The sequence below is a fragment of the Hyla sarda genome, chromosome 4 (assembly GCF_029499605.1).
Source record: "Hyla sarda isolate aHylSar1 chromosome 4, aHylSar1.hap1, whole genome shotgun sequence".
NCBI lineage: Eukaryota > Metazoa > Chordata > Amphibia > Anura > Hylidae > Hyla > Hyla sarda.
In genome coordinates, this window is record NC_079192.1 from 343797061 (window position 1) to 343869149 (window position 72089).

The following is a 72089-nucleotide window of genomic DNA, read 5'->3' on the forward strand; positions in this document are numbered from 1 at the left end:
GGTACATTCACACATGGGCGGGGGTTCACAGAGTGTTTCTTGTTGGGAGTTTGAGCTGCGGAAGAAAAGTTGCCGTAGCTCAAACTTGCATTGGGAAACTCCCTGTAAACCCCCCGCCCGTGTAAATTTAACCTGTACATTCACATAGGGGAAGGGATCTTGAAAAACTACAAATCCCAGCATGCCCAGACAGCAAACAGCCATTTAACGGGTTAATCTTTAGATCAACAAAATGACACAAAGCTAACATAAACAGATTGTATAGGGAAAGAGTTCTGAATTGTACACACACAAAAAACAAACAGCATGATTTTCCATGCGATCATTCTTTAATAGTTGCATAGTAACAATATTTTTGCCAGAGGAGTAAAAGGAAACTATCACAGATTTCACACATTCCGAAAAAAATTATCTATATGAGTTATAGTAAAGGCAAAATGGTATTAACAATGTCTGTCTTTGGTGTTTTTAAACACTAGTGTCAGTAATAACTTAAGAGCAAAAGAAGCAAAAACATACAGTAATTGTAAGATTTTCAGAAATGTCATGTCTCTTGTCCATACTGTAATGCTTTCTTATGTTTAATTCAGAGGTCTCAGTTTTGAGAATAGACATAAACCTAGGCAAACATAAAAACCCACAAATGAACAAAACATTTTTTTTAAGACAGTGCAGATCAAAGTGCCCTGACCGGATAGATGATGTGACAGTTATATGCCCTAAAATATGAAAATCTATTACAAATTAAATTAAAGCATATCGCTTTTTAACCAATTTAAGAAAAAACAAGATACCAAGATGCAAGTACAGGTATTGTGTGTTCTGGCTTTTCTTAAAAATATACATATTCATGTCAACATATCCCAAAGGCAGCAACAACAAAGGGCAGTCCAACAAGCGGTTAAACAGGTACTTTCGCCGGAATTATCTCTTCTTCTCTCTTCTACAACATATACTAAAAATGAAAAAAAAAAACAATCAGTTAGCCCATTCTTTAAAAGTAGTTGTAGTTATTACAATTATTTAGTAAATCAAAACTTGTCTTTTTGCCTTTTAAAAAAACACTGTCCTCTTGGCCTTGTTTCCTACAGCAACCACAGTGCACCTATCCAGAGCATTTTATACCTCAGAAGTTCCGCTCCTTCCCGATAATGCCTGATGTGAAGACCACATATGGAGCTGCAAACAGCTGAAAAAGAGGGCCTGTCAATTTTACAGCTGTGAAGTTAATAGGTGTAGGACAATACAGCTGTGTTTCCATTAGGGCTGCACAATATATCGCAAAAACAATGGAATCTCGATTTTACCTTTTTGAAAACTTGCGATTATCTGCTCGGCCCGGCTCCCGTGTGCTGCCAAATGTGACGGATGGGGGGGGGGGGGGGGAAATGTGACTGTGGGAATGTGACAGGGTGGGGGAGGAATGTGACAGGGGTGGGGGGGGGGGGGGAATGTGATGGGAGAAGAAAATGTGACCATGAGGGTAGAATGTGACAGGGGGAGAAAGAAATTAAATGGGGAGATGTGAAATGGGTGGTGGGCATAAAATGAGTTGGAAGTTGTAAAATGGAGGCTATTGGACATGAAATGGCGGGATTTCACCATTTATTATATCGCGTCCCATATCGCAATCGCACATTTTCCCCATATCGTGCAGCCCTAGTTTCCATTAGTTACAGCAGAACTCAATGGAAGACTAACACCCCCCCCCCCACACACACACACACACACACACACACACACACCCACCCCACACACACAAAAATTAGATGTGTAAATATAAGCTTTTAAGAACACTGTTTTTGATGGCTAACTTTTGTTATGGTAACAAAAAGGTCAATTTCATTTCAAACAACTTCCTTCCATTGATGCCATTATTGCCCATGCAATCTGCAACATACCTCCTTACCACAGAAGAGAAAAATAAAAAATAAAAAGTCTTGGCCACTAGGTGTCTCACTTCTCTGCAGTCTGCTGTTCACTGCCAGTTAGGCCGGGTTCACACAGCAGAATTTCTGCATTGAATTCTGCATGAAGTTATAGTTTTTTAATTTTAGTAAAATAAAATCAAACCCACAACATGCAAAATTATCTAATGCTTCTCAGCAACATTTATTATACTAACAGGTCGTTAGTGTACTTTATGATCATGAAGGTCAAGCCCACTAACCACGTCACGGCCACCTGTAAGTAGTGGGTCCCTATGTCCCTAGCATAAAATGGCATAGCGCTGGGCGGCGACCACCACCGCCACAACACCAGTGCCCACAGGGGGAACGACCCACTGGCAGAGCAACCCCAATGCCACTCAAACCAGTCCCAGGGCAGCGCCTCCCCATAGACAGCGTGCCACGGCACCACACCAGTGTGAACAAGGTGTAAAAACTCACTTACCATGTGTTCCCAGTCAGACTGGGAGGCTGCCAGAAAGGAAGGGGCCCTGTGCAGCTTCCTGCTAATTTATATAGGGCTGGGCTAAGTGGGAGGGGCAGAGTGCAGACCAAGTGAAATAGGTATTGCCACATCTGTAATGATGTGTACTATAAAACTATAATGTAATCCCGCACGGTAAACACCGTAGCATGTATCGCAAAAATGATACCAATAAAAAGTTATAGCTCATCCTGCAAAAAATAAGCCCTTACTCAATGGCAATGGACGAAAAATAAAAAAATTACAGCTGTTGGAAAATGAATGACAGAAAAAGAATTTTGCTCCGAAAAGGAAGAAGAACACAGAAAGCTATATAAAATGGGTATCGCCATTATTGTACTGACCCACAGAATAAATATAACATCACTTTTAACGCACAGTGTACACCATTGAAAAACACACACACCCACACACACATATATATTTTGGTGTTTTTCACAAAAAATGCTGCATGTGTCAACAAAAATGCACCACTTAAATAAAGTACAATATGTCACAAAAAAAAAATAAAAATCTCTCTCAGAATCGCTCCGCTCAGAAAAAGCATTCTAAAGTTATTACCATTTAAAGAGACATGTGTCAAATAAAATTAAAAAAATAAAAAAAGAGAAAAAATAAAAAAAAAGCCTGGTCATTAAGGTTAAAAATAGGTCCGTCCTTAAGGGGTTAAAGGGGCAAGTCTATGGGAGGGGGCGTGGCGGCCATTACGCCCCCTCCCATAGACTTTCATTGTGGGGGCGGGTGTGATATCACGAGGGGGCGGGGCCGTGAAGTCACAAGCCTCCGGCCCCTGCATTGCCAGTCATCAGGCATGGAGCAAAGTCTTAAGGACTTTAACCCCTTAAGGACCGAGCCCTTTTTCACCTTAAGGACCGGAGCGTTTTTTTGCAATTCTGACCACTGTCACTTTAAACATTAATAACTCTGGAATGCTTTTAGTTATCATTCTGATTCCGAGACTGTTTTTTCGTGACATATTCTACTTTAACTTAGTGGTAAAATTTTATGGTAACTTGCATCCTTTCTTGGTGAAAAATCCCAAAATTTTATGAAAAAAATGAAAATTTTGCATTTTTCTAACTTTGAAGCTCTCTGCTTGTAAGGAAAATGGATATTCAAAATAATTTTTTTTTGGGTTCACATATACAATATGTCTACTTTATGTTTGCATCATAAAATTTATGAGTTTTTACTTTTGGAAGACACCAGAGGGCTTCAAAGTTCAGCAGCAATTTTGAAATTTTTCACAAAATTTTCAAACTCGCTATTTTTCATGGACCAGTTCAGGTTTGAAGTGGATTTGAAGGGTCTTCATATTAGAAATACCCCATAAAAGACCCCATTATAAAAACTGCCCCCCCCCCCAAAGTATTCAAAATGACATTCAGTAAGTGTATTAACCCTTTAGGTGTTTCACAGGAATAGCAGCAAAGTGAAGGAGAAAATTCAAAATCTTCATTTTTTACACTCGCATGTTCTTGTAGACCCAATTTTTGAATTTTTGCAAGGGGTAAAAAGGAGAAAATTTTTACTTGCATTTGAAACCCAATTTCTCTCGAGTAAGCACATACCTCATATGTCTATATTAATTGTTCGGCGGGCGCAGTAGAGGGCTCAGAAGGGAAGGAGCGACAAATGGTTTTTGGGGGGCATGTCACCTTTAGGAAGCCCCTATGGTGCCAGGACAGCAAAAAAAAAAAAACACATGGCATACCATTTTGGAAACTAGACCCCTCAGGGAACGTAACAAGGGGTAAAGTGAACCTTTATACCCCACAGGTGTTTCACGACTTTTGCATATGTAAAAAAAAATATTTTTTTTTTACCTAAAATGCTTGGTTTCTCAAAAATTTTACATTTTTAAAAAGGGTAATAGCAGAAAATACCCCCCAAAATTTGAAGCCCAATTTCTCCCGATTCAGAAAACACCCCATATGGGTGTGAAAAGTGCTCTGCTGGCGCACTACAGGTCTCAGAAGAGAAGGAGTCACATTTGGCTTTTTGAAAGCAAATTTTGCTATGGGGGCATGCCGCATTTAGGAAGCCCCTATGGTGCCAGGACAGCAAAAAAAAAAAAACACATGGCATACCATTTTGGAAACTAGACCCCTCGGGGAACGTAACAAGGGGTTAAGTGAATCTTTATACCCCACAGGTGTTTCATGACTTTTGTATATGTAAAAAAAAAAAATTTTTTTTACCTAAAATGCCTGTTTTCCCAAAAATTTTAAATTTTTAAAAAGGGTAATAGCAGAAAATATCCGCCAAAATTTGAAGCCCAATTTCTCCCGAGTACGGCGATACCCCATGTGTGTCCCTAAACTGTTGCCTTGAAATACGACAGGGCTCCAAAGTGAGAGCGCCATGCGCATTTGAGGCCTAAATTAGGGACTTGCATAGGGGTGGACATAGGGGTATTCTACACCAGTGATTCCCAAACAGGGTGCCTCCAGCTGTTGTAAAACTCCCAGCATGCCTGGACAGTCAGTGGCTATCTGGCAATACTGGGAGTAGTTGTTTTGCAACAGCTGGAGGCTCCGTTCTGGAAACAGTGGTGTACCAGACGTTTTTCATTTTTATTGGGGAGGGGAGGGGGGCTGTGTAGGGGTATGTGTATATGTAGTGCTTTTTACTTTTTATTTTATTTTTTGGTAGTGTAGTGTAGTGTTTTTAGGGTACAGTCGCACGGGCGGGGGGTTCACAGTAGTTTCTCGCTGGCAGTTTGAGCAGCGGCAGAAAATTTGCTGCAGCTCAAACTTGCAGCCGGATACTTACTGTAATCCTCCGCCCATGTGAGTGTACCCTGTACATTCACATTGGGGGGGGGGGGGGGGGGGGGGGAACATCCAGCTGTTGCAAAACTACAACTCCCAGCATGGACGGTCTATCAGTGCACGCTGGGAGTTGTAGTTTTGCAACAGCTGGAGACACACAGGTTGTGAAACACCGAGTTTGGTAACAAACTCAGTGTTTTGCAACCAGTGTGCCTTCAGCTGTTGCAAAAGCTACAACCCCCAGCATGTACGGACAGCGGAAGGGCATGCTGGGTCTTGTAGTTATGCAACAGCCGGAGGCATACTACATTGGTTGGGGATGCTGGGGATTGTAGTTATGCCACAGCTGGAGACACACTGGTTTACTACTTAACTCAGTGTGCCTTCAGCTGTTGCAAAACTACAACTCTCAGCAGTCACCGACAGCCAACGGGCATGCTGGGAGTTGTAGTTATGCAATCACCAGATGCACCACTACAACTCCCAGCATGCACTTGAGCTGTTTGTGCAAGCTGGGAGTTGTAGTTACACAACAGCTGAAGGTACACTTTTCCATAGAAAGAATGTGCCTCCAGCTGTTGCAAAACTACAAGTCCCAGCATGCCCATAAGGGCATGCTGGGAGTTGTGGTGGTCTGCCTCCTGCTGTTGCATAACTACAGCTCCCAGCATGCCCTTGTTGCATGCTGGGAGCTGTTGCTAAGCAACAGCAGGAGGCTGTCACTCACCTCCAACGATCCAGACAGGACTGTCCCTCGCCGCCGCCGTCGCTCCTGGGGCCCCGATCCCAACAGGGACGCCGGGGATCGGGGTCCCCAGCACCCGGGGTCGTCTTCCCGCACCCGCTCACGTCCTCCGGAAGAGGGGCGGAGCGGGTTGCGGGAGTGACACCCGCAGCAGGCGCCCTGATTGGTCGTCTCCAGCCAGACGGCCCCGATCAGCCAGTAATTCCGGGTCATCGGGTCACTGGAGACCCGATTGACCCGGAATCCGCCGCAGATCGCTGGACTGAATTGTCCAGCGATCTGCGGCAATCGCCGACATGGGGGGACATAATGACCCCCCTGGGCGATATGCCGGGATGCCTGCTGAACGATTTCAGCAGGCATCCGGCTCCGGCTCCCCTCCGGCTAGCGGTGGCGGCCGGAAATGCTCAGGGCGTACCCATACGCCCTCGGTCCTTAAGGACTTGGAAACGGGGGCGTATGGATACGCCCTATGTCCTTAAGGGGTTAAACATGTAACATTTCTGATCAGCCCACGTAAATTGTAATCGCTTTTGTGAAAAATAAATGTATTAGGATTAACACCGGCTTGGTCAAGGTCGTGGTATAAACCAAACTCTCTGAGCAAAGCCTCCAAGGGCTGAATCACTGGGGGGGGGGGGAGGATTTATCAAAACCTGTGCTGAAGAAAAGTTGACCAGTTGCTAATAGCAACCAATCAGATCGCTTCTTTCATTTTTGAGAGGCCCTTTGAAATGAAAGAAGCAATCTGATTGGTTGCTATGGGCAACGTTCAACTTTTCCTCTGCACTGGTTATAATAAATCTCCCTCAGTGTGTAAAAATCACCAAGCTGCCTCTGGAACGGAAATCTGCAGACGAATGATGCATCAGGAGCTTTATGAAATGGGTTTTCATGGTAGAGCAGCTGTATGTAAGCCAAAAATCATGAACAGTACTGTCATTTGTGGGCTGGAGTAAATCATGCTGCCACAATCTCTAGAGCACTGGAAATGTTTCCACTCAAGTGATCGATCACATTTTACCATCTGGAAGTCTAATTGACAAATTTGGGTTTGGAAGATGTCCAGCAAGCTCATATAGTGGTGATGGTCAGTTTTAAATGGGTTTCCTAAAGAGGACTAACCCTTTAAAAAGGGGTGCTACGGGGAAGTTAAGTAAAATACAAATGCCTCAAAGCCACCACAATACCTGTTCTGTGTCCCCTGTAGTTAGCAATGTGATTCTGCCAGCTCCTGTGGCCCCTGTTGTCTCTAGAATATTCTTTTTTTTTCCTTGCTTGCAGCCCAGACTACAACTCCCAGCAGTCAGTGCAGCTCTTTGTAATGGCTGCCAGCCAATTGCTTTTGCTATCTTTGTGCATGCTGTGTTATAAACACACTGTACATGTCTTTTCTTTCAAACTAGACAAATACATAGGTTGGTGAGAGGGAAAGGATAGGCTATGGGTTTAGTTCCTTTAAGAACTCCAGTCACCATTAAATATACAGCTACAGAGGTTGAGACATTACTTTTTACAGTATTTATAATTCTACATAAAAGCATACCTTTGCCATGTGACATCTTTACATAATGTAATAGATAAAAGATATACAATATCCAGTTATGGAAAAAGCAGCATGTTTCTTAAAGGGGTTATCCCCCATAAGGTGATTTTAGTACGTACCTGGCAGACAGTAATTGACATGCTTAGGAAGGATCTGCGCTTGTCTTGGGGCTAAATGGCTGTGTTGTGAGATTACCATAACACTTTGCCTAATTTTTTGTGAACTGGTATTTCCTGTTTGACTTTTTTTTTACTACAAATCCCACAATTCCATCTTCCTCCCTCCCAAACCTAAGCCACCACACCCATTGAAACATAAATGAGCTGCATCCATTCAAATCAGTGTGATTTTCAATCAGGGTGTCTACAGCTATTGCAGATTGATCCCTCTCTCCCACCATGCAATCGCTACACCTATTGAAGCAGACAGGCTCCCTGTCATTGCTGACTAGTGAGTCAGGTCTTGGCCCCATTGCAAGCTGGGAAAAATCTGAGACAACAGTCATTTTGTATGCTGGTAAAAATAAATATTGGAGTGAAAATCACATAAGAATTGTGAGAAAACAGTACTACAGAGGAAATTATTTTCTTTTTGGAAAGCACAGTTCTCTCTGCTGACTTATTATTATTATTATTATTATTATTATTATTATTATTATTATTATTATTAATGCTTTATTTATTGTTGTCCAGTGTTCCAAAAAGAAAGGAATTTCCTCTGTAGCATTCAGCAGCTAATAAGTACTGGAAGGATTAAGATTTTTTAATAGAAGTAATTTACAAATATGTTTAACTTTCTACCACCAATTGATTTAAAAGAAAAAAGGTTTTCACCGGAGTACCCCTTTAACTCACTCGCTGTCATGTTTAATTAGGGATTGCTATACCTTACCACAGACCAAATAAAGGTAATCGGATAAATAAAGATGATCATATGCATGGGTGGAAGGGAATTATATTACAAAATGGGGTACGCTGCTGAAAAACGTAATCCTTCCAGTACTTAGCTGCTGTATGCTCTACAGCAAGTTCTTTTCTTATTGAATTTCCTTTCTGTCTGACCACAGCGCTCTCTGCTAACACCTCTATCCATTTTGGGAACTGTCCAGAGTAGGAGCAAATCCCCATAGCGAACCTATCCTGCTCTGGACAGTTCCTGACATGGACAGAGGTGTCAGCAGAGAGCACTGTGGTCAGACAGAAAGGAAATTCAAAAAGAAAAGAACTTCCTGTTGAGCATACAGCAGCTGATAAGTACTGGAAGGATTAAGATTTTTAAAAAGAAATTAAGTAATAAGCAATTTAAAAATCTGTATAAGTTTCTGGTATCAGTTTATTTTAAAAAATTCCAGCGGAGTACCCCTTTAAGGAGTGACCCCCCCAGACACACACACACACACACACACAAAATGCATGCCCACTCAGCCTTCACACTCTTTCACACTTTCTATAAAATTCAGGCAATAAGTTGATATATATATATATAATATATATTTCTATATATATTATATATATAAATATATTTAACTACAGGTCAGCATGGCACCAGGATGCACTATAGGAAGAAGGCAAGATTGTGTGGAGGTAGTGTAATGCTCTGTGTATTATTTTGATAGAAAATCTTGGGTTCTGGCATTCATTCAATGCTAATTTGCTACAATGGGGGAGATTTATCAAAGGATTTAGACTGTTTTTTCTTGTCTAAATTTGTCGCACAGAAAGTCGCAGTCTAAATCTGTGCGACTTTTCTGCGACTTTTGCTCTAGAGGATTTTTAGAACATGATGCATGCAAGTCTATTTTAGACTGAAATGCATTGAAAAATGCATTGGTGCTGAATTTATCAAAAGCGACTTTTCAGCGACAAGTCGCATAGGCTGAAAGTACGCCGAAATGTCAGACCATGTTGGAGCAGGTTTAAATATAGACTAAAGCATATATCATGCAGTCTGTGCACAGAATTTATCAAGAGCCGTGCACCATTTGATAAATTGGGTGCACAATAGACCAGACTAACCCTCTGTAGTTTGGTCTATATTGATGCGGGACATAGACAACTTTGATAAATATCCCCCAATGTTTTTATCAGGTGGTATACATCACATTAAATATACCCAGTTATGGCAGATGTATTTGATAATAAAAGTGGTCTCTTTTAGAAGGATGCATTCTTTTGTAGTTAAAATATTGTTCAGGAATGGTTTGAGAAGCTTAACAAAAAGCTTAAAAGGGGTACTCCACCCCAAAGGATAAGGGATAAGATGTCTGATCGCGGGGCTCCTGCCACTGGGGACCCCCGCAAGCTCCCTGCTGCACCTGGCATTCCTTTAGAGTGTTGGGTGCAGCTCCGGAGGTGGAAAAACCAAGACTGATCTATGGAGGTCCCACCTTGCAACTTCTAAAACTTCTGCTGCTTATGTCTCGGTGCCAGAGGACAGAGTCAACAGTCTGAGTCCATGGGGGATATCAAAACCTGTCCAGAGGAAAGTTGCTGAGTCACCCATAGCAACCAATCAGATCGCTTCTTTCATTTTTGAAAACGCCTGTGAAAAATGAAAGAAGCGATCTGATTGGTTGTTATGGGCAGATTTCAGCAACTTTTCCTATGGCCAGGTTTTGATAAATCTAACCCCATGTCCCCCCACAGGTGTTCTGTCAGCATGAGGGGAGCTACACAATAATAGGATTTTAATGTTTTATGTTCAGGGGAGAAATTGCATTACTAATGTACTGTTTTCAGATAAAAAGCCTCTGTTAGCCAGTCTCACATGCATTTAAATGACTACGCACCTAAAACTACGGTAATTTCCTGCTTTTGTGATCTTCCGCACTCTGAACAGCATCGTAAATGCTTTTTCTCTTCACTGCTGCCTTGCTAACTTCCTCCCTCTCTGAAAGGATTGTGTTTGCATTATCTGCATCAAGTGAATTAGTGAGCAAAATAAATAGTTAACCCGTTGGGTATGCAGGACCCACCTGTACGCCCTGGCTGCCAGGTAATTGGCGCACCAGGATGTGCAGACCATAGAAGAAGTAAACAATTTCATAAAAAGTAATTATGAGAGAGTGAATTGGAGACCACCACTTCTCATGAGTACTAGGAATCGTCCGATTCACGATTTTGGATTATCGGTAATTACCTTGACGATAATCCCCCGCAACGCAACGACCCCACCCACCGCGCCGCACTCCCCACTGGATTATCCCGGCCGCTGCCCCATTGCCTCCCCTATCCCCGGTTTTATAATTACCTGTTCTCGGGATCCGCGCTATTTCTGGCTCCTGCGGCATCCTTTGTTACGCTGTGCGCTGCGCAATGACGAGTGACGTCCTCAAAGCGATGTCACAATCAGTGCGCACAGTGACAGCTCAGGAGGACGCCACCGGAGCCAGAAGTAGCGCGGGCCCCAGGAACAGGTAATTATAAAACCGGGAATGGGGGAGGCAGTGGGGCGGCGGTCTCCAGCCGGGGCGGTTCAGTGTGGCGCGGTGGTCGCGGTCATAGGACTCAGGACAGGCAGGGGGAGAGAAGCGGGTGGCGGCGGTCTCTGGCACCGCAAAAGCCGCTGCAGTTCATTGATTTAAAGCAACCGATTTAAATCAATGATCTGCAGCGTGGTGCTGGGTGGGTCGATAAATAGCCGTTAACTTATACTGGAATATCGGTATATGTTATCGGCCCTAACCTCCATAGAGTATCGGTATCTGCCCTAAAAAAAAATAAAAAATAAAAAAAAAACAATATTGGTCGATCCCTAATGAATACATGAAATTTTCCTGTCTTTCACTACTGCAAAATAACAAACTAATGACGTGCAATGACCTATTAACTGGTGGTACTGAAAGATCTGTAAAACTTGTTTTCCAAGACATTCCATCCCCCATTCTTCTTGTCTATAATTTTACCAACCATATGAATACAGAGAGAGTTCCATAATGTAGAGTTTGTTGTGTGGACCCTGTGTAAAGGTGGGTGAATTCCATAATGGCAGGGATTTAAAGAGACAGTATCATAATTTGTACAGTTGCCTATGTTTGACTTCCTGAAAAAGAGAACCAAATTTTGTAGCAGAGCCTACTCAAAAGCTAACTCATTCTCTAGGGGTAAGTTAGAGAAAACAGTAGTGTCCACATACCAGTCACTGACACCATATAGCTGTTTGATTACATAGACCTATATCAGGTATCTGAAGAATACCCCTGTCTTGTTTGACTAGGCATAGGGTTGATTTTTTTTTTTTTTTTTTTTTTTATAGGCTATACAAGGGTGTTTGCCCTACATGTTCCAATTTTTTAGTTCTGTAATAATCTATTTGTAGTTTAGCAGCAATTTTTTGTTCCTAAGTAGGTAATATACTTTGGAGCAATATTGGCGAAGAACCAGGCTCAGCCAGTCCCAACTCAAGTTATTAAATGCTTTTTCAGCGTCTATGGCCAGAAGAACTGGGACTTAAACAAGAGCTCCATTCCACCTAGTCCTGGAAACCTAGGTCTGACTAATAGCAGACCTGTCCGTGGCTTCTTCTAAAGGCACTAGCCAATTCTGCTAGTGAGCATTTTCAGTATTTGTATAAGCTTATAAAACCTTTCATTTTTAGCCTGTTTATTCTACAAAAATTACTTATTTATCTTAAACATTCTATTATGTTACTATATATAATTTTTTTTATTCTTACAGCAGACATCAAGTCATACTTTTACTTTCTATTAACAAACAGCTGGTTATAAAGGCATTGTTTACCTAAGATAATAGGATGCACAGAATTTGCTGCAGCACGATGATGGTATTATCCATGCTACAATTTAAAGAACAGAATACAATACAGAGCATATTCAATTGCCAATGCAAACTAGCAAGCAGTACCATTTCCTAGGCGATTAAAAATGTAATCAGAACTCTGAAATTTAATATAACTCCCTTTTGTATACCTGATTAAATAACCACCAGATGCACTAAGAGTTTTAAAACGGTTTGTACCATCTATTCAGTTCCACAGGTACCAAAGTTCCTTTAAAAAAATATTTCCAGGAGATCTTGTGTGCTTTTCACACCAATGAAATTGTATTTTCAGTGTGAACCCTGGGGCCCACCATCAGAAATATCTGGTACAAATGGTTAGGGCATCTGAACTCCTTACGTTTATTAGTCCCTATCCGGTAATTTATTGCATACTTTTATTCGTCTTAGATTCGGTCACAAAAAACGGAAAAAAAAAAATAGCCCAACATGCAACACTGTCCTTTGTCCTATAATATGCTACAAAACATCCCAGACCCCATTAAAAACAATGTAGTCTATTGTGTACTGTTGATCTATGACACACACAGGATCCAAGCTATTTCTAATAAGTTTCTAACTATATGTTATTTAAAAAAAAAATTATGTTTATTTTCACGTTTATTTTAACTTGGGAAAACCCGCCACTAGATTTCGGACTCATACTGGCCTGGCATGAGTCCTAAATCTCAGACTGCAGCCAGAACACGTGACCAGCACAGCACTGCTCCATCTGTCAATCAGACAGGCAGAAGCGAGCGCTGTGCCCACAGCAGTTGCTGACATGGCCAGCCGGAGACAGAGCTGTGGAAGAAGTTCTCACCTTCTCCCAGCCGGCCTGCAGCTTCTACGCTGCTCCTCCTCGAGCCAGACTCACTCGGGCCAGCGTGAACTGAGGTCGGAGGCGGTCCCCTTAGAGACGTAGCGCCTGCTAGGGCACACCCCATTCCTCTTGCCGGCAGCCCACTCTGTGAGCAAGAAGAAAAGGTATGAAACAGAGCTTTTATTGTCTTCCTGACAATACTACATTTATGATATGTTGACTTTAGAATGCTGCTGGCCTCTATTGTGTCAAAGATATAGTAGACCCTTTTAAAACAGCTTCTCCCATCACCAAACATAAATGGAAGAACTACATTTTAGAACTATTAGAAATAACAGTGGTCCCTCAACCTAACCACTCTGAGCATGTTTACATTCTATACAATATGTCTCTTAATACATATAGCTTGCTCAACAGTTTCAAACAGGTCTATATGCTTACATACGAGAGATGGTTGGGTATGAAACTAGAACAAGAATGCTAGAGGGAAATCTGGGGCCCAGGGCCACTAAAAGCTCAATATGCACCTGTGGCAGTGTGGCAAGGAAAGGGTGTATTTCCTTGGCTCACCCTTCAGAAGCTCTCACCTGCTTCTTAAGTAATGAGGCAGGAGGGAAGGGAAGTGTATATGAGATTGAGACTCAGTGTAATGGGGGCTCTTCCTAGGAGACAGCATGTGGGCTGTAGGGAAGAGACAGAGCCTGCTGAGGAGTACACAGCCCGAGCTATGAGTGGCTCAAAGAGAGTGACATGAAGTGTGAGTAGAAGGTTGCAGGGGACATATGTTTAACCGGCTGAGGGAAGCTCAGCGGTTGTTAGTCAGGACAAGCTGATCTGTTTAGTCAGTGACCAGACAGTCTAGGATTTGGTTTTGTTCCTGTTTTTTTGTTTATTTCTTACCCTGCAACCTGTCTAATAAAACTGGCAAGGTGCCAGATTTGCATTATAAGCGTTTGTTTGCTGGTTTATTGAGAAGAAACGCATCCTGTGGCGTGGTCCAGGACGATCCCAGAGCTAATCCCCAAGACGGATCGTCACACACCTTATACAAGGACAATTACATTTCTAATGACGTGGGACTGTACCCCAAAGCTTCTCAATAAGTTTATGCTGCAAATTTCTTGAAGGTTTTCTCCCATCCAATATTTTGAGAATGCCCATTGGATGAGGACCTATTTGATATATACCTAACCAAGGCCCATTAACTTACCTTTTTTCAAAGAAAAATCTTAAACCTGGTGCCAGGCTGCTTCTCCAGCATTTTAGTAGTGGAAACCATAAACCCTCCATTGGACTTTGAATGTACAGAGTCTCCTCTAAAACAAAGACACCCTTCTAGGGCAGAATTCAAAATATTTTTAAAAACCTTCATGGTTTTATTACATTAACACTTAAGGGAGATTTCTGTGCTCCTACTGCAGGTATTGAGTCCCTGAGAATCCCCTACTGCAGATATTGAGTCCCTGAGAATCCCCTACTGCAGATATTGAGTCCCTGAGATATTGAGTCCCTGAGAATGGTGCACAGTTTTTTTTTCTCATTCTTTCCATTTTAGGGGACAGGTCCAGAGCTAGGCTGTTGGCTAGTAGTACACACTTTTACCTCCTTTCCCTTAGTTGCCTGGTCAATTACAGCACATACTCCTTATTGCTATGCCATGACATGGTGCTGGTTTAAGTGTTAAGGGATGATTTACCAAACCATTTTAAAGATTGCACGTGAAAGGAAAAGGGGTTACTTATAAACTAGCTGTCAAGCTGCTGCCAAGAGAGGATGCCTTGATTTATCTTTTAGGGACAGTGTAAACAAGCTTAGCTTGCATGCACACAACCCAGACTTGCGCGCACTCTCTCTCTCTCCTGCACATAGCACCAGTAGGCAGTCAGGCTCAGCTTGCATTCACACAGATCAGACTCTTTTGCAAATAGAAAAAGCCCCCACATTCTGTGCTCTGTCTCATACTCTCTGCTGCTAAAGACAGAATCTCCCTTATAGACAGTGGAAGGCAGTATGCAGGGATGCAAGACACATATTGGCCAAGGCTTTATGCTTATTCTAGCATTTTTGGCAAATGAAGGGATTTACAAATGAGTTACAGTTCCCCAAAGCTTAGTGACAAAGTATCCCTGCCATAACCACATACAACCAGCAGAGAGCTTAGGGCATACTGTTCTGTTGAGTTGAATGTAACATTGTGCAGTAAACTCCTCCTAGTGAGGGCTTGGCTATAGGCAGTAACATTGTTGTCCCTGGAATGTATAACTAAACAAGACATATAGGCCCTCATTTACTATTCTAAACCCGACTTCTTTTTTCGGTTTTTTTTGTTGCATCTTTGTCTGCGCCATGTCGCAGACATGGTGCGCCAGTCTGCGACACGATGCAACATTTTTTCCCGACGGACCCGATGTGGATTCTCCCAAACCCGAAAAAGGGGCGTAACCCGACATTTCTGAGCTTTCCCACGTATTTATAAAGGTTTCCAACCCGAATTTGTTGAATTGTTGTGGATTTTTTCCCCGACAGCTCAGAGGAGTTGGAAACCAAAACCAACAAAACGCACGTGCGACAAACAAGATGCGACATAATAATAAATACCAGGGGAAAAAAGCAGTCGGGTAAGAAAGCAACATAGACTTACAACCCGATTTTCTAAGTAAATGAGGGCCATAGAGCTCCATTGTTGTCCCTAGAATGTATAACTAAACAAGACATATAGAGCTCCATAAAAAGGAAAAACAAAGCTCTTAACACTATACATATATGAAAAAAAATGTATATGCATTGAATTTAGCTAGACATTCAGTTTAACATACTAAAAGCCTGAATAGAACTATTTAGTCAGTATGTTGACAATGTTAACATAGGGAAATAATTTGTGTGTCTTATTCACTGCTTACATACCTGTGTTTTTAGGAGCTTCCATATATACTGGTGCTGGAGGTTGACCACTTTGCCAGCCAGGCTGAGCATACCCTGGATAGCCTGGCTGCCCTGGTTGATATCCAGCAGGAGGTGGTGGGTAACCAGGATACTGAGCTGGGCCACCTTGAGGCGGTCCATATGGTGGGTATGGTGGATTAGCCCCTGCATATGGTGGAGGATTTTCATAGTTCATGGTGAGCTGTAATCCATAAAAAAATATTTGTTCTCACATAAGCTCTTATGAAATTCTATTACTATACAATTTGTATAAAATTTTACAAAACGCTAAACAGAAAAAAAAATAAAAAAATACAGCACAAAAAATTAGCCCCCTGTATATGGAAAATTTCTAAACATACTTATTTTGTAAAAAAAAAAAAAAAAAAAAAATAATATAATATAATATAATATAATATAATATAATATAATATATATATATATATATATATATATTTTAATAAAAAAAGGAAATCATGGAAACATGGGTATAATAATTTTATTTGCATTGCCTAACAGAAGAAAACATTTGCAGTTTTCTTCTCGATTTCCCTATACAAATGTAATTTTTTTTTTGTTTTGTTTTGCTATACATTTTATGGTAATATAAGGCTGCATTCACATTACGTTTGCAGCCTACGGCTGCCGGGTCTGACTGGGAAATTTCTGAACCGGGAGCTCCCGTATCCCAGCCGGACCGACGCCGAAACCCATTCACTTTAATGAGGCTACCGGAGTCAGACAGTGACTCCGGTCGGCTCATTTTTGCCCTGTATCCGGTTTTGTGACTGGACCTAAAAACCGTAGTATACCATGGTTTTAGGTCCGGTCACCAAGCCGGATACAGGGCAAAAAATTAGCCGACCAGAGTCACTATCTGACTCCGGTTGGCACATTAAAGCGAGTGAGAAGATGCGCTGGTCCAGCAGCCATAGGCTGCAGACGTAGTGTGAATGCAGCCCAAGTGATATACCGTAATTACAAAGTTCAATTGGTCATGCAAAAAAACAAGCCCTCATGTGGGTTTGTGGATGGAAATATAAAAGTTACGGCTCTTAGAAGATGAGGAGGAAAAACAAAAATGCAAATATAATATTGGCTGCGTCCTACTACTGAGTAGGTTTGGTTAAAATTGTTGTCGTAGGAGTTAAAATTAATGTTAGATCAGGCAAAGCATTTCAAATAAATGAAAAAAGTAAATGCTCTATTAATATAGGCTGAAAAAAAAAAAAAAAAAATATATATATATATATATATATATATATATATATATATATATATAAAAAAAAAAAAGAGCCCATCAAGTTCGAAGTATAACTGACCGTGTTGATCCAGAGGAATACAAAAAAAAAATTACATTTATAAAAAAAAATTTGCTTTTTTGCCAATTGCCCCATTCCAGGGGGAAATTATTTCCAGATTCCAAATGTGGCAGTCAGAAGAAATCCTGGATCAATTTTGCACCTTCACAAATCTAATATCCATAACTTGTAATATTATATTTTTCAAGAAATGCATCTAGGCCCCCCTGGAACTTTATAGACTTAGTCATCACAACATCAAGTGGCAGAGTCTCCCATAGTCTCACTGCTCTTAAAAAAAAAATAAATAAATAAATAAATAAATAAATAAATAAATAAATAAAATGTGGTTACAGACCTAGGTATAAAAAGATCATTAGAAAGATCTATGTACTGTCCATTCATATATTTGAAGATTTTGATCAAATTGCACCCAAGACCTCTTTCCTCCAAACTAAATAACCCCGAATTTGATAACTTGTCCTTGTCCTGTAATCCTTCCATACTATTAATGATCTTTGTCACCTTGCTCTGCACCAGCTCCAGTTCAGCCATGTTCTTCTTATTTACAGGTGCCCACAATGCTACACGTGAGGTCTGACTAGGGGTTTATACAGATGCAAAACAATGTCCTTGTTACAAGCCTCTATGCCTCTCTTGAAGCGTCCCACAATTTCATTAGCCTTGGCAGCTGCTGCCTGGTTCCGGTCACTAAAGTTGAGCTTGCTATCCACCAGTGCACCCCCCAACCCTCTCCCCCCCCCCCCCCCCCCCCAAACTTTTTTTCAGTAGCAGTTTTACCTTATCATGTTATCCTCCTCTGTGGGGATTACCTTATCCAGTTTAGTGTGTAATCTCTCTACAGGTTCATCAACATATTGAAAAGAAGTGGACGCTGTACTGACCACTACGGTACACCAATTGTAACTGTCACCCAACCAGAGTAATTTCCATTGATACCCATCCTCTGCTTCCTATCACAGAGCCAGTTGCTATTCCATTTACATAGAGTTACCATTGTCCCAGCATCCTCATTTCAAGCACCAACCTTTAATGCGGTCAAATATCTTCTAAACATTTAGATACACAACATCCACAGCTTCTCCCTGATCCAATCTACAACTGACATCCTCATAGAAGCTGATCAGATAAGTCTGACAGGACCCATGCCGCATAAACCCATGTTGGTGCTGTGTTAGATGGTTATTTTCATTAAGATACTCAAGAATAGCATCAAATATTTTACCACAATAGATATTAAACTTACAGGCCTTCAGTTTCTAGAATACATTTTCAACCCAGTTTTGAATATTTGCACCAAAGTCTTGTGGAACAATCCCTGTAATCTTTAAATATAAGGAAGGTGGGCCTGTCTAGCATGGTACTTAGTTCCTTATCTTGATTTACATCGCTTATCTAGATTTTAGTAAGGCTTTTGACACTGTCCAACATAGAAGACTTATCAATAAGCTGGACAGTGGCTGACCCATTTTGTTCAATATCTTTAACCCCTTAAGGACCCGGACTTTTTCCGTTTTTTCATTTTCAATTTTTCCTCCTTAACTTTAAAAAATCATAACTCTTAAAAATTTTCACCTAAAATTATATATAATGGCTTAATTTTTGCGTCACTAATTCTACTTTGTAATGACATTAGTCATTTTACCCAAAAATCTACGGTGAAACGGGAAAAATAATCAATGTGCGACAAAATTGATGAAAAAAAACACAATTTTGTAAGTTTTGGGGGCTTCTGTTTTTACGCAGTACATTTTTGGTCAAAAATGATACCTTATCTTTATTCTGTAGGTCCATACGGTTAAAATGATACCCTACTTGTATAGGTTTGAATTTGTATCACTTCCGAAAAAAATCATGAATACATGCAGGAAAATTTATACGTTTCAAATGGTAATCTTTTGACCCCTATAACTTTTTTATTTTTCTGTGTTCAGGGCGCTTTGAGGACTCATTTTTTGCGCCGTCATCTGAAGTTTTTAGCGGTACCATTTTTGTTCTGATCAGACTTTTTGATCACTTTTTATTCACTTTTTCGTGGTATAAAAAGTTATCAAAAATGCACTATTTTGGACTTTGGAATTTTTGTGCGCGTACGCCATTGAACGAGCGGTTTAAAAAGCGGTATATTTTTATAATTCGGACATTTCCGCACGCGGCGATACCACATATGTTTTTATTATTATTTACATAATGTTTTTTTTATTTTTGGAAATGCCGGGTGATTCAAACTTTTATTAGGGGAAGGGATAATTGAAAGGGTTAATGATTTTTTTACACTTTTCTTATGCAATATTATAGCTCCTATAAGGGGCTATAACATTGCATGTACTGATCTTTTACACTGATTGATCCATCTCCATAGGAACGGATCAATCAGTGTTTTCGGCGATTGAATGCTCAAGCCTGGATCTCAGGCTTGAAGCATTCATTCGGCGATCGGACAGCGCAGGAGAAGGTAAGAAGACCTCCTCCTGTGCTACAGCTGTTCGGGATGCCGCGATTATACCGCGGCGATCCCGAACAGCTCCCTGAGCTAGCCGGGCACTTTTACTTTCGTTTTTAGCCACGCGGCTCAGCTTTGAGCGCGCGGCTAAAGGGTTAATAGCGCGCGGCACAGCGATCAGTGCCGCGCGCTATTAGAGGCGGGTCCCGGTTTCACTATGACGCTGGGCCCGCCGCGATATGATGCGGGGTCACCGTGTGACCCCGCGTTATATCGCAGGACCGGGACTCATGACGTACGCATACGTCATGGGTCCTTAAGAGGTTAATAGTGATATTGCAGAAGATCTCAATGATAAGGTGTATCTATTTGCTGATGACACAAAGATTTGTAGCAGTGTTGATATTCCTAGAGGGATATGCCAAATGGAAAAGGATTTAGGTAAAATAGAGGAATGGACAGAACTCTGGCAACTAAAATTGAATGTGGATAAGTGCAAGATAATGCACCATAGACATGAAAAACCCATGCAAAGAATATTGAATATGTGATACAGTCCTAAGCTCAGCATCTAAAGAAAGGGACTTAGGGGGGGGGGGTCATTATTTCAGAAGACTTAAAGCGCAACTGTCATGAGGTTTGGGGCATATAACCTAACCACAGTGTGTGTATGTTGTGTAAAATATGTCTGCAGCCTTGCTTTTATCCCTATTATTATGGCTTTTATTAGCTAAAAAAACACTTATATGTAGATAGGCGTGGCCAGGGATTCGCTATGCCCTGCGGCCGTCACGCCTATCCCCTGTACACCAGCGCTGGGACTGCTGTGTGATTGACATACACAGGTCTTAGTGCATGCTCCCCTTATCTTTCATATTTAAGCGCCGACATTTCTTTACAGAGCGTGAGCGCTCACTTCAACTGTCTGGCGCCTTCTTCTCGTGTGGAAAACGCGCTGGGCTCTTCTGCATTCATTAGAGGCAGTGAGCGCTCACTCTCTGCCTCCAGTATTGTCCGGGCGACGCGATGTGATGCGAGGTCGCAGCGCGACCCCGCTTCATATCGCGGGAGCCGGCGCAGGACGTAAATATACGTCCTGCGTCGTTAAAGTGTTAAAAAAAGGTAGGCAGACAGTGTCATAGCACAGCAGGAAATGCTAGCAGAATGCTTTGGTGTATAAGGAGAGGTATTAATAGTAGAAAGACAAGTGCTCATGCCGCTGCACAGAGCACTGGTGAGACCTCTCTCAGAGTATGGTGCGCAGTACCAGAGACCATATTTCACAAAGCATATAGATATCTTGGAGATCAGAGAAGAGCTACTAAACTACTATATGGACTACAGGATAAAACTTACCAGGAAAGGTAAAAGGACCAGGAGTTCTCTAAGCTAAAACTTTTAACCCCTGCTGTGCCCGCGCTGTAATAAACTTTCACTTACCTGCCTACGATCCCCCGTTGTTCCGATATCGCCGCCCATTCTCCGGTCCCGGTCTCTTCCACTTCCTGCGGGTCGGTGACTTCACTCTGCGCTCAGCCTATCAGCGGCCGCAGCAGCGTCCCGTCGCGGCCGCTGATAGGCTGAGCGCAGAGTGAAGTCACCGACCCGCAGGAAGAGGAAGCTGACAGGGACCGGAGCATGGGCGGCGATATCGGAGCAACAGGGGGGATCATAGGCAGGTAGGTGAAAGTTTATTATGTATAGTTTTACAGCCCCGGCACAGTGGGGGAGAAAAGATTTCAGTTGGAGAACTACTTTAATATGTATAGCTTGGAAGAAAGACGAGACAGAGGGGATATGATAGAGACTTAAATACATAAAAGGAAATCAACACAGTAAAGGAGGAAATTATTGGTAAAATAAAAAAAACTACCACAAGAAAGCATAGTTTTAAATTGAAGGGGCAAAGGTTTAAAAGTAATATTAGGAAGTATTACTTCAGTGAGAGAGTAGTGGATGCATGGAATAGCATGTGGAATGTAGATGTGGTAGCTGCAAATACAGTGAAATTTAAGCATGCATGGGATAGGCATAAGGTTATCCTTCATAGGGCCAGGGACTATTGATAGTATACAGAATATTGGGCAGACTAGATGGGCCAAATGGTTCTTATCTGCAGACACATTCTATGTTTCCTGCAGAACGCGGGATGGATGACATTTGGGCCTGGTCATTTGCATATTTAAATGCAGCACCACACTTGTTGGATTAAGCAGGTGAAATATTTTAGGTACTGAAGCTAAAATCTGGCTTTATGCCGACAATATGGTCCTCTTTTTGGATGATCCTCGTTCTACCTTATTGGAGCCTTGTCTAGCTTACAGATCAATTGGTTCAAGTCAGCTATCAGACACTTCTCCCCTATCCAAAGGATGAGTGTTCCTGCACCACAGTACTCCTTTTAAGAAAAGCTGCCTCCTGTCCCAGGACAGGAAACAGAACTGGAGGAGAAGGGGCTGAACATCTTTTTTGCAAACCAGGGGGGAGATTCATCAAAACTTGTGCAGAGGAAAAGTTGACCAGCTGCCCATAGCAACCAGATTGCTTCTTTCATTTTAAAAAGGCCTCTGAAAAATAAAAGCTGAAATCGAATTGGTTGCTATGGGCAAATTTTCCTCTGCACAGGTTTTGATGAACCTCCCTCCATTTCCTGTCCCTAGGAAGGCACTCTCCAAGAGTGCTGTCATAGGGCAATAGAAAAAATAAGTTTTCCCCAGCCCCCTGCAGACACAATCCCTGTACTTTCTGCAAAATGTCAGTCTGTCCTTGATGTTTTTCTTGAAGAGGAGTGGCTTGATTGCTGCCCTTCTTGACACTAGGCCAGCCTCCAAAACCTCTCCCCTCACTGTGCATTCAGATGCCCTAACACTTACCTGCTGCCATTCCTGCACTGGTGTTTAACCAATCCCATAGCCGGATCCTCTATAGGAGATGGTCCAGGCACTTGCTGGTATCTAAACATCCTAGAACAATTTCTCCCAATGCTGACAATCAATGCCCAAATCCCATTGAGAACCTTTGGTCAATTTTCTAAAAGCACTGAAATTGTGATCAACTCCAAGCATTAGACAAGAATGGGTTGCCATCAGTCAGGATTTGGCCCAGAAGCAGACACCCAGCGCCAGAGCAAATTGAAAAAGGGTCAACACTGAAAATATTGAGTCTCTGCATAAACTCTGGAAACTTTGCATAAAACTTGAAATGCTAATAATTGTACATCTGTATTCGAAAGAAACATCCTACCAAAATGTCTAAAACACTGAAGCAGCAAACACTGGAAAACAAAATATGTGTCAGTTTTAAAACTTTTGGCAATGCCTGTGCTAAACAGATTAATGTGGGAAAAGAAAAAAATAATAATCTGGATCAGGAAACCGTAAAGACCTTTGTCATCAGTTTTACGTGCAGTACAAACCTATACCAACAGGTTAGTGCGGATGATGCTAATGACAGATTCCCTTAAAATGCTTCTAAATATTGATGAGGTTTTCTGACAAATTACTAAAATGATTGCCAGTCCAAGAAACCTGTTCTTATGCCATCAACTCTGACCAAGTCACAAACCGCCGAGCCGAGAAGTTTGTGACGAATCATATTACTGTAACTTCGCTCATCTCTACTGAGCACTATCTACTTCTGCACAAATTCCGCCTGCAGCAGCCTACCATAAATTTCAATGGGAGTCTGCTGCTTAGTTCACATGTCAGAAGTTCCGTAGCAGAACTTCTGTCAAGGAATTAGATTCTGCTGAAAAACTGAACATGTTCATTCATTTGTCGGAATCCACCACAGAAGAGAATGGGATAGCACTTATATCTGTGGCAAACTGCCACAGCCATGAGCAACAATTCTGGAACGTTGTGAATGGAATTGATTCATAGTGGAAATTCAGCAAGGAAATTTTGGACAGAATTTCTGTAGTGTGATTGAACCCTAAAGGTAATTGTTCACTCTAGGATGTATGAATAGTGTTATCCTGCGGTTATCCTAAAGCCTTCTTTCACATTTTTTTTGTCCAAACTCTAATTTACCCCTAAAGGGTACGTTCACACGTGCATATTTATTGCTGCAAATGTTATGAAGCAGAATTTTCTACCCATTGAAGTTAATGAGCAGCAAAATCTTCAGTAGCAAATCTACTGCAAAAATATGCACATATAAATGTACCCTTAGGGTGTGTTCACACATTGTTTATGTGCTGCAGATTTCACACAAGTAAATCCATGTTAATGGTTCTAATATACACTTTATTCTAGGGGTGTAAGAAAAAAAAAAACAATCGATTCACTTGATTTTTTATTGAATACTTTTGAATCGATCCTTTTAGGTATTTGGAATTCGTATCTCCCGACGCCCGGGACATGCAGTTCCAGGCGCCGTGCAGGTGAATTTTTCCAGCTCGTGCAAGCAGTGCGGCCACGCTCTAGGTGTATGTAGCAGGCTCCCGACTCGTGCCCGCTCCGTTCTCTGGGGCCCCCGCTAATAGCCAGCATACGGCGCTCAGCAGTCTGTATGGAGCGGATCTCCATATAGATCGACCCCCCCCCCCCCCCGCATACTTCTCTAGCCCCGATACCTCGCAGTTTTGTTTCGCCTCTGCCTAGTCCCCCCCCATTAGTCTAGAACCTTCTTACTCAGCCAATCAATGGCAAAAATGGCACACCACAGCAATTGGCTGAGTGGGCAGGTCCTGCTCCAAGCGGGATCTCCAGCAGTTCTGCGCCTGCGTCCCTCCCGGTATATTGATTTTGACCCTCTCATTTTTTACAATTACATTTATTCTCAATGTTGAGTTCATTATTATGTTTTAGTTGCTATATTATACACTAGCTGAATACCCGACGTTGCCCGTTTTTTCCTTTCTAATCCTTGTTGGGGAGGAAAATAAACAAAGGAGGAAGCTTTTGACTTCACATCCCGTCCTCATATATTGTAGTCATATCCCAACCTCATATCTCGACCTCATATGCAGTCCTCCTAGCCCGTCCTCCCAGCCCGTCCTCCTAATATGTGTACCAGGTATTGAAATATCTCCAGCCGTACGGAAGTTATGTGGGAACATATATTTCCCATTGATTTGCATGGGACTTTAAACAAAAAAACCCGACCCTCACAAATGGGGGTAGTTAAGGGTTAAATTAACTATCCTATATTTTAAGTGGACATATAAGTAACATGTGACCAAGTATTATGTAAATATCTCCAGCCGTTTGGAAGTTATGCAGTAACATATATTTCCCATTGACTTGTATGGGACTTTAAACATAAGCCCCGCCCCTGGCAAATAGGGGTGAGTAAGGGTTAAATCACCTATCCTATGTTTGTTGTGTGGATTGAGCGGTGGGGGGGGGCCTAGTTGAATTAAGTGGCGGGGGGGTAGTGGATTGAACGGCGGGGGTAGTGGATTGAGCGGCGGGAACGGGATGTTCGGCAGCTGCGCGGCCATCACAGATACTGTTTTCACTTATACAGTGTGCCTCCAGTTGTTTCCCCACTACAACTCCCAGCATGCCCTGACAGCCAATAGATGTCAGGGCAAGCTGGGAGTTTTTTGTTTATATGCTGTTTAATGTAAAAAAAGAAAAACCATATAGCCCGGGCTGGAGGGAAATTATTAAACATGTATACTTGCCCAGATGTGTTATCACATGTGTACTATCGCTTGTTCCAAATAAAGCTTCAAGTTTCTTGGGACATGATGGATGATCCCGTTTCTGTTCACACTGTTTTCTTTCATCTGGCTTAGGGCAGATCCGTGCACACCTGGACTGGAGGGAAGGGGAGCTGGACATTCTTATACTTTTATTCTTCCCCAGCCCATTCCCCCACCAATACCATCTCCCAAGAATCCAGCCTCCGACGCATTTCTCTTCTTCAGCTGACAGGAAATGCCCTCTCAGTGACTGATCCCTATACTGACCAGACATTTACTGTCTGCATGGCACCTCAGCGAAAGTAGTGAAGAAAAGGCTGGACAACCCCTATAATTGTTGTTAGCCCAGTGTGCCCTATTAGACAAAATTTGACCATGAATTCTTCAAAAAAAGTTTTTTTGTTTTTTTTTACCAGAAAACAATCCTCAGTACAACTGCAGAATCCATTTATGAATGGCTCAAAATACATAACCAAAATGAATGAATGGATAGTCAAAGTCCTGACTGGAACCACTGATATGCTGTGGAAAGTTACAAATGCTTAACCCCTTAAGGACGCAGCGTTTTTTCCATTTTTGCATTTTGATTTTTTCCTCATCACTTTCTAAAAATCCTAACGCTTTCAATTTTGCACCTAAAAATCCATATTATGGCTTATTTTTTGCGCCACCAATTCTACTTTGCAGTGACATCAGTCATTTTACCAAAAAATCCACGGCGCAACGGAAAAGAAAATCATTGTGCGACACAATTGAAGAAAATTTTTCTCATTTTGCAACTTTTTGGGGCTTCCGTTTCTACGTAGTGCATATTTCGGTAAAAATAACACTTTATCTTTATTCTGTAGGTCCATACGATTAAAATAATATCCTACTTATATAGGTTGGATATTGTCGTACTTCGGAAAAAAATCATAACTACATGCAGGAAAATTTATATGTTAAAAATTCTCATCTTCTAACCCCTATAACCTTTTTATTTTTCCGCGTACGGGCCGGTATGAGGACTCCTTTTTTGCGCCGTATTCTGAAGATTTTATCGGTACCATTTTTGTATTGATCAGACTTTTTGATCGCTTTTTATTCATGATATAAAAAGTGACCAAAAAATACACTATTTTTTGGCGAGCACGCCATTGACCGTGCAATTTAATTAACTATATATTTTTATAGTTCGGACATTTTTGCACACGGCGATACCACATATGTCTATTTTTATTTACACTCATTTTTTTGCAGTGTTATAGCTCCCATAGGGACCTATAACACTGCACACACTGATCTCCTATGCTGATCCCTGCAAAGCCATAGCTTTGCACGGATCAGTCAGATAGGGGCTTGATTGCTCAAGCCTGTAGCTCAGGCTTGGAGCAATCAATCGACGATCGGATGCCGCGGAGAGAGGTAAGGAGACCTCCGCCTGCATCCCAGCTGATCAGAACATCGCGATTTTGTTGCGATGTCCCGATCAGCCCGACTGAGCTGCCGGGAACCGTTTACTTTAGTTTTCAGACGCGGCGGTCAAATTTGATTGGCGCGTCTGAAGGGTTAACAGCGCGCGGCACAACGATCGATGCCGTGCGCTGTTAGCCCAGGGTCCCCGCGTGACCCCGTTTTTCACACCGGGATCAGGCTTAGGGCGTACAGGTACGCCCTAAGTCCTTAAGAGGTTAACCTATTCAGGACGCCAGGCCTATGCCTGGCCTGCCCAGGCTTTCTGGGAGTTGTAGTTCTGTAACATCTGTCCCTTCAGATTTTCATAACATTTTTGAAAATTGATGCTCTACTTTGAAGCCCTCTAATTTTTTCAAAAAGCAAAAATATGTCCATTTTATGATGCCAACATAAAGTCGACATATTGTATTTGTGAATAAAATAAAATGTATTGGGAATAATCCAGTCCCCCGTTAATAAATTATACATCTATATTTTATTTAATATTCTGAAACGCAAGTAATCCCTTAACTGTACTAATTCTGCTCCACCCTAACCTAGCCCTTAACTTGTGGATTTGTTCCACCTCTCTGAGCAATGCCTGCTTTTGCAGTACTTCACCAGTATACCAGCAAAAAGGTAAGCTAATGTATGCTGCAGAATACCCCTGGCAGTGTTGCCGAGTTTAGTGGACCAAACAGTCTACTAGTGACTATATCTTGCCCATTTCCCGATATAGGCCGAGAGTTATCAATCTGTCTGAGGTTTGAGTCCAGTCATAGCTCACTTTGAGAAACAAAAGTTAAGCTGTGGTTGGTTACACATTTTGTCTCAGACAGATTGATAAATCTGGGCCATACTGAAGCAGAAAGAACATAGTTAAAAGGGGTACTCCACCGGAAAACATTTTCTTTTAAATGACCTGGTGCCAGAAAGTTAAACAGATTTGTTAAACAGATTTAATCAGTTGCCGTCTAAGGATGAGCCAGCTGAGGTAGCCGGCTTACCTCTCGTCCTATGCCGGCTGCTGCACTGAGAATGATAAAACCTGGCAGGGCCAGGCTTTATCAATCGAGCGCAGAGCTCACACATCAATGTGGCTCTATGAAACCAAATTGATCTGTATGAGGAATATAATGATTCCTCCTAAAAGTGAAAAAAAAAGTAAGTAAATAAAATTAAAAAAAAGTTGGAAAAAAAAAAATAAAAAAATTAAAAATAAAAAAGTATACCCATTAACTCTTTCCTTATTAAAAGTTTAAATCACCCCCCTTTTCCCAAATTCCATATAAAAAATATGTGACCATAATAAAAATAAACATATGTGGTATCGCTGCATGCGTAAATGTCCAAAATAGCATATTGTTGGTCACTTTTTATATCATATTTTTTTTTTTTTTTTTTAAACGATCAAAAAGTCAGATCAATACAAAAATGCTACCGCTATAAACTTCAGATCACGGTGCAAAAAAATGAGCTCTCATACCACCCCGTACACTTACAATTAAAAAGTTATAGGGGGTCAATCATAATTTTAAACATATAAATTTTAGTGCATGTAGTTATGATTTTTTCCAGGAGTACGACAAAAATCAAACCTATATAAATAGGGTATCATTTTAATCGTATGGACCTACAGAATAAAGATAAGGTGTCATTTTTACCGAAAAATTTACTGCGTGGAAACAGAAGCCCCCCAATGTTGCACAATGACTTTTTTTTGTTTGTTTTTTGTTTCGCTGTAGATTTTTGGGTAAAATGACTGATGTCATTACAAAGTAGAATTGGTGGCGCAAAAAATAAGCCATCATATGGATTTTTAGGCGCAAAGTTGAAAGGGTTATGATTTTTAAAAGGTAAGGAGGAAAAACAAAAGTGCAAAAACGGAAAAACCCTGCGTCCAAAGGATAGGGGATAAGATGTCTGATCGCAGGGCTCCTGCTGCTGGGAACCCCCGCAATCTCTCCTACAGCTCGCTCTGTGACTGATGACGGGCAATACAGGCGCTGGAGGATTGTGACGTCACGAGCACACCCCCTCGTGAATTCCCGCCCCTCAATGCAAGTCTATGGGAAGGGTGACGTCACGATCCTTTGGCCCCTGTATCGCCCGTTGTCAATCACGGATCGAACTTCGCTCCGTGAACAAGATGACATGGGGTGCTGCAGGAGAGATCAGGTGGGTTAGGGGAAATGATGCCTAGGGGCGGAGTACCCCTTTAACAATTCACTAATTTTTGTGCAATGGGTCAAAAATTAACAATGCATTTAAGAAAACTTACCGTATTTTTCGTCGTATAAGACGCACTTTTTCTTCCCCAAAACTGGGGGGAAAAAGTTGGTGCGTCTTATACACCTATCGCGGCGGTCCCTGCGGCCATCAACGTCCAGGACCCGCGGCTAATACAGGACATCACCGATCGCGGTGATGCCCTGTATTAACCCTTCAGACGCGGTGATCATAGCTGACCGCCGCGTCTGAAGGGAAAGTAACACTAACCCGGCTGTTCAGTTGGGCTGTTCGAGACCGCCGCGATTTCACCGTGGTGGTCCCGAACAGCCCGACTGAATAGCCGGGTTAGTGCTTACAGGACACCGGGAGTGACCTTACCTGCCTCCTCGGTGTCTTCTCCGTTCAGGGATCCCCTGTATGGCCGGCGCTCGTAACGATGTGATGACGGCGACGGAGAGCGAGGATACCCGGCCAGCAGCAGAGACGTTCCGGAGCGACGGGGACACGGCGACAGCGATGGAGCAACATCCAGGGCAGCGGTAACGGGTCCGGAGCGACGGGGACACGTGAGTATTACCTCCTATGCAGTGGTCTTCAATCTGCGGACCTCCAGATGTTGCAAAACTACAACTCCCAGCATGCCCGGACAGCCAAAGGCTGTCCGGGCATGCTGGGAGTTGTAGTTTTGCAACATCTGGAGGTCCGCAGATTGAAGACCACTATTGGGTTCAAAATCTTTATTTTTTAAGATTTTGCACCTATAAATTGGGTGCGTCTTATACGCCGGTGCGTCCTATAGGGGGCTAAAAATACGGTAAATGCTGAGTGGCATTTTTAGCTTTTTAAAGTGGTCAGGGATTTATCAATTGCGACTTTTAAATCTGTCACAATTTTTCTGCAATCTCACACCAGCTTAACCATACGTCAAGACTTGTCTACATCTACACTACTTTGCCATTTATGAACAACGTGCACCTCTTTGATAAACGTAGGGTAACAATATTGGCTGGACATGAGTTCACATGAATACTTTGAATTTAAGACATCACTGTATTTTTTATATTATTGTGTGTTTTGGATTTGCCCCTGTATAAAAACCCTGTCATGTGCGTGTGAAAAAAAGCATAGGTCCGTAGAAGTGCCATAATGGGCACAAAACGGCTGTTGCCCTACGACACTCCTGCACTGCTCCTACACTCCCAGCTACCTGCTGCTTTACAGACTGGATATTCTACCTATGTACAGTTTTCTAATTTGAACCCAGCCTAAGAGGTCATAAAAGGTCTTCCTGAAAAACAAGACACAAAATCTTGCACCGACACCTTACCTGGGTGTATCCAAATGTTTAACTTTTCTGCACAGATTAGATCTGCCAGCCACTCCATCTACCAGGAATGTTACTCATCCAGTAAAAAGGTAAAGAAGGAGCATAATAAGTATCATGGAACATTTCCTTATCAGTCACATGCTGATGATAACAGCCTTATAGTCATATTACATACACATCAATGATTCACCTGCCAGGTACTGGGTGTAGCACTGTTTTACTTAGGCAAATTATGATAATGGAATAAAAGCAAGTAGTTAATGATTATGTTACATGACTAGGGAAAAATCTAGTCCAGTGATAAACAAATACACATGCAATATGCTCTAAATTCTTCCTTGCTTATGCTTTTAAACTTAAATCCACAAACAAAAGGTTATTTTCTGCTTTCTATGTCATAGTCCAGTTTCATTAACAATCACACACGGCTGTTCTCAATGTGTTATTTTACGGCTGCCTACTGCTGACTTTTTACACAAATTAGACAACTGCTTTAAAATGTACCTGTTGCCAACCCAAAAACTGAGATGTTACTACCATTGAATAGTTTAGTAAGCCAGTCAGATGGGCGTGATCTTAGTTTTAATAATGAGAGGGATGGGCAGAATTATACATTTATTCCCATTATTAATATTAAGTTCCCACCCATCTGACTGGTTCCCTGAATTGCCAGACAAATTATAAACTTACATAACTGGGGAATGGAAGGGCATCAAGAGACTGTACAAAAGGTGTCGGATCAGGGCTACCCTCAGGGCTTAGCAGAATCAGATGATTTCTTTAATTTTTGAAAACTGCTCTGAAAAATAAAAGCAATCTGATTGCTATGGGTAACTGGTCAACCTCAGCATAGGTCGTGATGAATCTCCCCCTAAATGTATCAGAAAATCACAATGAAAGCTACAAAAAGAAAAAAAAAACACTGTAAGGGTACAATAAGACGAGCTGATCCACAGCCGAAGGACTCCTACAGGGTGCCTCAGATGTGCCTGTTCAGAGCGGCAATCCGCCGCTACGAGCAGACATACTGCGATGCGAGAGTCGCCGCGCACATGCGCAGTATACTCGCACATCGAAGCTGAACGTCCCCTTAGGAAATATTCATATCCTTCACTGAAGGCTCATCTAATCTGCATTGGGCATTCGTAACTAGAGGATTTCCCAAGGTGTAAACTCAGAATAGGTGAGAACTGCACCACATATTGCTAGGGTGTGCATAGCATGCATTTTTCAGTTCCTATTTTGGCAAGTAATGTGTGCTGAAAAACACTGGCCTTAGGGCTAATACACATACCAAATTAAACAGCGGCCTGAACTACACTACACTATCAATGCTTTGCAGATGAGCTCATCCTACTTTTAAGGGGTTCACATATTTAGTCTATGACATATGGCAAATTTTTCCGGCATTTAACCCGGCTTCGGGCAAGCAGGGCCGGACCTGACAAGAGCGGAGGCGCTCAGCAGTCTGTATACAGCGGGCTCCCGACTCACTCCCGCTCCATACTCTGCAGCCCCTGGCTGTTCTCAGTAGTTGGGGGGCGTCTAAAGGGACATGTGAATGTTCCCTGATGGGCTAGTGGGGTGGATTGCGGGGGGGGGGGGGCAGATCCCACTATAGAGGTAGCCAGAGGCTTACCTCTGTTTCCCTGGTGTTCGTGGCTCTGTCATTGATAGAGCCTAGCTGGACTAGGCTCTATCAATGGATTGCAGAGCACACAGATCAATGGAGTTCAATAGAACTCTACTGATCTGCATGAGGAATCTAATGATTCCTCCTAAAAGTCTAATAAAGTGCAAAAAAAATAAAAAAATAAAATTAAAAAAAAAAGTTCCAATAAAAGTTTAGAGGAGACATTAACCCCTTCCATGTTAAAAGTTCAAGTCACCCCCTTTTCCTATATAAAAACATGTAAACATAAATTATATTTAGTATCGCTGCGTTAATTGTACGAACTATTAAAATATAAAACATTATGTATCCCATGCAGTAAAAAGTCAGATCAAAAAAATAAGCCCTCACACAGCCTGGCATACGAAGAAAAAAAAAAAAAAAGCTGCAGGGGTCAAAAAAGGCAAATAAATTTTTTTTGAAAAAAAGTTCTGAATTTTTTTTTCAATTAGTAAAACATGAGGAAAACTATACAATGCTGGTATTGCTGTAATCAGGCCGGCCTAAAGTATCAAAACAACATGTTAGCTCAACCACAAGGTAAATGGCGTAGCAAAGAAAACCACCAAATTCGAAAACTTATCTTTTCCTATTTCAATTTCACTTCACCGATTATATATATATTTTTTTGGCTCGGAGAATGTTATTGAAAAATTAGAAGGTATCATTATAGTAGGTAGTTATGGCTATTATAGGGCGAGGAGGAAATAATGAGAGTGTAAGGGTGCGTTCCCACAGGGTGTATACGCAGCGTATTTGACGCTGCGCAAATTTTACGGCAGCAGCGGGAAATACGCTGCGTATCCCTTGCTCACTATACACACAGGGCTTTCCGGCGGCAGCCCTATGTGTGTAGTGAGTTTTGGAGGCGGGGCCGTGTGCCGGCGTGACTGTGACGCGCGGCCCCGCCTCCAAAACTCACTACACGCATAGGGCTGCTGCCGGAAAGCCCTGTGTGTATAGTGAGCAAGGGATACGCAGCGTATTTCCCACTGCTGCCATAAATTTTGCGTAGCGTCAAATACGCTGCGTATAGGCCCTGTGGGAACGCACCCTAAAAGCGAAAATTTGCCCGGACAAGTGGATCGTCAGGAGGGACAAGTAAATTTTGCTCCATTTTAGTCCCGTGGACAAGTAGTGTTTTTATTAAAATTTCCACACCCCTGATTTCTAGTAAGAACAACAAAGAACTATAAGAAAAGACATCACAGGATTGTTATTTCATGAGAATATATGGAGTAAATCTCTTACACAACAAATTAGTTTGTTTTTATCTATTGGAATTTATTCCCCCCCCATTACAGTATCATTTCTAAATATTTTAGGACACGTAAGCACCAGTGAAGGACAGCTATGTTTGAGCTGTACCAGTCAATTCTAGAACAAAACAAAACACAAGTAAGATATAAACATGAATGTGTCAAATATTCCCTAGCACTGATGACAGATAAAACATAGCTTCTTCCAGCAGGTTTTTAAAGACAAATAATAAATAAAAGACACACACACACAAACTTTCCTAAATGAAGAGGAGTGAGGCAACATGTTACAAATGGTGCACATATTTTTATGCAATTTTGACAGAGAAAAACAAATCAAAAATGATAGAAAACTAGACAAAAAAAAGGCTTATTAGGTCAGATGTACGTGCAGCAGATCGGCACTAAAAATCGGCACTAAAAATATGCCACGCGTGATTCTTACAAAACCTCCCAGAAAAAAATTTAAAAAATTAAAATATATAGATAGAGATAGATATATATATATATATATATATATATATCTATATATCTATCTATCTCCACACACACAAAAAACTAACAATACTAGCTTATTAAAGTGGATGTCCCACCATTACAAGTTATACCCTTTCCACAGGATAGGGGGTCAAACACTGGGACTACCCACAATCTCAAAAACAGGGACTCCTGTCAGAATAAAGCATCAGTGCATGTACTGAAAACTTTAGCATGTTACAGAAGATGATGTCACTCTTGGTTTTAGAATTAATTATTCTCTATGGCAGCTGCCAGAGATAGGTGATGACCTGCACATCCACAATCTTAAAGGGGGTAGTCTGGCCCTAGGACATCTTATCCTCTATCCAAAGAATAGGGGATAAGATTTCTGATCGAGGGGGTCCCACCGCTTGGGACCCCCGCAATTCTCACATGCAGCACGCCCCCTCCCATAGACTTGCATTGTGGGGGCAGGGTGTGATGTCACACAGGGCGGAGTCGTGATGTCATGATACTCCGGTCCCGTAGTCGTGACCCGGCAGACTCCGAGGCTGCAGCTCTGCGTGCAACTCCCACAGGAGGGTGCTGCATGCGAGAATTGCGGGGGTCCCCAGTGGCAGGACCCCCGCAAACAGAAATCTTATCCCTCTATCCTTTGGATAGGGAATAAGATGTCTTAGGGCCAGAGTACCCCTTTAAGAAGATCAACCCGCTTCTTCTGTCAGAATAAAGTAGTGTAGTAAGGCACACGAGTAACCAATACTCCATTTGTTATCTATGGAGCCAAAGATCACTGATTGCTGTAGTCAGATATTCATAAATCAAACCTAGTAGTTAGCTGGCACCACGGTGGTTAAAGCTATTTTAATCCCAGGAGAAGCTCCAAATAAACCAGCAATGGCCAGGTTCATGCAGACACAGTATATAGCATGGGCATTGCACGATGATCTAGGCAGATCATTGAAGATTTAAAAAATGTAAGATACAGGTCATGACACCCACCCACTGTGCCTTGATAAAAAAAAAAAAACAAGGATTTTATTAAATTTGCTTTAAAAATCCATAAAGCGCAACAGCAAACAAAGACGATATCAGGAACATCTGCATTGTATCGTCTTTGTTTGCTGTTGCGCTTTATGGATTTTTAAAGCAAGTTTAAAGGACATCTGCAGCGTTACAAACACTTATCCCCTATCCTCATTATAGGGAATAATGTTTGATCGCGGGGGGTCTGAACGCTGGGGCCCCCGGCGATCTCCTGTAAGGGTCCGCGGCTGTCACGTGCAGGGGGCGTGCCAGCCGCAGCATGACGTTGCGGCCGGCACGCCTCCTCCATACATCTCTATGGGAGAGGCGGGGAGGCAGCATTCGTGCCTCCCCGCATCCCCCATAGAACTGTATGGGGACGGGGAGGAGACGGGGCGTCACCGTCGACCTCTAGGTCGACGCTACATGCCTTAGCGCTCACCATGAGCGCTTATGGCGGCGCCCCATTAGTGAGATCGGGGGGGCCCAGCGGTCGGACCCCCCGCGATCAAACACTTATCCCCTATCCTGTGGATAGGGGATAAGTGTAATGCCACGCAGTTGTCCTTTGATAAAATCCTTGTTTTTTTTCAAGGCACAGTGGGTGAGTGTCATGACCTGTATCTTACATTTTTGATTTGACTGTACTCCTATCTCTGGCAGCTGCCATAGAGAATAAATGAATCAGCGGTAGCGCATTGACCGGAAAAAGAGAAGCAGGTCCCAGTTCTTGATAATGTGGGGAGGGGGTCCCAGCAATCAGACCCACACATTCAGTTAGTAACCCCTTGATGATCGTTGTTAACGCTTGATGCACTTTGGCTGGTACTGGTTCATCCACTTTTATGTAATTTATCTTATTTATAAAACAAGGCTGGACCATTGAATATATGAAGCACTTGCTACTTTTTGTCTCAACCTCTTCTCAAGAGCAACCCCTTTCTTCAGGCGGAAATTTTCTAGCAGATTTTTCATCCGGATTTTCCGCTTCACAAATTCCGAAGTGTGAATTTGTGAACGGAAAACCATTCACTACACTATGCATTATAGTAAGTGGAATTTCTGCCGGAAATTTCAAAGCAAAAATTCCGGCGGAAATTCCGTAGTCTGAACCTAGCCTAACAGTATTTGTGTAACTTTAAATATGATGCTTCAGTTGAAGTGTCCCTGGGACACTTCCTAAAACATAAATTAAGTACTGTGATGGAAAAAAACAGCTTGGACATTAAGGCCCAAAATAGGTGGTTTACCAAGGGATTAACCACAACCCAGCGTGCTCTAAATATGTTATTTAATATTTTTTTTTGCAATTTTCACATTAGGCTTTTAAACAGAACTTTCAGAAGTTGGAAAAAAAAAGCTTTGACAAAAATAAGACAGCGGCAGTCATGTGATATTGCATGACTACGGACACAATGCACAATGCAGCCGAGATGTCACATTGGAGCTCAGTGGAATACAAAAAACCATTTTAACAACAAGTACAAGGTTTTTATACCTTACTAATGTAAAGTTAGATTTATTTATTTTTCAAATGGATCTGTAAAACCGAGCCAATGTTTTTCATAGTTAAAATTAACAGTTGTGTCAATCGGACAAGTTTCCGTCTTAGCAGGACAGACAAAGATTAAATGGGCACTGTCAGATTCAAAAAACTTTTTATATGTTGTACATCTTAGCAAAACATTAACCTTTGTAATATACTTCATAAAATGTTATGATTTTATAAGCAATTACTGCTATAAAGGAAAAAAAAATGTTATGAGGTATTTTAGAAAAGTTTTGCCAAGAGGTACAACATATAAAAAGTTTTTGTATCTGACAGTGCCCATTTAAGTTCACATCTTATCTTCTGCCCCACTGTCAAGGTATAGATAGCAGTCTGTCAAAAACCAATGCAGACATATAGCTTGACTTGTTGTTGCCGGGCCAATTTACTTAAATGGGGAGAATGTAGTCATATTATTGTGACTACATTTTGTCCATTTTCTCTTTTTCTTTTCAGTGTTCTTGCTCACATTCCGCGAGCTGCCGGCAGGAGGGTGTGGGCGTTCCTCAGCAGATGCAACGTCACTGAAGCCTGCTGGGGAGGACTGCTTCCGCCCTCATTTCATGCTTCAATGAGGAGCAGCGGCCGGCCGGGAGAAGGTGAGACCACTGTCAACCCCGTTGTCCGCTCACAATCCCTGCCGCCATGAGCCCACATTTGCAGAGGCCCCGCCTGTCCTCCGTGTGCAGAGGTCTGCGAGGTATGAGTGTGGGCACAGCGCTCCTGCCTGTGTGATTGACAGGCAGGGAGCTGCGCTGAGCTGGTCACGTGCTCAGCCAGCAGTTTGCTATTTTGGACTCACTGCCAGGCCGGCCAGGAGACCCCTAGTGGCCCCATCTACAAACTGAAAAAAAAAGACATAAAATAAAGCTTTTTTTTTTTTTTTAATAAAATAAAATTAGAAAGTAGTTTAATACTGAATAAACTTTAACATATCAAAAAAAAAAAAAATTTTTTTTTTGATGAAAGGTACTCTTTAATTACTCCTTTATTGCCCTCTGTGCAAATTCATCACCCCCTCTTTACCACCCCATGTGCCATTTTATTCCCCCTTTATCCCCCTATGACAAAGTGGGGAAGGGTGATGAATTTACACAGAGGGTAATAATAAAGGGGGAATGAAATGGCAAGAGGAGGGGGGGCCAGGGGGGAGTTGGGTTCAAGGGGAAATGATCAACCCGTTTATTCCGTTTTGCAGCTTAGACGGTTTTTTTCAGTTTTTTACCCATACCCAAAACCGTAATCTACCACTTTTTTTGTGTGGGTGAAAAAACGTATTAAACCGTATACGTTTTTTGCTTTTTTATTTTTTTTAACATGGTAGTCAATGGGAAACGTATGTGCGTACGGTTCCATCCTGTTTTTGACTTTGCAAAGTTTTTTTTTTATTGGAATTTCAATCAAACAAGGGAAACTTTTTTTCAAAATGGAGTGAAAAGTTAAAAACTTATGTTAGGAATCAGTTTTTCATCAAAAACCTGATACAGGAAACCGTATTGCAAAAATGTGGTGTGCATGCACCGTAACAAGTTCCCTTTAAAGATAGGAAAAAAAAAAAAACAGGTGGTTTTTCAACAGGATGCAAAAAAATGATATAAACCCCAACTTTTAGACTTCTCTTATTCAAGTCCATTCCTGGCTTTGTAAGGGCGGAAGTGGAGTGTTGAGAAGTAGAAGAGATAATGGGGGACATTTATCAAAACCTGTGCAAAGAAAAAGTTGCCCAGTTACCCATAGCAACCAATCAGATCGCTTCTTTCATGTTACCGAGACCTTGTTAAAAATTAAAGAAATTAAGAAATCTGATTGGTTGCCATGGGCAACTTTTCTTCTGCACTGGTTTTGATAAATCTCCCCCATTGAAGGTCTTTCCCTTTAACGACGAAGGACGTAAATGTACGTCCTGGTGAGGTGGTACTTAAAGGGGTACTCCGCCCCTAGACATCTTATCCCCTATCCAAAAGGATAGGGGATAAGATGCAGGTCGCCGCAGTCCCGCTGCTGGGGAGCTCCGGGATCGCCGCTGCGCTATCATTGCTGCACAGAGCGAGTTCGTTCTGTGCGTAATGATGGGCGATACAGGGGACGGAGCAGCGTGACGTCATGGCTCCGCCCCTTGTGACATCACGGCCCGTCCCCTTAATGCAAGTCTATGGCAGGGGGCGTGATGACCGCCACGCCCCCTCCCATAGACTTGTATTGAAAGGGGGGGGCGTGACGTCACGAGGGGCGGAGCCGTGATGTAATGATGCTCAGGCCCCTGTATCGCCTGCCATTACGTGCAGAGCGAACTCGCTCTGTGCAGTAATGATAGTGCGGTGCTGCAGCGGCGATCCCGGGGCTCCCCAGCAGCGAGACTGCGCGATCTGACAACTTATCCCCTATCCTTTGCATGTAATGTAATGGCAGACATCTGCGATCACTAACCCCTCAGATGCAGTGATCAATACAGATCACGGTATCTGCAGCATCGCGGTACTTTGAATGGATGATCGGATCGCCCGCAGCGCTGCTGCGGCGATCCGGTCATCCAGCATGGCGGCCAGAAGTCCCCTCACCTTGCTCCGGCCGTCTCCTGGGGTCTTCTGCTCTGGTCTGCGATCGAGCAGAAGATCACCAATAATGCTGATCAGTACTATGTCCTATACATAGCACTGAACAATATTAGCAATCTAATGATTGCTATAAATAGTCCCCTATGTAGACTATTAAAGTGTAAATATAAAAGTTAAGTAAAAAAAAATTGCAAAAACCCCTCCCCCAATAAAAACGTAAATTGTACCATTTTCCCTATTTCACCCCCAAAAAGTGTAAAAAAAAATATATATTTTATGTACATATGTATATCTATTAAAATAAAATGTTAATGATACCGTATGGTGAACGGCGTGAACGTTAAAAAAAAAATGCATTAAAAAAAGTATTAAAAGTTTTATATAAGCAAATATGATATCAATAAAAAGTACAGACCACGGCGCAAAAAATGAGCCCTCATACCGCCGCTTATACGGACAAATGAAAAAGTTATAGGTCTTCAAGATAGGGGGTCTTTTAAACATACTAATTTGGTTAAACAGTTTGCGATTTTTTTTAAGCGCAACAGTAATGGAAAAGTGTATAATCATGGGTATCATTTTAATCGTATTGACCCAAAGAATAAAGAAAACATGTCATTTTTACCATTAATTGTACGGCATGAAAACGAAACCTTCCAAAATTAGCAAGATTGCGGTTTTCTTTTTAATTTCCCCACACAAAAAGTGATTTTTTTTGGTTGTGCGATACATTTTATGGTAAAGTGAGTGATGGCATTACAACGGACAACTGGTCACACAAAAAACAAGCCCTCATACTAGTCTGTGGATGAAAATATAGAAGAGTTATGATTTTTTGAAGGCGAGGAGGAAAAAAGGAAAATGTAAAAATATAATTGCCTGCGTCCTTAAGGCCCAAATGGGCAGCGTCCTTAAAGGGGTAGTCCAGTGGTGAAAAACTTATCCCCTATACTAAGGATAGGGGATAAGTTTGAGATCGCGGGGGTCCGACCGCTGGGGCCCCCTGCTATCTCTCTGTACGGGGGCCTGGCTCTCCGACCAGATAGCGGGTGTCGACCTCCGCACGAAGCGGCGGCCGACACGCCCCCTCAATACATCTCTATGGCAGAGCCGGAGATTGCCGAAGGCAGTGCTTCGGCTCTGCCATAGAGTTGTATTGAGTGGGCGTGTCTGCTGCCGCTTCGTGCAAAGGTCGACACGCCCCCTTTCCGCGGGCTGTCGGGGCTCCGTACAGGAGATCGCGGGGGGCCCCAGCGGTCGGACCCCCCACGATCTGCAACTTATCCCCTATCCTTAGGATAGGAGATAAGTTGTTCACCACTGGATATCTCCTTTAAGGGGTTAAGCAGATCTGTTATAACCAGGAGTAAAAAAAAAAAAAAATAGTAATAATAATTTTCACTGCTGCTGTAAAAAACATGAGATCTTTAAAAAAAATAAAAATAAAAAATTCACACCACAATTTTTTTTTTTCCTCAACCACATCACAACTGCAGTAAAAACGTCTTAATGTACGTCTCCTACTGCAGTGATACCGCTACATCTGTATACCAGTATATACCTCGGGGTCTGCCAGCAAAATGAGATCATCCTGTGTCAGCTGCTCCATGTACAGACGTCATAAGTGTCACCCGGGGTGGACATGACTCTAGTAATAGCCGCACATTAGGGAACAGCTACCTCATGCTACTCTCTACAACCGGTTTTTATATTTTTCGACCGAGGTGCCTCCAGCTGTTGCAACACCAGGCACGCTCAGACCGCCAAAGGCTGGGAGTTGTAGCTTTGCATCATCTGCCCAGTATATACCGCAGTGTTTCCCAACCAGGGAGCCTCCAGCTGTTGCAAAACTACAACTCCCAGCATGCCCGGACAGCCGAAGGCTGTCCGGGCATGCTGGGAGTTGTAGTTTTGCAACAGCTGGAGGCACCCTGGTTGGGAAACACTGATATAGCGGGTGACCCGGCAGTTTATCTCTCTATAACGCCCTATCACCCTCACCCCTTTGAGCAGTCTACCCCTCTATGACACATATTCTCTGTCATTCACATTAAAGTACAGATCACTTGGCTGCGCTCTTTACCTTAGGGCACAGCCGCTTCTCTCAGCCGGGTGGTGCAGACGCCGCCGATCACTACTACTGCTGCTGCTGCTGCCTCCTGACGTCTAGTTCTCTCGAGAAGGCGGTCACGTGATGACGTGGTTGCTAAGGTGTGGACGAAGAGGCTGTGCGCAGTCGGGATTGGTGACGCCGGAATTCTGCCTGTTATCTGAGGAGGACTTGTTTACACCGCAAATAGACCGGCCAAGCGAGAGGCAGGATGGAGGTGCCCCAGTTTCAGTGGAGCACTCCCCCCCTCCCTTCATATGCTGATCGCTTTTACATAAGGCAGTGATTTAACAAGCAGAGTGCCTCCAGCTGTTGCAAAACTACAATTCCCAGCCGGGCATGCTGGAAGTTGTAGTTTTACAACAGCTGGAGGCACTCTAGGTGGGAAACACTGACATAAGGATTCTGCAGGCGGGTTAGATGACGGGTTAGATGACGTAAAAAATCTTTACATACAAATCTGATGTATCTCAAGTGAATAGATAAAAAAAAGAAAGAAAGCGTATCCCATCCCAAAACACACCATTTGGTACAGGCATGCTGATACAGATATACCTAATTTAAAGGGGAACTCCGGAATAGGAAAATGATTGTCCATACTGCCGGCAGTTAAAAAAATAAACTGGTACATACCTTCCTTCGCTCCTCCGGTAACCGGCCTCCGTCGCGATCCTCTTCCTGGTTGCCGGTGGTCGGCGAGTCATACTGCACTCAGCCAATCACCGGCCACAGTGAAGTCCCAACTCGGCCGGTGATAGGCTGAGCGGCAGTGCCCAGTTACCTCTTGACAAAGCCGTGTGAAGCGGCGAAACATGTCGAGGGGGGCCACTAATTGATTTTAAAATCAGTGATTATCCTTCCCACAACTGTGTGCACACTGCAGGTACACACAGATATACCAGTGACCTGTTGAAGCCGGAGCGGCGGCAGTATAATCAATCTAGATGGGAAGAGAGACACACTGATGTTGTTAATCCTTTTCTTTTTGTGTGTTTAATTATAATTACAATAAAGATATAATATATGGTAAATATAGGGTATTAGTTCATCACCCTTTTGGTGATCTTTTGGTAAATAGGCTGAGCGGCAGTGTGACATTTTCAGCCCCAGGAGCAGATGCCGGGGAGGAAAATGTCACACTGCCTCTTAGCCTATTGCCGGCCGAGTCGGGACTTCACTGCGGTCGATGATTGGCTGAGTGCAGTATGACTCGCCGACCTCCGGCAACCAGGAAGAGGACCGCGGCAGAGACCGGAGCTGATTACCGAGGGCGCGAAGGAAGGTATGTCCTTGTTTATTTTTTAACTGCCGGCAGTATGGACGATAATTTTCCTATTCCAGAGTTCTCCTTTAAGCAAACAAGATGAAAATGATCCAGCAGAGTAATGCAAACTCCAGTTTTATTCAAGTAAAATCAATACATCATGATAGATGGTGAAGAGAATCCCGGACACGTTTCGAACGGCAATCCGTTCTTTGCCACAGCTACCATAGAAATGCACAGGGTCTGCTTTTATAGACCACAACAATTGCATGGGAAAAGACAAACACAGGTGTAATAAAAATCAGTAAGTTAAGACCATGTGATCAAAAGGTGTGGTACGACCAATGGAACCAAGATGCACAGTGTGAATGAGATCACAAGCGGACAAAGCCGCTTCTGAATGTAAGATGTATATAGGTGCTTGTTCACACTGAGTTTGGTGTACAAAGAAACAGAACTCAATCAAAACATACATAATATATGCAAAATCAATAAGACTTGGTAAGAAATACACAAAAATACCAAATAAAATTCCAGAGATAAAAGGAATATAATGAAAATGTGTATCTATCACCAACAAAGCCAATCAAAATATGCTATTAATGCAGGTTTGTTGCTCTTTCCATGTAAAACTGTGGCTTGAAAGCAAAGAAACTGCAAATGCATTTATATAAAGTGAAAATATTTGAAAGACAGGAAAAAGTCATCTTGAATCAACCACTGGAACAAAAACACGGAGAGAACAAAAGACCCTGCAGAAGAATGAGACGTATACCCTCAGCACTGGAGAACCATGGAAATGGACATTTTATTAATAATGGAAAAATAATTATTTCCGAATATTAAGACCAAATGGCTCGACAGTATTGAGGGTAAATTGCCAGAAAGCCTCTCGGTTGAGAAGTCGTCTGTGCAAATGCCCACCACGAATACGCATGTGAATTTTTTCTATGGCGTATGCTACAAACATAGTGTCAGAGCCCCCGTGCATATTTGCTAAATGGGAAGATGCAGCAGACAAAGTGCGTCTGGACACATTGCCTATGTCATTGAGGTGTTCCAAAATTTTCCTTTTGAATTTACGTTTGGTGCATCCCACGTATTTTAATTTACACTGGACACACTCAGTGACATGGAAAGAGCAACAAACCTGCATTAGGCTAAGTTTCTACTTGTTTTTTTTTTCTGGCAGTTTTTGGAAAACTGTCACTGCAGTTTTTGAGCCAAAGTCAGAAGTGGATCCATAAGGGAGGAGAAGTATAAGTCCTTCCTTTATATGTCCTATTCCTTTTCAATACACTTCTGGCTTTGGTTCAAAAACTGCAGTGGCAGTATTCCAAAAACTGCCAGAAAAAAACCAAGTGGAAACTTAGCCTTAATAGCATATTTTGATTGGCTTTGTTGGTGATAGATACACATTTTCATTATATTCCTTTTATCTCTGGAATTTTATTTGGTATTTTTGTGTATTTCTTACCAAGTCTTATTGATTTTGCATATATTATGTATGTTTTGATTGAGTTCTGTTTCTTTGTACACCAAACTCAGTGTGAACAAGCACCTATATACATCTTACATTCAGTAGCGGCTTTGTCCGCTTGTGATCTCATTCACACTGTGCATCTTGGTTCCATTGGTCGTACCACACCTTTTGATCACATGGTCTTAACTTGCAGATTTTTATTACACCTGTGTTGTCTTTTCCCATGCAATTGTTGTGGTCTATAAAAGCAGACCCTGTCCATTTCTACGTTAGCTGTGAGAAAGAACGGATTGCCGGTCGAAATGCATCCAGTAGTCTCTTCACCATCTATCATGATGTATTGATTTTTCTTGAATAAAACTGGAGTTTGCATTACTCTGCTGGATCATTTTCATCTTGTTTGCTGATGTTACTCACCTGGTCCAGGCGGATCCGTGCAGAGTGTTGGGGAGGTGAGCTGACATTCTTCTGCTTCACCTGTATATCTAATTCTCCCCCCCCTCTCCCAACTTGTATATCTAATTTAACCCCGTAATGATGCAGCGCTTTTTTTATTTTATTTTATCATTTCAATTCCCCCCCCCCCCCCCCCCTTCGCCTTTTGTAAGTTATTCAGTTTCCCCACTGCAGGGCTACATGACATTACTCATTTTACCGCCAAATCGTCAGGCACATTTTTCAACTTTTTTTGGGGGGGAGGGGGTTTTACGCATTGTACATTATGGTTTATTCTGAATACGAATACAAAGACACCCAATGTATACAGGTTTTGTCTTATTTTACTACTTTTTAAAAAGTGATAATGTTTTAAAAGAAAATAAGTATTCTTAAAATTAGGGATCGACCAATTATCGGATCGGCCAATATTCACGATTTTGTAAGTTATTGGTATCAGCATCTAACCTGCCGATAATGTGGGGGCTTTAAATCAATGAACTCGAGCGGCTTTTGCGGGGCCAGAGACCACCGCCGCCACCCGCTTCTCTCCCCCTGCCTGTCCTGGGGTCCTGAGTCCAACCACCGATGCTGCCCGATTGCCTCCCCCTGCCTATCCTCTGGCCAGAGACCGCCACCGCTGCCCCATTGCCTCCCCCATCCCCAGTTTTATAATTACCATTTCCCGGGGTCCGCACTACTTCTGGCTCCTGCGGCGTCCTGTGCTGTTGCTGCGCAATGATGAGTGACGTCCTCAACGTCAGTGGCCCGGCGCACAGTGACAGCTCAAAGGATAAGAGTGCAGGATGTGAGATTGATGGGTGTAGTAGTGTTGTAGATGAGAGGGGTGTATGTGGGAGTGTCAGTGGAGTGAATGTTGGTGGTAGGAGTAGTGGTATGAATGGGAAGTCTAGCATGAATGAAAATAAAGATGATGAGAGTAGTGGTGTGAATGGTGGTGTTAGTGGGTCTGGGTCTGGTCCGGCTGCCTCCCAGTAGTGACTGCTCCTAGGAGCTATGCTAATGTCGCTGTCGGGGGTTCAGGGGGGTCCCCGTCTCCGTTCGGCTCTGGAGGCAACTTGCAACAGTGCCTCCTGGAGGCTCTACCCAGGGGCGACAGGTCGATCCAGGTAGAGGAAAGGGGTGAGGTCGACCTGTCTTTCTGGATAGAGAGGCACGGTTTGGGGGCTTTCCGAGAGTGAAATAGGGAGGTGGTCTGGTCCCTTCCGACAACCGGGCAGGACAATAACCTTAGGAATGTGGTCTGTCTGATTTGGAGGGGCGAGGATGCGTACCCACCTCGCGCAAAAGTGGTTGAGCTCCTCCTTCAGATGGAATTCAGGGTGAGTGACATCTTTGCCCTGATTCACTCCTACGGTTTGTCCGAGTTTGATGTCAGTTTCGTTCAGCCAGAGGGTCTCGAACTCTTCTGGTCGAACTACGAAGTGGCAAAGAATGAGCCCGGCTGGTGAGATTTCGCCATAAAGGCGATTTCCCGTCAGAACTCGGTCAAGAAAGTGACCGTTTTGACCCGTAACGAGTCACTTTCTTGTTATGACATCATGACCTGGCTCAGACAGTATGGGGATGTGATGGACATGCCCAAGTAAAACTTGGATGGATCTGGTCCGGGGCCTGGACGTTTTCCGTCAAACTCAAGCGTTCAGGGAGTTCAGTTGCCCACATTCCGTCAGCCGCCTTCCTTGAACGGGATAGGATCCAGATTTTCTATTAGGGGCAGCCTAAGGTCTGTCACAGGTGTGGAAGCCCCACCCACTTTAGCGCAGCCTGTACTGTGCAGGTCTGTGCTTTGTGTGGTGGGTGGGTCATCTGGCCGAATCCTGTAGGCAGATCCTGTACCACCTGTGTGGTGTCCTCGGGCACCCTTTCATCCGTTGTCCTAGCGCTTTCGCCCGTGCAGCGGCCGCTCCAGCCGAGGAGAGCTGTGAAGTTGCCTCGGCTGGGGAGGGTACGGGCAGGGATGGGGGTAGTGAGGAGGAAAAAGGTCCCCACCAAACTAAGGCGGGAGGAAAATCGTAGGAGGAGTAGGGAGCTGGAAAGTGCCCAAGTGACGGGGGTAGCTCTGGCCCCTTCTCCTGAAGCTGGCCCTGTAACTGCTGAAGCCCTGGAGGAGAACATGCTGGATGAGGAGATCAGGAGACTTCACAGAGAGGAAGGCAATATGGCCGACCCTTTCGATTCCTCCCAATATGAAAGTGTGGATGAGGAGAGTGGGGTGAGGCCCAAAAAGAAAGATAAGGGCAAAAGGAAAGGGAAAAAGAAGAGGTCAGAGTCCTCTGTTCCCTGTACTACGGGCCAGGTCCAAAACGGAAGCCTGACTGCCCCCCCCTCTGATTGACCTGTCGAACCGGTACCTCGTCCTCAATACCATCTCCTCCCCCTCCTTGGAGGGGGAAGGTGGGGGCGAGGTGCCTAAGGAGAAAGAGCCTCTGGAGAGAACTAGGCCCTGTCCTGTTGAGACACCTTCCTCAGAGGGCAGGGCTAAACCGGGGCCAGACGGAGACGGGGATAAAATGGATCAATCAGAGTAAAAAAAAACATCTAAAGTGGTCCTGCCCTCTCTTCCTCTTTGGGGGATGAGGGGGCTAAAAAGAAAGGGAAACAGAGTTAAAAGGTGTGGCTGTCTAATTTAATCACCCTGTATGGCGGCACTCACCCCATTGACGCTGGCATCTATTAATTGTGCTAGCATAAAGTCTGATATGGCTAGATTTGCAGCCTTTGATTTTTTCTGCCACGTTGAAGCTGACATTTTCTTTTTTACAGAAGACCAGGTTGTCAGATCTAGCCTCTCTGGTAAAAGCCATAAGAGAGTGGAGGGGCGGTCCCTCCCACTGGTCTCTTGCAGCTGAGCCGTATAGTGGGGTGGCGGTCCTTTTTACCACTCCTGTTGAATGCCGACGGGTTATTGAATTAGAAATGGGGAGGTGCCTGATCTTAGATGTCTTCATGAAGGAACAAGAGCTCCGGCTCATTAACAACTACGCCCCGCAAACTAAGCGGGCCGTAAAGATCTCTTTATGAGGATTAAGCCCTTTATTTTTACGAGTCAGCAAGTGATCTTTCGAGGGGACTTCAATAATGTCACGAGGTCCCAAGATAGGAGAGCCTCCAATGGTCCGCTGACTTGCAATAGTGTGGCACTGAGTAGCATAGCTAGAGAAGCTCGCCTAGAGGACGCCCACATCCGGAGCCCCTCGGGCCACACAGGTTTCACCTATCATCAAGGTAGTCACAGGTCTAGGATAAATAGGTTTTATTTAAAGGAGGAAGGAGTTCTCCGATCACTGTATGATTTTGTTTTCCCTGAATGTTTCAGAGACCCCCCGGATGGGAAAAGCTAATTGGAAGCTGAATTTGTCCCTCCTGGAGGAAGCGGAGATAAGACAGTCCTTTGAGGATTTTCTTCAGAGTCAGGTACCTTTACTGGGCCTATGTAGTAGTAAGTCAGAGTGGTGGGAGATATTCAAGAAGCGGGCTGTGGGGTTCTTCTGCCAGCTCTCGAGCCTCAGGTCCCTAAACAGGTACCGCTTGTATCAGGGTCTGAGTAGGAAACTCGAGCTTCTCATCTCGACTGGAGGTAGCCGAGAGGATATCTCCAGAGTGAAATCCTTGCTGATGAGGTGTCAGTATGATAGGCACGCATCTTTGGTTTTTGAGAGGGATCTCGTGAAGTACCGCTCGCCCGACCCTTACAGAAACTGTAAGATGTCAGTGAGTAGTAAAGTAATTTCAGGACTGATTGATAGTATAGGATCTCTGAATCAGTCCAGATCAGGAATCTTGGAGGTCATCAGATCCTTCTACTCGCACCTCTTGGGGAGGAAGGATCTAGATTGAGACAAGATGTCGGTTTTCCTGGCTGAAACCATTCCTGAGCCAGGGGTAGACCCCTCTCTTGATGTTTTGGCAGAAGAAATCAGGGAAGAGGAAGTGAGACTGGCGATCGAGGGACTTGCCCCTAAGAAGTCGCCAGGTCCGGATGGCTTAACATCCGAGTGGTACAGGACCTTTAAGGAGTCTTTAGCTCCCCTCTTGACTGAGGTATTCAATGAGTATCTCTCCTCTGGCACTCTGCCGAATTCAATGAGGAGGTCAGCCCTGATTCTTCTGTGAAAGGGTAAAGATCCTAGCCGTGTTGAGAATTGGAGACCCATAGCTCTTCTCAATACGGATAGGAAGCTTCTGGCTAAGATACTGTTTAATCGGCTGGTGAAGTTTGCACCCCGGCTCCTTTCGGGGACTCAGCACTGCTCTCTTCCAGGCCGAAGCACCTTAAGTGCTGTCCTTAGTGTCAGGGAGGCAGTGGAGCGGAGTAGTGCGGGTTTCTGGAAGGGGTACTTGCTGTCTCTTGATCAGGCCAAAGCATTTGATCGGGACAACCACGAGTACTTCTGGTCCGTCCTCCTGAGATATAGCTTACCAAGTACTTTTGTTAATTGGCTTAAGATCTTGTATGCAGGGGCAGAGAGTTTCCCGCTGGTGAACGGTTGGTCTGGCCACTCTTTTGTGGTGGGGTCCGGAGTCCGTCAGGGTTGTCCTTTGAGCCCGCTTTTATACATGTTTGCGATCGATCCCTTCGTCCGGAGGGTAGATTGTGGACCGTTGGCGGGAGTCAGGATGAATCTGGCGGAGCTGGATGTCGCCCAGAGAGTGGTGGCGTACGCTGACGATGTCACCATTTTTGTGTCCTCGAGAGAGGAGGTCGATGTGGTGATGTCGGAAGTGGACCGCTACTTGGAGACATCCGGGTCTAACATCAACCGGGATAAGTGTGAGAATCTCTGGCTGGGAGGGGGAAATCCCACGTTTGATCTCACGGACATCCTTCCAGGGCCCCAAGAGTCAGCAAAAGTTTTGGGCATCACATTCGGCCAGGATGATTGGGATGGTAAGCTCCAGGATGCCGCTCAGAAGGTGGACCAGTGGAAGGGTTGGTCTATGACCCTCAGGGAAAGGGTACACCTGATCAAATCGTACCTGCTCCCCTTGTTTATCTATCTGGGCAGCGTATGTATCTTGCCAGAGACTTACTATACTAAGATCTACAGCCTGTTTAGTCAAGAGGGAGGTTACCTACCGCACGAGGAGACTAGGGGTTTTATCTATGGTAAACCCGGTGGTGTTCTTAATGAAAACCTTTTTGGAAGCTAACATCTCAAACCTCTGGAAAGAGAGGGCTCCTCCGTGGGTACTCTCCTGCAGGGAATGGTTTCGGCCTTTCTTCCAGGAATGGGAGACAGGAGGGAGAGTGAAGGACCTCCGTACGCCCCATGGATATCTTCCGGCTTATGCTACCCCGACTCTGAAGGCGATACCTCGGTGGGGTCTGGGAGTGTGGGAGATCAGGACCCAGTCAAGGCAGTTCCTTGACAAGCGGGTTCTGTTGACCCATTCCAGAAGTCTCTGATGCTCAGGGACTAACCAGGTCGGGATCTGAGGGTGGGGTTGTATCTTTTAAACATGGAAAGGATCCCCCAGAAGTTTTGGGACTTGGCCTGGCGCTGCTTTTGGGGGAAGCTATATGTAAGGGACAACCTGAAATGCAGGAACTCTGATGACCGGGATGTCTCCGAGAAGAGTGCGGGGACACGCTGGAAAGCATGGACCACTTCCTGCTTCATTGTCCCTTTTAATATAGGGGTTTTCAACTTGCCAGCCTTACCTATCCGGAGTGGGCTTATGGGGCATTCAGGACCCTGGGTGGCCGAGACCGGGTCACTTTATTCTTAGTAAGTTTAGTGGTTAGGTACTACACGTGGAACGCACTGTGTTTAGTGTCGACCCAACAGAAAATCCTCTCCGAGGTGGAGGTCTGTAGGAATATCACTTGTGACCTAGGGAAGGTCAGGTCTTTGGAGTATGGCAGTCTTGGTACCAGTAGGGCCTCTCTCCTATGGAGAGGTTTTTCTTTTGATGTGCCCTAGGCCTTTTGGGCCAAGTACTCTTATTTTGGTTAAGGGCAGTGATAAAGGGATAGGGTAAGTGTAGGGTTAGTTTAATGAAGGGATAGCGATAGAGTGAGAAGAAGGGTAGAGTTAGGAAGAGAGTTAAAATTTATTTATATCAGGATTGTCATCCTTTGATCTTGGTGGTGGGCTTATGCATGGACACCCTAGCTTTTTGTTTTGGTTTTTAGAACATGAGTGTTGATAAAGGGCTTACAGGCACTGAACTTGGGCCTATAAAGGGTTTGTATTGTTTGTATAATTTTTTATGTGATGTGTTATGTTGTTCTGTATAGGTAGGTGGTGGGGTTTTAGTTAGGTTGGGTGGGGGATTTTGGGTGGAGCAAGAAAGGACTTATGTGCGGACTTCATATTCTTTTTGGGTGGCCTGAAGGGTCGGTTATAAGACAAGACGGTACTGTTTGGACTCTGACCCTCACGTCCAGGTGGGATGGTGTGGGTGATGGGTATAGTTAACTTAATTTAGTGTATTAGGTTTGTCATTAATTATTTTATTTGCTTATAATTTATGAATGTGTACATTGTATATATTGTATGTATAATTTTAGGGTGTGTAGTTATGTTGGTAAATAATTTCATTATGACAGTCGGACCAGTTTTCTTAAGTTGGAATAGGAGAAAAGTTGACGTTATTTTTCAGTTATAGCTAAAATATATGTGAAATATATGTGAATATATGTGTATGTATATATGTATGTGTCTGTATATGTGTAATACATATGTATATGTGTGCATGTGTATGTATATATGTGTATAAAAGAACAAAAATAAGTATTTTTTTTTTCTCCAAGTCGGAGTTAATTTATGTTGTAGCTAGTAAACTATATATATATATATATATATATATATATATATATATATATATAGAAATAATAAGTCAAGGGGAGCACCGTGCACCAGGATTCCAGATCCGCCCGGGTGCCAAGCTTCAGGAACCGACCAATTCCTAAGTAATATGTAGAATCAAGTAGAAGCGGCACACCAGTATACCAGTGAAAGCGTGGGTTTATTCACACATCTGTGCAGAAAAGCTACGTTTCGGCTCGACAATAGAGCCTTGCTTGAGAAAGGCTCTATTGTCGAGCCGAAACGTAGCTTTTCTGCACAGATGTGTGAATAAACCCACGCTTTCACTGGTATACTGGTGTGCCGCTTCTACTTGATTCTACATATATATATATATATTTTGTTTAAGGAAGGGGAAGGAAGGAAAGAAAAAGAGAAGAAAAAAAAGAGAACATTCTTTTTTTTTGGATTAGTATATTGCGTTTGTGTACTTAAGCTAGGTAAGTTGTGTGTGTAGTGAGTTGTGTGTAGTTATGTGTTGTATTAATGAAAAAATATTATTATTTTTTCCAAGTCTGAGTTAATTTTGTTGTAGCGTAGTAAGCTGTATTTTGTTTGTTAAAAAAAAATAAAAAATCTAGTGTGCATATTATTTTATTCAGAAACATCTGGGCTGGCTGGTTAGGTAGGATTTTGGTTCAGCGATTTTTGTGTATTGTGTTTTAGTTATAGCTGGTAACGCTTATTTTTGAGTTTGTTCTTCAGAAACGGGATGTTTGTGTTTATGTTTATAATAATGTTTATTATAATGTTTATTTTTGTAAGGTTTTTTTCTTAATTTTATAATAAGAGTGTCAGCAGAGAGCACTGTGGTCAGACAGAAAAGAACTTCAGAAAGACTACAACTTTCTCTGGAGCATACAGCAGCTGATTAGTACTGGAAGGATTAAGAGTTTTAAATAGAAGTAATGTGCAAATCTGTTTAACTTTCTGGCAACAGTTTTAATTTCTTTTCTGTCTGACCACAGTGCTCTCTGCTGACACCTCTGTCCATGTCAGGAACTGTCCAGAGCAGAAGAGGTTTGCTATGGGGATTTTCTCCTGCTCTGGACAGTTTCTGACACGGACAAAGTCTAGCTCAGCAGGCTGGCAGGACCGTCGCAACAAAATTGTGTGGGTCCTGATCAGCTGAGAAAAGATAAGTTCTCATACATCTTTTATAACACAAGTTGCTCACTCCTGCAGTTTAGAAGCAATAATGCTGAACAATGTTCCATATATACAAGAGCTCCACCAAGCTCTGCTTCAGCTCATTTAACTTGACAATGATAGGTTATAGAAGGGGCATTTTGCTGCCGACTAGTACAGACAGTAATGAAAATACTTTGCAAAAGGTAACTCGCCAGCATTCTTATTTCAAATTGTCTAGCATACAAAGCATTCATGAGCACTGTATGGAGAGCTGCAGTTATCTCCGATATCCATAGCTCTACACCCTGAATGCAATGGCCTTTTGGGAGTGTGCCCCCTTAATCATGCTATGGATATGAGTGAAGACTGCAGCTCTCCATATCATGCTCATGAATGCTTTGTATGCTATACAGTTTGAAATAAGGGATCACATAAGGGGGGTGCACAAATGGTAAAACTTAACGTTTAATAAAGTGCCGTTAAAATACATATAAACCCCACTGACACATGAAAACAAGAAAATGAGACAAGGACCATTCTCATATCAATGCCACAGGTGGATGTGCATGTCATGAAGCGTTAAACAACCAGTGGTAACCAGGGATGCGGGAGATAATGTAGGGCGTATGGGCCGTGATGGTGAAAGTAATACCATATTACGCCCTCACAGGTGTTAGGAATCACAGCAGGTGGACAGCAGGTGGTGGATCCTCTGGGCCTGTGTGGAAGAAGACTTGAGCCGTGCCCGGGAGCGGGGTCTAAGGTGACACTGGTTTTAACCAGAGCCCGCCGCAAAGCGGGATGGTCTTGCTGCGGCAGGTGGCACCCAGGTCGCTACCCCTAGCACGACTCGTCCACACAGGTAGCTAGGGGGTGAGGTGGCACTAGCAGAGACTGACAGGACGTAGCAGGATGACAGCAGGACAGAGCAGGAACACAGGTACAGGATAGGACGGAACAGGAACAGATATGCAGACTCTGGGAAACAGGACTTAACTAAGGCTTAGACAACCAAAGATCTGGCACAGGGAACAGGAAGGAGCAGATACTTATAAATCAGGGGTCAGGTGCAAGCACTTTAATTAATTGGTACTGGCCCTTTAAGAAACAGAGCTCCGACAAGCGCGCGCGCCCTAGGAAGCGGAGGCACACATGCCAGAGCTGTGGGGACACCAGGGAGCAGAGACACAAGACAGTGAGTGATGGGCTGAGACTCGCATGCGAGCGTGTCCCGCAATGTGAATCTCAGCCCTGGAGAGTCCGGCCGGAGTGCCACTGTAACAGGGGAGATGTGGTGAAGCTTCCTCTTCTCGCTCAGGGACTGGTGGAGTACTCGCCCTAAAAAGGGCAACCCCTGCCCCGGTCTACCCCTTGGTCAGTCCCTATACAGTCCCCTGCACATTTATCCTCAATACAGCCCATCGCTTTCCCCATGTATGGCGGGTTCATCAGGGGCAAAAATACCAGTGTGCAAACAGCAATACAATGATCAGGTCCAAAATACATTTAAAATAAACAGGCTTTCACTCATGTAATGCCAATAATATGCAAAAACAAGCAAGTCAGTGCAAAGGTACTGTATAAAGTGCTAAATCATACACTCAACGAGAGCCCCATGCGACTGCGGTATATATAGCACGCGGGGAATCAGTATAGCAACACCCAGGAGCAGAGCCTTGCCCCCGGACGCACTACTTTCGCAACCGGATACCAGCAGTGGAGGTCGACGAGATGCTGCGCTCTGTAGTGGCAGAGTCCCCAGTGTACGGCATCAATTCCTCGCTCAATTCCTTGCATTCAGGGTGTAGAGCTATGGATATGGGAGATAACTGCAGCTCTCCATACAGTGCTCATGAATGCTTTGTATGTTAGACAATTTGAAATAAGAATGCAATAAAAATAAACTGCGAGGAAGAGAGATGACTTCAGGATCATGAGTTACCTTTTGCAAAGTATTTTCATTACTGTCTGTACTTGTCAGCAGAAAAATACCCTTTCTACACCCTATCATTATTAAATTAAATAAGCCCTCATACATCCTGTGTATGGAAAAATAAAAGAATTATAGAGGCCAGAAGAGGATAATTTTAAGCATACTAATTTTCGTACAAAAAGTTACAACTTTACTTTTTAAGTAGTAAAATAAAACAAAACCTATATAAATTGGGTATCATTTTAATTATACAGACCTACAGAATAAAGATAATTTGACAGTTTTACTGCAAAGTGTTATGGGTAGAAACAAATGCCCCCAAAATTAGCAAATTTGGCTTTGTTTATTTTTTTTTTTTTTCGGCCAAATGAGTGATGTCATTACAAAGTACAATTGGTGTGCAAAAAACAAGCCCTCATGGGTCTGTAGATGGAACATTGAAAGTGTCATAGCTCTTAGAAGGTGAGGAGGAAAAAAATGAAAGTTCAAAAATGAAAAATCACTGCATCCTTAACCCATTAAGGACCAGGCCATTTTTTGCACATTTGATCACTGTCACTTTAAGCATTAATAACTCTGGGAGGCTTTTACTTTTCATTCTGATTCCGAGATTGTTTGTTTTTTCGTGACATATTCTACTTTATGTTATTGGTAAAAATTTTGTCGATACTCGTATCATTTCATGGTGAAAAATTCCAACATTTGATAAAAAATGTGAAACTCCCTGCTTATAAGGAAAATGGACATCCCAAATTAAATGATATATTGACTCACATATACAATATGTCTACTTTATGTTTGCATCATAAAGTTGATTTTTTTTTTACTTTTGGAAGACATCAGAGGGCTTCAAAGTTCAGCAGCAATTTTCCGATTTTTCACAAAATGTTCTAAATCTGAATTTTTCAGGGACCAGTTCAAATTTGAGTGGATTTGAAAGGCCTTCATATTAGAAATACCCCACATATTACCCCATTATAAAAACTGCACCTCTCAAAGTATCCAAAATGACATTCAGTAAGTATGTTAACTCTTTAGGTGTTTCACAGGAATAATGAAGAATGTTTGCTGTTCTTGTAGACCCAATTTTTTAATTTTTACAAGGGGCAACAGAAGAAAAAGCCCCCCCAAAATTTGTAACCCATATGTGTATGTCAAGTGCTCAGCGGGCGCAGTAGAGGGCTCAGAAAGAAGGAGCAACAATGTGATTTTGGAGAGTGAATTTTGCTGAAATGGTTTTTGAAATGTCGCATTTAGGAAGCCCTATGGTGCCAGAACAGCAGAAAACCCCCCCACATGGCATACCATTTTTGAAACTACATCCTTCAAGGCACATAACAAGGGGTCCAGTGAGCCTTAACACCCCACAGGTGTTTGACGACTTTGCGTTAAAGTCGGATGTGTAAATGAGAAAAAAATATTTTTCACTAAAGTGAAGTTTCCCCCCCCAAATTTATCATTTTTACAAAGGGTAATGGGAGATAATTCCCCCTCAAAACTTGTAACCCCATCTCTTCTGAGTATGGAAATACCCCATGTTAGGATGTAAAATGCTCTGCGGGCGAACTACAATGCTCAGAAGAGAAGGAGTCACATTTGGCTTTTGGAAAGCAAATTTTGCTGAAATGGTTTTTGGGGGGCATGTTGCATTTAGGAAGCCCCTATGGTGCCAGAACAGCAAAAAAAAAAACACTTGGCATACTATTTTGGAAACTGCACCCCTCAAGGAATGTAACAAGGGGTACAGTGAGCCTTAACACCTCACAGGTGTTTGACTACTTTTTGTTAAAGTTGGATGTGTAACTGAGAAAAAAATTTTGTTCACTAAAATGCTGTTTTTCCCCCCCAAATTTTAGATTTTTATAAGGGGCAATAGAAGAAATGGGGTTATAAATTTTGGGGGTCATTTTCTCCTCAGTATGGAAATACACCATGTGTGGACATCAAGTGCTCTGCTGGTGAACTACAATGCTCAGAAGAAGAGGAGCGTCATTGAGCTTTTGGAGAGAGAATTTGTTTGGAATGGAAGTCAGGGGCCATGTGCGCTTACAAAGCCCCCCGTGGTGCCAGAACAGTGGACCCCCCATGTGTGGTTTACAAAGCCCCCATATTGCCAGAACAATGGACCCCCACATATGACCCCATTTTGGAAACTACACCCTTCACAGAATTTAATAAGGGGTACAGTGAGTGTTTACACCCCACTGGCGTTTGACAGATCTTTGGAACAGTGGGCTGTGCAAATGAAAAATTACATTTTTCATTTTCACGGACCACTGTTCCAAAAAACTGTCAGACACCTGTGGGGCGTAAATGCTCACTGCACCCCTTATTACATTACATGAGGGGTGTAGTTTCCAAAATGGGGTCATATGTGGGGGTCCATTGTTCTGGCACTATGGGGGCTCTGTAAACACACATGGCCTTCAATTCCAGACAAATTTTCTCTTCAAAAGCCCAATGACGCTCCTTCTCTTCTGAGCATTGTAGTTCGCCACAGAACATTTTACATCCACATGTGGGGTATATTCTTACTCAGAAGAAATGGGGTTACAAATTTTGGGGGCTTTTGTGAAAATGAAAAATTTAGGGTAACAACAGCATTTTAGTAAAAAAAAATGTTTTTTCATTTTCCCATCCAACTTTAATGAAAATTCGTCAAACACCTTGTTACATTCCATGAGGTGTGTAGTTTCCAAAATGGGGTCACATGTGGGTATTTATTTTTTTGCAATTATGTCAGAACCGCTGTAAAATCAGCCACCACTGTGCAAATCACCAATTTAGGCCTCAAATGTACATAGTGCGCTCTCACTCCTGAGCCTTGTGCGTCCGCAGAGCATTTTACTCCCACATATTGGATATTTCCAGAAATTGCGTTACAAATTGTGGGGGTCTTTTTTACCTTTTACCACTTGTGAAAATAAAAAGTATGGGGCAACATCAGCATGTTAGTATAAAATTTTTTATTTTTTTTACACTAACAGGCTGGTGTAGCCCCCCAACTTTTCCTTTTCATAAGGGGTAAAAAGAGAAAAAGCCCCCCAAAATGTGTAGTGCAATTTCCCCCGAGTACGGAAATACCCCATATGTGACCCTAAACTGTTTCCTTGAAACACAGCAGGGCTCAGAAGTGAGAGAGTGCTATGCGCATTTGAGGACTAATTAGGGGTTGCATAGGGGTGGGGGGGTTCCCCCGGGGGAACCGAACGTTAACCCACCGCCCCCGATCTGCTATTGGTTGTTGCTTCTGAACGACCAATAGCAGGGATAAGAGGGGTGACACCCCTGCCACCTCACTCCTATCCCTTCAGGGGGATCGTGGGTGTCTTGGACAACCCCAATCCCCCTTATTTTCTGGGTCACCGGAGACCCATATGACCCGGAATCGCCGCAAATCGCCGGTGTGACGTGGGGGGGTTTCAGGACCCCCCTGGGTATAGATATCAGCAGTCACCCCGGTCCGGTCCCCGCCCGGCACACGGCGGGGCCCAAAATTCCCACGGGCGTACAGGTACGCCATGATTCCTTAAGTACCAGGGAGCGAAGGCGTACCTGTACGCCCTGGGACCCTAAGGAGGTAAGGGTAGGGTCACACATGCCGTATTTGCTGCTGCATATTTTCCTAAGACTAAGGGCTTAATCATACTATGGCATCTCTACCCAGCAGAACAAGCCGACGCAAAGACCACTTGGAAGTGTGCCGTCTCCATAGAAAGCTATACATGTTCATTCTTTTGGTGGGGTCTGGGATCTAGAATTTTGGTTCTGTAAATGGTGCAGCAACTTCTGAAAATATGGATGTGTGAATGGGCCCGAAGTCTGTGAGCAAGCACAGTATCAGTCCTCTTTGTGTCACTCCAAAATGCAGGCACATAATGCAGTTCTTCTTTGGTAGCTAACGACACAGGTGCCAATGCCGAAGTATGAGTGGTTATGTTTTGTGCTCATAGTTAGCTTCCACTCTAGTCAATCAGGTGAATAGATTTGTCTCTGTTCATTCTTTTTAAATCATTGGCAGAGCGGAGGACCTTCATATAGTGAAGCAGATAGAAAGCCCTGGTTTTTGGGTCAAGTGTGCCACTTTGTGGGTAACAGGACTATGAATGGTTTAAATTCAACCATGCAGATACATTGGTGATCGAAATTAGAAAACAATTTATGAACACTTGATTTTTTCAGAAATAATGTAAACTACATTGAACATCATTTGAAGGATTTTTTGTAAGGGATTACAAAAAATCATTGTAACAGGCCATTAGAACAGTGTTTTACAAAATATCCAAAGTATATCAACATCCCTTCCCCAATGTAAATCCCATCCCTTCCCCAATGTAAATCCCATCCCTTCCCCAATGTCGCGCCGCGCCCCTACCCTTCAATTCCCTGGTTGAACTTGATGGACATATGTCTTTTTTCGACCGTACTAACTATGTAACATAAAACCTTTATTTTTCAAAAAACCTGATTATCATAATTTGAGAACAGCAATTACTGTAGCACACAGAGAGACTGTAAGTAAAATTTCTGAAGGTTCCAACAGTCACCAATCAGTAGGACGTGTATAGGTCTTTGCTTTAGATGACTTCAGCACATCTGCGCTCCCCACAGGACATCACTAGTCTCTCACACTGCTCTGGTGTGATTTTGGTCCACTCTTCTTCCAGTCTCTTCCACAGTTCTGTGACAGTTGTGGGTTTCTTGGCCATAACTTTGTCACCAAGGATTTTCCCAGAGGTTTTCTATTGGGTTTAGATCAGGACTCGGGCTGGACATTTCATTGTTTCAATGTTTTCAGTTTCAAGGAACTGCTTTACCTGTTTTGCTGTGTGACAGGGGGGCATTGTCCTGCATGAAAATTGCTCCTGATTGAGTGATAAACGCAAGAAAGAAACCATATGTTGTTGAAGAAAATTCTAAAAACACATGCGCATTCACTCTGCCATGTACAGTGTGGAAAAAAGTGTTTAGTCAGCCACTCATTGTGCAAGTTCTCTAACTTTAAGATAAGAGAGGCCTGTAATTTTCATCATAGGTATACCTCAACTATGACAGATATAATGAGAAAATAAAATCCATAAAATCACATTGGCTGATTTTTAAAGAATTAATTTGCAAATTATGGTGGAAAATAAGTATTTGGTCACCTACAAACAGGCAAGATTTCTGGCTCTCACAGACCTGTTACCTCTTCTTTAAGAGTCTCCTCTGTCCTACACTCATTACCTGTATTAATGGCACCGGTTTGAACTTGTTATCAGTATAAAAAACACCTTTCCACAACCTCAAACAGTCATACTCCAAACTTCACTCTGGCCAAGACCAAAGAGCTGTTGAACGACACCAGAAACAAAATTGTAGACCTGCACCAGATCTGCAATAGGCAAGCAGCTTGGTGTGAAGAAATCAACTGTTTGAGCAATGATTAGAAAATGGAAGACATACAAGACCACTGATAATCTCCCTCGATCTTGGGCTCGACGCGAGATCTCACCCCGTGCTGTCAAAATCATCACAATAACGGTGAGCAAAAATCCCAGAACCCCACGGGGGGACCTAGTGAATGACCTGCAGAGAGCTGGGACCAAAGTAAAAAAGGCTACCATCAGTAACTCACTACACCGCCAGGGACACAAATCATGCAGTGCCAAACATGTCCCCCTGCTTAAGCCAGTACATGTTCGGGCCCATCTGAAGTTTGCTAGAGAGCATTTGGATGATCCAGAAGAGGATTGGGAGAATGTCATATGGTCAGATGAAACTAAAGTAGAACTTTTTGGTAAAAACAACTCATTGGCCTACATTTATCATTGTCTTTAGACAGTTTTTTGTGTCTAAAAAAGGGGCAAAAAAGGAGCAAGCAGGGTTTTTTGCGCCTTTTTTTGCCCCTTTTCGCTTACACATTTCTGCAGATTTTAAGTTGCATTCCACTGATTTTGGCAATACACATGATATGGAAGGGTTTTATCAACTGCCCTTTTTTGTGAAAAGGAGCAAAAAAAGGCGCAAAGCCACTGAAAAGTCTCTAAAACTACACCAGCCCAGACATGGTGTAGCTTTTTGGTGTATGTGAAGACAGAAATGCCAGAAAATGTGACCTGCACAAAATTTATCAAATGCTCTTTGACCATTTAATAAATTTGGTGCTCCTACACATTATCAGCACACACAAAAAAAAGTGTAAATAAATGCTTCACTTACACTACAATGATAAATGTGGGCCATTGTGTTTGGCAGAGAAAGAATGCTGAGTTGTAGCCAAAGATCACCATACCTACTGTGAAGCATGGGGGTGGAAACATCATGCTTTGGGGCGGTTTTTCTGCCAAGGGACCAGGATGACTGATCCGAGTAAAAAAAAGAATGAATGGGGCCATATATCGTGAGTGAGTGAAAACCTCCTTCCATCAGCAAGGGCATTGAAGATGAAACGTGGCTGGGTCTTTCAGCATGACAATGTTCCCAAACACACTGCCTGGGTAACAAAGGAGTGGCTTTGTAAGAAGCATTTCAAGGTCCTGGAGTGGCCTAGCCAGTCTCCAGATCTCAACCCCATAGTAAACCTTTGGAGGGAGTTGAAAGTCCGTGTTGCCCAACAAAATCCCCAAAACATCACTGCTATAGAGGAGATCTGCATAGAGGAATGGGCCAAAATACCAGCAACACTGTGTGAAAACCTTGTGAAGACTTACAGAAAACATTTAACCTCTGTCATTGCCAACAAAGGGTATATAACAAAGTATTTAGATTAACTTTTGTTATTGACCAAATACTTATTTTCCACCATAATTTGGAAATAAATTCATTAAAAATCAGACAGTGAATTTATGGATTTTTTTCTCATTATGTCTCTCATAGTTGAGGTATACCTATGATTAAAATTGCAGGCCTCTCTCATCTTTTTAAGTGGGAGAACTTTCACAGTTGGTGGCTGACTAAATACTTTTTTCCCCTACTGTAGCTGTATTAGAGGTCCAACTCCTGCTGCAGAAAACATTCCCCAAACCATGACACTTCCTCCTCCACCTTTCACTGACTTGTTTACACACTTTGGGCTTAGTATTTCCCTAGTTTGTTGACTAACATAATGTTTCCCATCAGACCCAAATAAATTAACATATTATCCAAGGTAGGCAAAGAAAGAGGCGGATCACTTACCGGTCCAATGCTGTGCACTTTATTGAGAGATGAATACAGTGGCTACATATTGAAAGATGTTAACGGCAGGGCAGGAGGTGTTACAGAGCCCAGTCAGAAGCGACGGTGCCGTTTCACACCCACTGGGCGCTTCTTCAGGCCCGCAATTGACATCATGTTCACAGGTACTGCCTCTTTATATAGACCAAATGCATATTAGTGTTAAATATAAAAAACAACTAAAATCATGTATAATACATAAAAACAATAGAGAGCCTGACCTAAGACATTAAAGAAAAGCTGAAAATTAATTTCTTTCGTTCAGACCTAATGCACCTGTGGCATCTAGCTCCGCTATCCAGCGGGCTTCCCTTTCTAGCAATGTCCTGTGTCTGTCTCCTCCTTTCTTGTTCAATTCAATTCTTTCTAGACCGGCAAATTTGACATGTTTAAAATCTCATTCTTGGGTCTCTTATGTGTGTTATAAATCTGGGCACCCTTTTCCCGGTTGTAATAGACCTTGCATGTTCTCTTATTCTTTCGAATAACCTCCTTTTTCGTTTTTCCAATATAGAAGTGTCCACAAGGACAAATAAAACAATATACTACAAACGTAGTTTTGCAAGTTATCAATTGTTTAACCTCTATTGTTTTGGGGCCTACTCTAAACGAGCACTGGTTAAGATTATGTTCACACATAGAACAATGGCCACACTTAACATTACCTTGTGGTCTCCTATCTGTTAGCCAGTTAGTTTGTTTATTTTTTCTTCTTTTGGCTACATTTTTTATGTAATCTCCTATGGTCTTATTCCTTTTAAATATAATAATTGGTCAATTGTGTGCTATTTCTTTTATGTCCTGATCTTGTTCTAAGATATACCAGTTGTGATATATAATATCTGATAGAGTGCTGTTCATAGGGGAATTGCAGAAGGAGAAAACACATTTTTCTGCCTTCTTTCTTTTGTCTCTGTTCTTAAACATTAACTCCCTCCTTGGTTTTTGATCAGCTCTGGTAAATGCGTTTTTTACGATATCAGTGGGATACCCTCTAACCTGGAATCTATTTTTAAGTTCTTCTGATTGTTGTAAGAAAATGTCCAGTCTAGAATTAATATGTTTCAGTCTAATAAAATGACTGTATGGGATGCTATCTTTCATTCTTTTCAGATGAGAGCTTGAATAGTGTAGCAAAGCATTCTTTGCTATCGCTTTTCTAAAGCCTTTTGTTACAATTTTGTTATTTTCGATGAATATTTCAATATCTAAAAACTCTAATGTAGAGTCTCCATAAAGGTATGTGAATGTCATATTGACTTTATTGGTATTATTGAGATATTCAACAAATTTTTTGAATGTGGTGTCTGTACCTTCCCAAATCACAAGGATATCATCCACAAAGCATTTTAATAATTTTAAATTGGTCATATATGGATTTTTTTGTGGTTAAAAATCTAGTACAGGCAGAAACAGGTTGGCAAAAGTGCAGGAGACCAGAGTCCCCATAGCTGTACCCTGTGTCTGTCTGTACCAGGTGCCCTCATATTGAAAAGCGTTGTTTTCCAGGATGAACCTTAAAGTTGTTGTCTGGCATAGATGTGACTATGAGACTGAAGCCACCCTTCAGCTGGGCAATATTGTGGTATATGAGGAATTAAGATGTGACCCAACGAACAAAATAAAAGACAAACTAAGGACACACCTAAGAAAATTCACAGAAAAGGGGTGCTATCAGAAACCACAGCAAACAAGTTGTTCCCAGATTATCTGAAAAGCCCACACTGGTACATCTTACCCAAAGTGCATAAGTCACTGAAACCCCCCCCCCCCCCCCCAGGCCGCCCTATAGTGGAGGGGTTTGGCTTGGTGACTGAATCACTGTCAAGTTATCTAGACTGGCTGCTATCTCCCATGTTAATACACATGCCAACGTATTTGAAAGATACTGGCCATCTGAAATTTTGGAAGAGTTCCATTGGCAGGAGGGTTATCACCTCGCCTCTATAGATGTGGAGAGCCTGTACACCCGCATCCCACACGATGCGGATGTACAGGCAATCCGAGAGATCTTATATGGTCAAGAGAAGTCATCAGATTTATTGACTTTGTAGAGGAGTCTTTAAGGTTCATCCTGGAAAACAACGCTTTTCAATATGAGGGCACCTGGTACAGACAGAGACAGGGTACGGCTATGGGGACTCCGGTCTCCTGCACTTTTGCCAGCCTGTTTCTGTCTGTACTAGAAAAAGAGATCATTTTAACCACAAAAAATCCATATATGACCAATATAAAATTATTTAAATGCTTCATGGAGGATATCCTTGTGATTTGAGAAGGTACAGGCATCACATTCAAAAAAATTTTGAATATCTCAATAATACCAATAAAGTCAATATGACATTCGCATACCTTTTATGGAGACTCTACATTAGAGTTTTTAGATATTGAAATATTCATCGAAAATAACGAAATTGTAACAAAAGGCTTTAGAAAAGCGATAGCAAAGAATGCTTTGCTACACTATTCAAGCTCTCATCTGAAAAGAATGAAAGATAGCATCCCATACAGTCATTTTATTACACTGAAACATATTAATTCTAGACCGGACATTTTCTTACAACAATCAGAAGAACTTAAAAATAGATTCAGGTTAGAGGGTATCCCACTGATATCGTAAAAAACGCACTTACCAGAGCTGATCAAAAACCAAGGAGGGAGTTAATGTTTAAGAACAGAGACAAAAGAAAGAAGGCAGAAACATTTTTCTCCTTCTGCAATTCCCCTATGAACAGCACTCTATCAGATATTATACATCGCAACTGGTATATCTTAGAACAAGATCAGGACATAAAAGAAACAGCACACAATTGACCAATTATTACATTTAAAAGGAATAAGACCCTAGGAGATTACATAAAAAATGTAGCCAAGAGAAGAAAAAATAAACAAACTAACTGGCTAACAGATAGGAGACCACAAGGTAATGTTAAGTGTGGCCATTGTTCTATGTGTGAACATAATCTTAACCAGTGCTCGTTTAGAGTAGGCCCCAAAACAATAGAGGTTAAACAATTGATGACTTGCAAAACTACGTTTGTAGTATATTGTTTTATTTGTTCTTGTGGACACTTGTATATTGGAAAAACGAAAAGAAGAATAAGAGAGCATGCAAGGTCTATTATAACCGGGAAAGGGGTGCCCAGATTTATAACACACATAAGAGAGACCCACGAACGAGATTTTAAACATATCAAGTTTGCCGGTCTAGAAAGAATTGAATGAGAAAGGAGGAGACAGACACAGGACATTGCTAGAAAGGGAAGTCTGCTGGATAGCGGAGCTAGATGCCACAGGTGTATTAGGTCTGAACGAAAGAAATTAATTTTCAGCTTTTCTTTAATGTCTTAGGTCAGGCTCTCTATTGATTTTATGTATTATACATGATTTTAGTTGTTTTTTATATTTAATACTAACATTCATTTTGTCTATATAAAGAGGCAGTACCTGTGAACATGATGTCAATTGCGGGCCTGAAGAAGCGCCAAGTGGGTGTGAAAATGCGCCGTTGCTTCGGACGGGGCTCTTTAATACCTCCTGCCCGGCCGCTAGCATCTTTCCGTATGTAGCCACTGTGTTCATCTCTCAATAAAGTTCACAGCATCGGACCGGTGAGTCATCCGCCTCTTTCTTTGCCTACCTTGGATAATATGTTGTACAGAACTTAGTCAGCGTGAGCACCAGCGACCTACCAGCTGGTTTGAATAAACGCACTATCCCCTGACAGCGAAACAGACCCTACTCATAATCCCAAAGCAGTGCCAGGTTTCTTGCTTTAACCTACGCAAATAAATGAAGCTTTCATCACTAAATTGAACTCTGGACCACTTCTCCTCTGTCCACACAACATGCTCCTCAGCAAAGATGAGTCTAGCCTTTTGATTCTTTCTGCTAATGAGAGGTTTGGTCGCTGCAGATTGAGCTTTCAGTCCAAATGCTCTTAAACGTGGAGACACTGTATGATGAGACAGATCCTTACCCTGTTCAGTGCTGAACGGGCGAGCAATTCCAGCTGCAGTGTTGAAACGATTACCCATGGAGATTCTCTGCATTATCCTGTCCTCTCTTGTATTTGACTTTCGAGGGTGACCAGCCTTCTTGGGGGACTTGAATGAGTTTGAGATGTTGTAAAGATGCAATATTCTAGAAATCACTTGGAACGACCAACTTCTCTTGCTATGGCTGATAGGGTCACCCCTTTTTCCTTCATCTGGACAACCTGCTGCCAGAGGGTTTCAGTCACATTGGAACGGCACAACATTTTGGCAAAGTCAGTGAAGACTGGAAAGTTAGGCTGCCAGTTAAATAGGGTTTGTCAGATCATTCAGGAAATTAGCACCAGTTGCCATATTAACACCAATAACTTGCAGGTATCTGAAAGTGTTCTCTAATTTTGATCAGTGTTCTATTTCAGTTATCTCATTTACATTTTTATTCTGTGCTTTAGAATAAATACAATATATGAAATAAGCTTAAAATACTGCTATTTTACTCATTTTAGTATATATTCACATAGGACTACACTATAACGTTAACATTTAGAAAATTGTGTGTTGTACTCTAATTTAGATCTTCAGTGTATATGTTTATAACTAATTTTGTTGATCTTTAGCAAGATCATCTTTATAATACCCTACATTTTCCTCACTGGCCTCTTTCTTCTTGTATTTTAGTAGATCTTCAGTCTACCCCAGTGCTGGCTGTCCTGGTATGCTAGGAGTTATGGTTTTTGAACAAGTGGAGGACCCCTCGATGGGTAACACTGGTCTACCCATTAGTTAGTGAGTGGCAGCTGCTAGGAGCAAAACCTCTTGGCAACTACTTCTGAATTAAACATTTCTGCTCCCTCATCCACAGCCAAGGGTGCCAGCGCCCTTCATGCAGTGGTAAAAATGTCTGAGCAAGCAGATGCAGGCAAAAATCAGACATCTACAGTCAGTGCTGTTATATACTGTATTGTTTGAGGAAATCAACCTGGGATCGAAGACAGATGCCCTGTATGCTCAGGACTAAAACAATGGTCATAAACTTGCCCACTGGTCAGAACTTGCATTTTGCACCTTTTGTGTGAGCCAGTGCACCTTTCTATAATGTACTCTCTAAGGCACAGTGCTCCTTAATCAATAACAAGGACATAGTACTCTACTCTGTCTTAAGCAGCCATATGATTTTAGTGGAGTTACTGTGCAATATTACAATAAACATAGAATATGTCGGCAGATAAGAACCATTTGGTCCATCTAGTCTGCCCAATAATCCGAATCCTATCAATAGTCCTTGGCCCTATCTTATATGGAGGATAGCCTTATGCCCATGCATGTTTAAACTCCTTTACTGTATTTGCAACGACCACTTCTGAAGGAAGGCTATTCCATGCATCCACTACTCTCTCATTAAAGTAATACTTGATGTTACTTTTAACCCCTTAAGGACCAGGCACGTATGAGTACGTCCCTGCGCCCTGGGTCTTAAGGACCAGGCACGTACTCATACGTCCTGGCGAATTTTGCATCCCGCCGCGCCGGGCGGGTTGCGAAACCAGACGCCTGCTGAAATCGTTCAGCAGGCGTCCGAGGCAAATGCCGAGTGCCCTCAGTGGTGACCCGATGACCCGGAACTAGATGATGATCGGCAGTGTACGATACACCGCCAATCACCTGCCATTGCTGGGGAGAGGTGACAATACAGGCGTCCGAGGCAAATGCCGAGTGCCCTCAGTGGTGACCCGATGACCCGGAACTAGATGATGATCGGCAGTGTACGATACACCGCCAATCACCTGCCATTGCTGGGGAGAGGTGACAATACTGTCACCTCCCTAGCAATGCTACTATTGGCTGGCGATCGTCCAGCCAATAGCAGTGGGGCAGAGGAGGGGTTAACGGTCCCTTCCCGCTGCTCTCTGTGCTCAGTCAGCGGGTGCAGCAGTGAGGAGAAGACCGTGGATCCCCCCTCGGAGCTCCGGAGCCCCCTCACCAGTGTTAGAATAGGGACAGCGGATTGCAGGGACAGGTAGGAGTTAATAAAGTAAAAAGAGTAAAAAAAAAAAAAAAGCCCCCCCCCCCCCGACCCCCTAATAGGTCCCCAAGGGTCCTGTTAGGGTTTGACCCCGGGTCCTATTAGGGGTTCAGGGAGCTGCATGCGCCAACCGTTTTTTTTTTTTTGGGGGCCTCTGCTTTTTTTTTTTTTCCTGACCCCCTAATAGGTCCATTAGGGTCAGATCCCTTACCCTGGGCTGCAGCTTTTTTCTTTTCTATTACTGTTGTACACTACATACTCCCCCCCCCCCCCCCCCCCCGCACACACCCCCACCCCGATTCGCTTTTGGCCAGGCCCAATGAATGGCGTGCCATTGATGCAGCAGAAATGAGGACATTTTGGGGCCTCACGCTGCATATGGGCCTGGACAAAAAACCAAGTGCTCGCCATTACTGGAGCAGGGACGTCCTCTATCAGACGCCGCTTTACAGTATGGTCGATGACACTGAGGCGGTTCGAGGCCATTCGGAAATGCCTGCATTATGCAGATAATGCGGCATGTCCGTCCCGAGGTGATCCTGCCCATGACCGGCTTTACAAAGTGAGGCCGGTCATCGATCACTTTGGGGCCAAATTTATGGAGGCCTACATACCGCTCAGACCTTTCTGTAGATGAGTCTCTCATCAGTTTTAAGGGGAGACTCATCTTCCGCCAGTATATTCCCTCGAAGCGGGCGTGGTATGGCGTGAAGCTCTATAAACTTTGTGAGAGTACCTCCGGGTACACTTGCAAGTTTATAGTATATGAGGGACGAGATTCCCGTATTGAACCCCCAGAATGTCCCCCCACTCTGGGTGTTAGCGGGAAACTCGTTTGGAACCTTGTGCACCCATTGCTGGATAAGGGTTTCCACGTATACGTGGATAACTTTTATACCAGCATCCCTCTGTTCAAATCCCTTTCCGCCAGATCCACGTCTGCTTGTGGGACCGTGCGGAAGAACCAGAGAGGCCTCCCTCTAAATTTGGTTCAGACGCCTATCCCCAAGGGTGAGTCCCGTGGCCTCACCCATGATAACCTGTTGTTGGTGAAGTATAAGGATAAGAGGGATGTTCTTATGCTCACCACTATTCATGGGAACGGCAGCACCTCTGTCCCTGTGCAAGGTACCGTGGGTCCGGTCCTCAAGCCCGATTGTATTCTGGACTAAAATCGGTATATGGGGGGAGTTGATCTCTCAGATCAAGTCCTTAAGCCATATAATGCCATGCAGAAAATACGGGCATGGTACAAAAAAGTTGCGGTCTACTTGGTACAGGTTGCCATGTACAACGCTTTTGCATTATCCCAGTACACTGGCAACACAGGGACATTCCTCTAGTACCAAGAAGAAGTCCTAAGGTTCCTGAACTTTGGCGACCGGGAAAGATCAGACCGGACTTCCCAAGGGTCTGGAGTTATAGGCGCCTGGATCGTCCCAGGCCAACACTTTCCAGGTGTGATCCCCCACAGTGGAAAGAAGGGACGAACCCAGAAAATATGCAGAGTGTGTAGCAGGAGGGGGATACGGAAGGACACCACGTATCAGTGCGACACTTGCCCAGATAATCCAGGCCTCTGCATAGGCTGCTTCAGGGAGTATCACACTTCCATGGAGCCCTAAATTTTCCCTTTTCAGTTAAATTTTCCATAATTTGACCAATGTACCAAGTCCAGAGTACATGCCTCCAATGCGCAGCGCTCTCTCTCCACCTGAGCGGGTGCGCATTTGAGGCAACAGGTTAGGGACGGCCACACACATCACATTCCCAGAATGATGACTCAGAGCATAGGGTTTGGGGTGGGCATATTTTTTTTAGTTTTGGCTATGCTCCTGGTCATCATTCTGGGAATATATCCTTTTTAATTATAATTTATAATTTTCTGGCCCACTGTACCCCATATTACGGGCCTCTGTACCCCACCTGTATACCCCAGTTATGGACCGTGGTCCCCCATAGTGTTCCCCTATTTTAGGGCTCAGTGCTCCCCCCATTAACGCTCCTTGAGGGGGGGGGTCCCACATCCTCTGCTATGAAAAGCTCAAGGACCCTGACTGACCTCATGCCTATACCAAGACCTGGTGTGCACCTGCGGAGCCAAAATCATCCAAAAATCAGGTATGTCCTTACTCCAAATAAATGTATTTACATATTGTGGGGTGTCTTTTTTGCTATTAACCCTTGTAAAAATGTAAAATTTTGGGGAAAACCCACATTTTAGTGAAAATGTTTTTTTTTTTTTACATATGCAAAAGTCGTGAAACCCCTGTTGGGTATTAAGGCTTACTTTACCCCTTGTTACGTTCCTCAAGGGGTCTAGTTTCCAAAATGGTATGCCATGTGTTTTTTTTTTTGCTGTCCTGGCACCATAGGGGCTTCCTAAATGCGACATGTCTCCCCCATTTCAGCAAAATTTGCAAATGTGACTCCTTCTCTTCTGAGCATTGTAGCGCTCTCATAGTGCATTTGACGTCCACTTATGCGGTACTTCCATACTCAGAAGAGATGGGGTTACAAATTTTGGGGGGTATTTTCTGCTACTAACCCTTGCAAAAATGTGAAATTTGGGGGGAAACACACATTTTAGTGAATTTAAAAAAAAAATGTTTTACATATGCAAAAGTCGTGAAACCCCTGTGGGGTATTAAGGCTCACTTTATTCCTTGTTACGTTCCTCAAGGGGTCTAGTTTCCAAAATGGTGTGCCATGTGTATTTTTTTTTGCTGTCCTGGCACCCTAGGGGCTTCCTAAATGCGACATGCCCCCCGAGCAAAATATGCTCTCAAAAAGCCAAATATGACTCCTTTGTAATTCGCTAGCAGTGCACTTTAGGTCCACTTATGGGGTACCTCCATACTCAGAAGAGATGGGGTTACAAATTTTGGGGGGTATTTTCTGCTATTAATCCTTGCAAAAATGTGAAATTTGGGGGGGAATCACACATTTTAGTGCAAAAAAATTTTTTTTTTTACATATGCAAAAGTCATGAAACCCCTGTGGGGTATTAAGGCTCACTTTATTCCTTGTTATGTTCCTCAAGGGGTCTAGTTTCCAAAATGGTATGCCATGTGGAGGGTTTTTTGCTGTTCTGGCACCATAGGGGCTTCCTAAATACGACATGCTCCCCGAGCAAAATTTGCTTTCAAAAAGCCAAATATCACTCCTTCTCTTCTGAGAATTGTAGTTCGCCAGCAGCGCGCTTTAGGTCCACTTATGGGGTACCTTCATACTCAGAAGAGATGGGGTTACAAAGTTTGGGGGGTATTTTCTGCTATTAACCCTTGTAAAAATGGTTTTAAGGCTCACTTTATTCCTTGTTATGTTCCTCAAGGGGTCTAGTTTTCAAAATGGTATGCCATGTAGGTTTTTTTTTTTTGCTGTTCTGGCACCATAGGGGCTTCCTAAATGCAACATGCCCCCCAAAAACCATTTCAGAAAAACGTACTCTCCAAAATCCCCTTGCCGCTCCTTCGCTTCTGAGCCCTCTACTGCGCCCACCGAACACTTTACATAGACATATGAGGTATGTGCTTACTCGAGAGAAATTGGGCTACAAATATAAGTATAAATTTTCTCCTTTTACCCCTTGTAAAAATGCAAAAATTGGGTCTACAAGAACATGCAAGTGTAAAAAATGAAGATTGGGAATTTTCTCCTTCACTTTGCTGCTATTCCTGTGAAACACCTAAAGGGTTAAAATGCTGACTGAATGTCATTTTGAATACTTTGGGGGGTGCAGTTTTTATAATGGGGTCTTTTATGGGGTATTTCTAATATGAAGACCCTTCAAATCCTCTTCAAACCTGAACTGGTCCTTGAAAAATAGTGAGTTTTAAAATTTTGTGAAAAATTGCTGCTGAACTTTGAAGCCCTCTGGTGTCTTCCAAAAGTAAAAACTTGTCAATGTTATGATGCAAACATAAAGTAGACATATTGTATATGTGAATCAAAAAAATTTATTTGGAATATCCATTTTCCTTACAAGCAGAGAGCTTCAAAGTTAGAAAAATGCAAAATTTTACATTTTTTTATCAAATTTTGGGATTTTTCACCAAGAAAGGATGCAAGTTACCACAAAAATTTACCACCATGTTAAAGTAGAATATGTCACGAAAGAACAGTCTCGGAATCAGAATGATAACTAAAAGAATTCCAGAGTTATTAATGTTTAAAGTGACAGTGGTCAGATGTTCAAAAAACACTCTGGTTCTAAGGTGTAAAATGGCTTGGTCCTTAAGGGGTTAAACCTCTGCCCCTCTAATTTAAAACTATGTCCTCTTGTGGTAGTTTTTCTTCTTTCAAATATGCTCTCCTCATTTACCGTGTTGATTCCCTTTATGTATTTAAAAGTTTCTATCATATCACCTCTGTCTCTTCTTTCTTCCAAGCAATATATGTTAAGGTCCTTTAACCTTTCCTGGTAAGTTTCATCCTGCAAGCTATGTACTAGTTTAGTAGCTCTTCTCTGAACTCTCTCTAGAGTATCTATATCCTTTTGGAGATATGGCCTCTAGTACTGCGCACAATACTCCAATTGAGGTCTCACCAGTGTTCTGTACAGCAGCATGAGCACTTCTCTCTTTCTACTGCTTATACCTCTCCCTATACATCCAAGCATTCTGCTAGCATTTCCTGCTGCTCTATTACAATGTATTCCTACCTTTAAGTCTTCTCAAATAATTTCTCCTAAATTCCTCTCCTCAGATACT

At 42.8% G+C, this 72089-nt stretch overlaps 1 protein-coding gene across 2 annotated transcripts; it reads right to left on the minus strand.

The window, feature by feature from the left end:
- Positions 1-306: 306 nt before the first annotated feature.
- LOC130267179 (cysteine-rich and transmembrane domain-containing protein 1-like) lies at positions 307-41212 on the minus strand. Of its 2 annotated transcripts, none has more exons than XM_056516531.1 (3): positions 41054-41212; positions 16001-16220; positions 307-955 (listed from the first exon to the last, which is right to left on the minus strand). In XM_056516531.1, the coding sequence occupies exons 2-3, from the start codon at positions 16212-16214 to the stop codon at positions 849-851; spliced, it is 321 nt and encodes a 106-aa protein (XP_056372506.1). In that variant the 5' UTR covers positions 16215-16220; positions 41054-41212; the 3' UTR covers positions 307-848. The 2 variants fall into 2 exon arrangements, with proteins under 2 accessions (XP_056372506.1, XP_056372505.1); XM_056516530.1 differs by lacking the exon at positions 41054-41212 and adding an exon at positions 40532-40643.
- Between the last annotated feature and the right edge of the window lie 30877 nt (positions 41213-72089).

Bases quoted from the DNA above. Each gene is read 5' to 3' on its own strand.
- LOC130267179 (XM_056516530.1), bottom strand. From the start codon at position 40,579: ATGGAGCAGCTGACACAGGATGATCTCATTTTGCTGGCAGACCCCGAG. The intron at 16,221-40,531 runs GTATATACTGGT...TATGGATTACAG, and splicing joins TTTTGCTGGCAGACCCCGAG to CTCACCATGAACTATGAAAA. The intron at 956-16,000 runs GTATGTAAGCAG...TTTCATTTTTAG, and splicing joins GGAAGCTCCTAAAAACACAG to TATATGTTGTAGAAGAGAGA.